The 72,089-nt window shown below is 46.2% G+C and overlaps 1 protein-coding gene across 1 annotated transcript; it reads right to left on the reverse strand.

Moving 5' to 3' along the window:
- Positions 1-14,304: 14,304 nt before the first annotated feature.
- LOC144150071 (sulfotransferase ssu-1-like) lies at positions 14,305-55,389 on the reverse strand. Its single transcript, XM_077681873.1, has 3 exons — positions 55,205-55,389; positions 18,029-18,363; positions 14,305-14,956 (listed from the first exon to the last, which is right to left on the reverse strand). Exons 2-3 carry the CDS (start codon positions 18,352-18,354, stop codon positions 14,359-14,361), a joined length of 924 nt encoding a protein of 307 aa, XP_077537999.1. The 5' UTR covers positions 18,355-18,363; positions 55,205-55,389; the 3' UTR covers positions 14,305-14,358.
- Positions 55,390-72,089: the final 16,700 nt, after the last annotated feature.

The raw sequence follows: 72,089 nt of genomic DNA on the forward strand, positions 1-72,089 counted from the left end.
TCACGGGTGTTGTACGAGACCATTGCTGAGTGTTTTTCTATGGCCTCATTACTGCTGTGTTCAGGTGACATAGAAGGGAACCCCAGTCCTACTACTTGCTCTGAAGCATTGTTAGAAGTTTAGTCGTTGCCTGATAACCCCGCTGAACAAATGAAAATTGTGTTTCAACTGCTGAAAGACATTCATTTACGGTCATCCCAAAGTTCGAAGGGTCAACCAGAATTACTAACAGAAGTCAAAACGATTAGGACCGGCCAAAACGGAATCGAAACAACAATGACAAATATACAAAGCCGATTGGATCAAATTGAAAACAAGTTAAAGGATCTCGATACCTTCAGTCATCGACTATCTACCGCCGAAAAATCTATAGAAGAACTAACCACCGAAAATAACGTTTTACAGTTATGTTTAAATGAACTAGAAGATAGGTCTCGCCGTAACAACCTAATATTTCACGGCATCCCTGACGCCATGGAACCCCGGAAAGAAACCGAGTCGAAGTTAAATACTTTGCTAGCCAGTACAGATATGTCCCTCCCACGTAACGCCATCGAACGGGTACACCGTCTCGATACGTACTCCCTAAACAAGTCTTGCCCTGTCACAGCAAAACTTGCAAGCTTCAAAACAAAAGAGCTCACTCTTTCGAAGCGGAAACATTTCAAAGAAAGTTACATATCTATATCCGAAGAATATTCATCCTGCACTCGAATCGCTCGTAAAAAGTTAATCGAATTTGGCAAAAACTACACCGGATCTCCCGATTTTCAACTGCGCTACACTAAACTGCATCTCAACCGCAATATATACATTTATAATGCAGCTAGCGATAGCATCAAACAACTTCCGCCAAGTAGCCGAAGCTCGGGTCCTACTGACGACACTTTGCCACGAACGTCCCCGTAGGTACCCGCAAGGGGCAGTGGCCGACAGACTACGCCTCGTGTTTCTGTACTTTTCACTAGCATAAGAAGCATTCTAAACAAACACCACTCGTTATCAAGCGCAGCAGACTCATGTTCTGTACACATAATGGTTTTAACTGAAACTTGGCTTCCTGAACACGTGCGTGACTAGGAAATTTTCGTAAATGCGTCACATTTCACAGTGTATCAATGCGACAGAACGGAACGCCGAGGTGGCGGAGTCTTGCTAGCTGTTTCGCGAGACATTCCTTTGTCTCCCATTCATGTGAACAGTGACCTAGAAATAGTTTTCTCCTTATTAACGCACGGTCATCTCAAAATATACATAGGTGTGTGCTATCGTTCACAATCTTCGTCCTCTACGTTAGCTAACGAATTGCATGATTCTGTAAATATTGTTAGTCGATTTGCATCGTATCCATTGTTCCTTCTTGGCGATTTTAACTTCCCAAATACCAAATGGAAGACTTCCCCTCCAGTTTTATCGCCCTATGTGGCGCTTTCTAAAGATTTCCAAGATTTTTGTTCCGTCTTCTCTCTGTCACAGTTAGTTACCGAACCCACCCGAGTCTCATTTACCCTTCATTCGATTTTAACCAACAATCCAGACTATGCTTCAACCCTTACCTGTTTACCTGGTATTAGTGACCACTCATTGCTCACCTTTGACTTACATGCAACCCCCCCTATAACCACCAGCATAAAAAAATTATTTGCCATTACAAAAAAGCTAACTTCGATGCTATCAATCGTGAATTGTCAGAATTTATTGACGTGTTTCTCACCGATTTTAACAACTGTTCCGTTCAGTCTAACTGGGATATGTTTGCTGCCGAAGTTCATCGCCTCACCGTAAAGCACATACCAACCTACACCATTCCTAGTCACTCACAATCACCATGGTATATTACCACTATCAAACGTCTGTCTAACAAGAAAAAACGCCTTTATCGTTCAGCTAAGCGCTCGCCAACTAACTAACGATTGGCCACTTATAAAACCGCATCTAGTATTTACATCAGGGTACTCAAACACACTAAACCTCGTTTCTAACGAATTGCCGTCAATCTTAAAAACGAACGTAAAAACATTTTGGCGCGTCATCAATCCTCCAAAAGATGATTACATCTTATTGCAAGACTCATCTGGTGACACAGTTCCCATCAATCAGTGTGCATCAGCCCTCAACAACGCATTTGCTCCTCAGTTTACAAAAACATCTGATGTTCCACTTCCTTCCACCTCTTCGTACAATCACCTCCCCATGTCACCAATTTAGTAGACGTTTCTGGTATCGCTTCCCTTATCAACAAATTAGGCAACCATTCTTCCCCTCGTTATGATTTCATTAATAGTAATTTTTTAAGAAATACTGTAGAAATTAGTTCCATCATATTACCCTAGATATTCAAACAATTGCTCGACACCTCTACTATCCCATCTGAATGGAAAATTGGGAAAGTGGTTCCTATTTATAAGTCTGGTAGTAAACGTTCCCCTGCTAATTATCGCCCCATTTCCCTCACCAGTACGTGCTGTAAGCTATTAGAACGGGTAACATTCACAAAACTTGTAAATTTTCTTGAAAGTAATTCCTTCTTGACGTCATCTCAGCACGGCTTTCGCGAAGCATACTCCTGCGATACCCAACTGATATTTTTTACTAATATATTACACCGCATTTTAGACAACTCATCACAAGCTTATTGCATCTTTTTGGGTTTTTCTAAAGCGTGCGATAAGGTTTGTCATAAACTGTTACTTCACACACTAGGCCAACTGAAACTTCATCATAACGTGTTCATATGGATTGAATGTTTTCTCACAAACCGCTCACAATTTGTTTACGTTAACGGGTGTAATTATTATTTTTCCAAAGTACACTCAGGCGTTCCTCAGGGATTGGTAATTGAGCCTCTCTTATTTCTAATTTATATTATTGAACTCCCCTGTCACATTAAATCCAGTATTCATTTATTTGCTGATGACTGCGTTATTTTTCGTGAGATAAATAACACAACTGATTCGCCTACTCTTCAATCAGACCTTAACACTGTTGCTAACTGTTTCCGTACATGGGTAATGAAATTAAGCACAAACAAATGTAAAGTTATGCGCGTGTCCCGCAGTGTTTGCAGTCAATTTACCTACTATTTAAACGACATACCTCTTGAATCTACTACCTCGATAGAAGTACTTAGGCGTCAACATAACAGCCAATCTCTTTTGGGCACTGCACATCCAATACATAATCAACAACGCTAACCGCACGCTTGGGTACCTACGCCGTAACTTTTCCAAAGCTCCACCTTCATTGAAATTAGCCCTGTACAAAACATTAGGAGGACCTAAAGTACAATATGCTTCTTCGGTTTTGGATTCCAGCCACGTTAACTTAATTTTATCGCTTGAGGTAGTTCAGAATAATTCCACACGCTTCATATTTTCGAACTACAATCGCACTGCTAGTATATCTGCAATGAAAAATAATCTGTCCCTGCCCACTCTGTCACTTCGAAGAAAAGTATCCCGCCTATCAACTTTTCATAAATTGTATCACCACCCCACCTTTCGCGACGAACTCATTCGCAACCCCAGTATTTTTCCCACCGCGTCGATCACCATCACCAAGTTGTAATTATCCCCTATCGTTCTAACACAGCTGCGCAGTCGTTATTGCCTTGTTCTTCTCGAGATTGGAACCACCTCCTCCTCAAATTGTTGCTATTCATGACGACCATATTTTCCGCGAAACCGTAGCTAACATTTTATACGCAGGATCTATTTAATGTATTTTTGTTTGTACGCTGACTTTTGCTTGTAATCGTACTAACGCTGTATTTTTTTCCTCCCCACCGTGTACCATGTGTTATTCAATGTAATACCCTCCCCTCTGTAATGCCATTTGGCCCTGGGGGTGTTATAAATAAATAAATAAATAAATAAATAATGTTTACATCCACACTTACCATAGGTTATTAAAAACCAACCTTCATTGAACAGTCCAGTAACGAAGGAACGAGCCTTCGGAGGTCCATTATCAAAGCAGATTAAATGTTGAAGTTACAACTGTTCGCGCAAGAAGGAACTGCTAAAATCAAGTTTTCAGAAAAACAATAATAAAGCTTTTTAAATCTTGTCTTGGAAAGTTAAAATTTACCTAGTTCATGGCTGGGGCCCTACGTAGCCGCCAGGAGTTCGGTTTTGGCTTTTTCCCACCCGCATTTTCTTTTGGAGATGTTTTGTCTCACCCATTCGATAGGCGCTTACCCTTCTTCACGCGGTATTGCTCACTCGTGCAACACGCTACCGGAGTGTGGTGGCCAGGTTGGGTGCCTGCTCCATTTAAAGTATCTGGTGTACTTTTGTTGCTCTAGTTGAAGCGTCGCACAGCATTATACCGAAAATTCGGATGAGCAAGCTGATGTGGACGCCTTGGGCAACCGAGCCAAGATGTGCAAATACAGATGATAGGGTCCGCATAGATATAATTTTATTACCTTGAGCAAAGGCTCTTGCAGCGGCGCCTCCCAATTGTTCTCATAGTGCTCAAGCTTTACTGCACACTCTCACACATTCCTGTCCATACGATGTTCAGTTGGAGCATTCACTGCGTATCGACTGTCACGAACCTCGCTTCGGTCGCCTTTTTATTCTGGTCTTCAATGATAACGCCTTTTAATTATGTACTTTATTTAGTATTTACTTCAATAACGCCTGTTAATAAAACGTCCAGCCTGTGTTGTTGCTATTTCTACAAAGAAGAATACCTATGAAATGAGGTAGCTTTTAAAGCGAGGGCATTAAGCACGCGCAAAGTCAACAACAGGGACGTTGTAGTGTCCTGCATCCCCCTTACGGAAATTTAAAGTGATATTTGGAAACTGGAAGGCTTAGAAATTGTCTTTGACTAATCCTTTTACGTATCAGACCTAAAAATACCAGAAAATGTGCGATATACGCTGCTTATACTCGATACGTTATCAGTTTCTCTTACTGCATAACTTTAATTTCGATTTCAGAACTGTTCCCAGATGCTAGAATTTTGCCTTTTACTTTTGAACATACTCAGATAAGAGCAATATTCTTTCTGATAATTACTTTAGAATGTTTTAGGGTTCCCAAGATAAACCAAATATAAAATTGGATTTCAACAAAACGTCTTTTTACAGGGGGCTTGGCATACCTTAAGACGGAATGGCCCGATCTACAAGGAAACTGTAAGCTACATCCTCCGTACAAGTAATAGTCTGTCTCAAGGGCACTCAGCAGAACCAGATGTAAAAAAACAAGTGAAAAAAGGCGCTAAAATGGGTTTCATCATTATTACGTGTGCTCGCTCTGGCCGACTTGTGAGCGCGTAGGCTTGAGCGGAGTATTTGCCGTAACCGATGTTGATCACAAAAGGAGATAAGCCTCGCACACACGTGTGGATTTCCTGATGGTTTTCGCGCTCTTTTTATTGCAAGGCAAACTCACGTAGAATATTTGCGGTACGCCGCATTAAGGGGGTTCTTACGACGGATATACCCGCAGCCGGACTGCTATTGTCGCGTGAGGTCAGCAGAGGGTCCGGCGCAAGGGAGCATTTCCATGAAGGATGAAGCGAGTAGATGACAGCGCGGGGCGAGCAGAGCATACTATTGACGCGTGGAGCGTCAGCGCTCGGCAAAAAGTAAAAGAAGTTCGATTGGTTGAGCGCAGTGGCACATATGGACGCCTACGGTAAACTTCTTAGCGCGGCGATGGTGGTAGCGGTAGCGTTGGTTACAAGAATGAGCTGCGTAAGATCATGTAGACGTGCTGGGTGAGAACGCATATATGCAAGAAAGATATAGCGCCCACGTTTCATGGTTATGCGTTTCTTGAACTCCTGCTCTACTTTCTGTCGCTTCACGCGCTTTACTTTTATCGGCATTCTAACGTAGATACCGAAGTTGTCGCGGGGCTTGCGTCACTTCTTATTTCAGTATCGCCACTGGGCAGGCAGTTAACGAGCACTGCGATAAGTGTTTCGCACCGTCATGTTTGTGAATAATAAGTCAAATGTTCATGGCGCAAAAGCCCTGTACTGCCGTGATGCCGTATGAACCAAGCATAACTACCGCGGGAAAACTCAAAAGCATAAAAATCTCAACAAACAAAGGCGTAGTGGCGATCTTAATACGCCCGCTGCTCCGAGCAGAGAGGCCTGGTTGAGAGACTCTCCATCCTTGCGCCCACCAAAGCATAGTATTTTGCTATATTCCTCAGCTAGAATCACGAGCGGAAATGAAGCTTTGAATGGCCAACCTGCCTCAGCCGCGGTCCGTTCGCGAGGGTCACGAATCGCTAACGTCGTATCTATGGTTTGCATTGGACGGTCCTATTCCCTACCCACTGATTTGTGCTTGCATTAAACAGCCCATTAGGTCAATGACTCTTGGTCCGTTTCGCCTACTATTTTCTAAACATTGAGGACAAAAATATCAAAGGGCCTTTTTCTAGTTAAAAATTATTTTAACCGAAGCTTGAGCTATGCTTACATGTATCTTAATACCAAGCTCCTAAATCAGCGCCAGTAGTCTATTCCAAATGTATCCGTACAAAGCTTTTTAATATGTTTAAATCCATCACGCATTTTTGTACATGTGGAGTATTTCTACCATCTCCTTCCCGCAAACATAACAGACAGCTGAAACAGATTTTCGTCGTATTCAAAGTTCATACTGATGCTTCATAATAATGGATGCCTAGCATCTCATGCTCGGGGATGTGTCCCTCCCTCCCTTGTCCGCCGTCCGCACTCTACTGCGGATGCGCGTCTCTGCGGCCACGTCAGCGTTTGGGCTAAAGTCAGCGCAGTCCACTATAAAAAAGTTGGCAGCGTATCTGCTCCTTTCGTTGCAAATGTCGACAAAAGACGATAGCCTTTGTACACATTTGCTAAGGAAATGCCCCTCTTTGCTTTCCCGCTAACCTCTCATCTGTTTCTGTTCCGTCGCGCTCAGCCCAAGGTAAACACCTTCAATGTTTTCTCAAGGCGGTTTGAATTTACCGCGTTCCACTGCGACAGGCAGGGTTCCTCGATGCCAGTGCTGCAGTACGGCGGAGAAGCGCGTCAATCGAGGCGGCTGACTTCAAGGTTTATAGAACCACGTTGCCATGCTCCACGTACGTTCCAAGCAGACCGTGAAACCTAGCTAGTGGAACCTTTCTTTGCTGTTGCCGCGTGATTTCTCATATGACGCTAGGAGGCGGCGGTTTTCTGCAGTAGATGTAGAACATCCTTTGCTATCGAAAAACGAAGCATACGTGATTTTTTTAGTAAAGGACCACTGTAAATATCCCTTGTGTACTAATTTCCTGTCGTATATTTGCGTAATGTCTTGTTCTTGTTCAACAAAGTTGACAAGTATGAATATATAAACTGGGCTTACAAATTTGTATTTGGTTGTGAGTATATAAGGCTATTGCGCAGAGAGCATTTTATTTTGGCCGGGTGGCTGAATCGAGTTACAGACAGACAGACGGACAGACAGACGGACAGACAGACAGACAGACATACAGACAGACAAAAATTTAGGGGAATAAGTAGCCCAAGAAAGACTATCTTCTTTAAAATAAATAGGGGGCGCCGGGTTTTGATCCCACGACTCTCTGGCCGCAACTTGGAGGTACGTGGCGCACTTCCCACTGCGCTACAAAGCGGGACGGGAGCATGTGGTACGAACGCGCCTGATGTCTTTCACTCATTCAAACTACGTCAAAAAGCTACTAATACAACGGAGGCACGCAAGGCTGAACGTCGACGGAAACGACGGACTGAATACTAATGAGACCTTCAGTCGACCCCGTGGCTGCTTCGCATACTACTCAGGGTTCCCCTACGGGAAGATGGTGTAATTTTTTTAAGTATTCTCGTAGTGGTCTAGGGAAAGTCGGGTAATTGTGTTTCCATTATATTTGCAGTGCCATTCCACAGTAATCGTTTTCCGCAATAAAATGCAATTTCAATATGACACGAATACCTAAAGCGTACAGTAGTGCTGTTCTGTGCATTCTCAATTTAAGGGGAGAGTATGCGCAAGTACTGTATTTTTCCAACATATCTTAAAAACGTACTTACAATATTCAGTAAAATTTTCAAAAATGCCTTTTTCTCCGTTTCTAACACATCTACAATATACGAACCATGTTTGAAGTTCCCTTCAAGTATACTCGACCGTATTTTACGCGTTACTTTCGCTAAGGGCACTCACGATGTTTTAGTGTTGTACCAACTATTGTACACGCAGCCGTTTTAGTTTTCTTTTATTTCTCACAGAAAAGTTGGTATTGTCGGCCGAAATTGAATTCGAAAGGTCATTGTTAAAGCACAACTCTTTAACAACAAAGCCACTGGAAGCGCTGCACAGGTATTTTGTAGTAAATCATGAATTACACTGTTTACGTATTACAGAGGCAGGTGTTGATTGGTATTTGGGACATACGTGGTGGCCCTACAAATACAGGAGAGGGAGTGGAGGAGAGGTTCAATGTATCTGGGATGGGTGATTACTCGGGATATTACGATACGGTTACTTGCACGTTTGCGGAAAAAGAGAGTGTTTAGCAATGCCCTGTTAAGGCTCGTGTGTCTGCTCTTCAGGCTTTTGTGGAATGTATAGAACACCGGTTTACTTTCCTTTTAAAAGGAATGACGCATCCAAGACAACATGTCTACAACCACATTTTTATTGTAAATATTATGCAAATAAAATATATTTATTCATTCCTTATCTATGCCATTTTAATGCCATTTCAGTAGGGTAGTTTTATGCACACAAAAAACCCACCATTCCACAAAGAGGGAAACCGTATACGGCTTCCCTAAAACTATGTGTTATATGTCATCCCGCAGCAGCGTAACTACTCGGAAAATTGTCTCGTGTTTTTTTAGAGCTACTATAGGTTATGTTAGGATGCAGTTAGGGAATAGACAAAAAGGTTTTCGCCAATGCAAGTGGTGAATATTGTATACAAAGAACTGGAAACGAAATAAACGTCTCCAGCAACTAGAACCGAAAACATATACCAGAAAATAACGGTATAAGTATTCAGCGTCACCAGATTTCTGCTGGAACCGATACGGAAGGTGAATCTTGATAACCCCTGGTAGATGAATCACTTCCGCAGTTTCAGTTCCCGCTCAGAACATTTACCCAAAGATGGTCCCCTCGGTGAACTGAATCAGGTCTTTTGGAGTCGCCCTATCATTCTAGATACAGAATACAATAAACTGCATCCACGTTGGGCCACACTTGGGATAGGTAACGATGAACACGTCATCCGACTATTGATGATAAGAAAAGGCCGATCGCACCATGCTCTCCTGGAATAAGTGGTTGACGCAAATGGCTTTTACGCAATTGCGCCCACCCTTTCTCAGGTCGGTGGTCCGAAACGGCAACGAAATCGCTCATTTATTTGAGAAGCCAAGAAAATGGAATTGGTAACGTATGTTTCACGTATGCAGGAACGCAAACAGTGGATTGGTTTTTTGAGCAGCCACAAAAGTACATATATTCAGAAAGTTATAGCTTTCTTAGTGGGACTGATGGCGTCCTGTCAAAAAGCTTATGCATTCCCCATGGACCGGTTTGTCGATCGTAAAGCTCCGTAATTATCTCTGGACAACGGGCGTGTGCATGAAACATGAATTCCACTGTTTTGAAATGGTAACTTTGAAATTGTGAAAAAGAAAAGGTGCTATATAAAAAAAATACACGCATCGATCCTGATGAAGGAATGCAATAGAATACATTTGTCTCATTATTCACGTTTCGTTATACAGTAGCCGACCAATTTTTCAGACCTGCAGGGGAACGAAAAATAGTACGAATAAACAGCATTCCGACAAATCCGCAAGTCGTTACTCATGCGGGACAACTGGCCGTTGCACGGGAAAGTACGAAAAAACGTTCGGCTACTGTACATTTAGATCGTTCGTAGAAGCGTTTCCTCAGTGCGCCAAAAATCGCCGCATGAGTTCTTTCTCTGTTTGACATACTGTTGTATTTGAAGGATTGGCGATCGGTCGAACGCACTTTCAGAGAAGTTTGGGCGCACTTTTTACGCAGTATTGGTGTTATACAGCTTTCAAGCTTCTGTTAACGCTTTTAGAGAGGGATTGTAAATTATTTGTTAAATATATTTTTATGGACCTGAAATTTATTCCCTACACTTTATTTTACATCGTAGGAAACGACGTCGCCATTTTAGGTGTCTGGGCTGGAGCCTGTGTGTTTTCGTCTTTTCTTCGTAGAAGCCTGCAGACTTGGGTAACAAGTTTACATTAGCGCAAGTACTGTTAGGTTCTATTACCTTCTCATTTTGTGTTGTTTTGGGGCAGGAGTCTTAGCTGTGGCGAGGACGCGGAAGCGTTGGCTAGGCGCCGTGAGTCGAAGGAACCACCAATTACAAATGAAACCACCGTTACAGGCGCATCCCCGAGCGGTGGCCGCTTGAGGTAGTCCGTTTTAGTAGTTTAAAGTTGACTTCAAGAAACCCGGTATTAATCAGGACACTTCGAGCGAGGTTCTTGAGTTTCTCTTTAAATAGGCCCTAAAAGGGCCTAAAAAATACTATCCAAAAAAACTATCCAGGAATGGTTTAAAAGCGTTGAGTATTAGCTAAGTTACGTTCGTAAAAAGCGACAGCAATAAGACCGCCCACCTATACACACTTATCGCTCCTCCAATGCACTCTAGAAGCTGTGACGTCACAAACCAGGCACCAGGCCACCTCAAGAATAGCGCAAGATTCGACGTGCGCGCACCCATTTGCTTCACTCGGCGGTACATCACGCACGAATGCCGGCATAACACGGCACTAATTGATGCCGCAGTTGTGGCAAACAGGGAACGGCATGCCACAAAGGAGTCGTACTGCAGACGTGCTCTCTCACAAACGGAGGACAGCAACCTAAAGTGACCAAATCTGCAAGTCGTGCAGTGCGGAAGAACGCGCATGCGCGAACGCTTCCACTTCGATGGCAGGCGCCGAACCACTAGAGTGCGCAGTTCCGCAGTACCGCCTGATGGTATTTTTAATTAATTTGATGGTATTTTTGGCGATATTATTGCACAGTGCCGTTTCGACTAACGCCGCTGTGCAACGCCACCACGTTACAAAGGGGAAGCCACGAAGCATCGTCAGCATCATCATCACGCGCTCGCAAGGTCCAGATAACCGTGTCCCCGCCTGCCAATTTTCCATTAGGAGATTGGTACAAGCGCAACCAGCCTGATGCGAGGCAGAATGTAAACTAAGCGTGTTAACAGGCCCCGCGTTAATCCTATGACGAGCTGAAAAGACGCCAAACCACATTTGTTTACGTAAAGAATGCTTAGGATTGAGCAAAGAGAAAATTTTACAGAAAGATATTGCGATTGTTGAAACACTATATTCCTCCGCTGGTGCTTGACCGTAGGCCATTTGAACTGAAACCAGCGAATATACCCCTAGGCTATACAGACCGAGCGCAGGAGTGCGTTTACGACTTCCTCGAAAAGAGAGAGTGTTTCAAGCGAACCATCATAAACGGCGGCGGGGGCGCAAACGATATGTCCGAGTATTACCAACCAGAGAGAACAGAATGTCGCCTCCACCTGTATCTAACTTCGCCTCTCCGCATGAGGCAAAACGGTGCACCCTGCTTTATTCCTGTATTTCTTCATTTCTTTGGCCAGCGCCCAAAATAGTTTGTCTTACCATGACCCAGGTTGGTTACAGAGTCTGGTAAGTTATTCCTGCTTAGCATACGCGGCCCGTCGCCGGAATGCGCGGCATGTACTGAAAGTCACATACGGTGTTCGTATTTCAATGTATAGCGATAGTACATGCAGTGGTTGCTGATACAAGGACGGCTTTTAGCAGCTTCTTTTGCAGAAAAGAGCGATGGCTCAACAAACAGGCTTTCACCGCGTGCGACACTGGAATTATTCTCATTTACTCACCCCTTAATTACTTTAGTAAGAAGGTGATACGTCCTGGGAGAGCACGCGAAAACGACCCTCCAGGCATTCCTTCAAACATGCCGAAACTGAATAACTTGAATAACGATTGTACGTCAGCCTGTAATCTTTGGAAAATATCCATAAAAACAAAGAATGTGAGTTGTATTACCTAGAATACGGGTAGGTTTCTACAGTGTTATTCCTGTTAAGGATATTTTAGAAATTCGCTTCACTGGCAATTTGTTCTCATACGTCGCTGCATGCGATTTTCTATTCGCGTGTTGTTCGAACGATAATGAGGGACCTGTGTCGCTTACTGTCCAAGGTATCATTGTTTCTTGAAAATACAATAGTGTGTGAGCGAAAACGTTCCCTCGGAAATGGGGTGCGTATTCGCGGCGCAAGTTAAAGTGAACAAACTCGGAGCGATTTTCGTTTTTGTGACGCTTATCGATTTTACATCACAGCAAAATCGCCCTCTTTGTTTCCTCCACAGTCGTTAGAATTTTCGGTACGGAATCCTTTCATCAGAAATGTTCGCCTGTAAGCAGAATGGTATTATAGGAAAACTTGGCTGCAATGCTTCCCGTCGAAACACCGTATATTACAGCACCTGACCCCTTACGAGGTTAGCAGATAACCAAATGCGCGCTTAGCCAACCCGCGTACGTCTAGGTTGCCATTCTCACACATTGGTGGTGGCGAGGATTGTGTTACCGAAGCCATCGTCTCTGTCGTCTCCTTACCTTCCCCGATCCTCACCTTAAGACATACCCAGTCATCGCGCAGCCGATGAAACGGCGCCGTGCGTGTCGCCACAGTATAGGTATCAGCCGAAACAAGCCATCAAACATTGTTTCTTTGCTTATAATCAGTGGTACGACAACCTCACTCTCACGAATACATCAACGATGAACAAGAAAATCCCATTGTCACAAACATCACAGTCAACACATATTGGTCCGCAATCGAACAAGTATATAAGCCAATAAACAACATCAACAGTCGCAATACTTGCATTCTCCCACTAAGCCGCAGTTTGGGATAGACCAGTCGCATTGGCACCACAAGCGGCTTGAGTGGGCGGTAACTTTGCGTTTCTGTGAATCGGTGGAATTTGATTTCAGAAAGGCCATTTCATTTTAGCAAAAGTGCGCTCTCCTCTCTGATCATACAGCGTGTTCTAATCCTCAAACACCTAAATATGAATGAATGCATTTACAGGGTGTTGGTGTCATAAATACTAAAAGCGGAGCTGATGTTACTAGCCGTAAATCCGGCGGTGCAGAAATCTACCCGGGAGCAATGCCCAGCGATCGTCAGCGCGTGCAGCAGGGCGCGCGCATTGGCTTTAGCAAACAAACAAATAAAAAACTTGCAAAAATATAGACGAGCGAGAAAATGCGAAGCGCTCTTGAGCGCGTGCCTTGCGACGACCTCCGAGAGTCAAAGACGCGCGCTCCAGCATTCGTAAAAAAAAAAGTAAAAAAAAACTAGCAAAAACCCTTACGAGGGATAAAATGCGGGACATTGATTGGCGTATGCATTGATGCTTATGACGATCGCATCTACTAGCACCGCTCTGAGCGACGCCGAATGTGTAAATAAAGAGTTTCAAACTGCAGCAAATCTGTGGAAATGCTCCCTTCACTTCTACCGTACAAAGAAATCCTGCAGCTTCCGTATAAAGAAATCCAGCAGATCAAGCCTTGCGCGACCAAGTGCAAGCTTACCCTGTTTTTAGCATTCGAACTCTTAATGGAAATAATATGAAGTCCCCCCTCCCCCGGAAGAATTCGAGCGCATTTTTAGTACAAAAATGTTGCTGTGCACTGCATTTTAGTAGCTCTGTATTTAACAACGAGGATAGCAGAATATGCAATACAACTAGTAGTTTTTTTTTTCACCAGGAATCAGGATGACAATTGGAGTAAAAGCTATTATGGTAAATATGGAGAACCCGTTGCCACTCATGCCAGCCTGCTTATAAAGCAACCAAATATGAAACATACTGCATTTCATAAAACAGAAATCCTGTTTCCGAGTAATTCAATGCGATCCTATCCGCCACAAGACGAAACTCCGCGTCTTCTTTGGTGGGTGTATTTGGCGCAAGTGCATCTAAGGCCAAGAATGCCAAACAAAACTCCGCGCACTGCGCGGAGCTCACAAAAATAGTTGTGGGTGACAGCCCAAAGGACGCTTCGCCTTAAAAGGCATCCCACCCCTGCCACGCTAAATGAAAATCCCTTTAGAGCAGAGTGCTTACCCTATGCAATAAGTATTTAAAAAAAAAAATGTCTTGATTGTGGACTACGTTGTGGCACACAAATACTAGTAACAAATGCAGGCACGATGAAGAGTCTTAAGGTTACTTCACATGAAACTCTAGATTACGGTGAACTGCCTATGTGAGGTAGCTAATCCGTTCAAGGTAACTCGCAATCCTTCTACAGAGACATGAGCTCGAACGCTTTTGGTCTTTTCGCAATCACTTCTTTCAACCGGCGAATCTGCTCTCCCGAGAAGTGATTTTTCCAGTCACCCACAATACCCTTCCGAACAAATTCCCCGGTGATGGGCTTAGAGAGGAGAGTTTGCAACCGTTCACTAAATACCTCTTTCTCGCTAGCTCCCCCCTTTTCTCTATGAAATGCACCAAAGGCTGAACCCAGTTTCCTAAACTCCACATTGAACTTTTTCATGGACTCGTGACTTGTAGCTTCCACGACTTTTTCCAATGCTCCATGATCTCGAAGCAATTTCTCTTCGTAGTCCTTTCCAAGAAAGCGTGCCACGGACAGTATTCCGTTCTTCGGGTCTCGTTTTAGGTGCTCATACGTCAGGAACAACACGTTGTCGTCGTTTCTGTGCTCGAACCAGGACAGCAGATGCTCGAAGTAGTCGCCGAAGTCCACCTCTCCTCGGAGGAACCTTTCGAAGAACTCGTCGAATGTGCCGTCTTCGAAATCGTGGATTGGGAACAGCTTGGTATGGTGGTACAGGGAGACGCAGCAGTCGTTGGGGTTTCGAGCAACGTATATGTACCTGCAAGAAACACATGTGCGCAATGGTCAGAAGATCCGCAAACTTTCGACACTATACGCAAACATAACGATAATTAGGTACTTGATTCTATTTGGTAATATTACGTTAACAACAAGTGTAGAAACGAAGGAAAGTTTATTATCTCAAGGGACTGCCAAATTTTGATATTTCTACGACGACCTTCAAGGATTGTAATACCACATGCGACGTTTACCGCCCGCCCATATCTTGCTCATGGGCGTTTTCCTGTTGGCCTCTGAACAACCCACTGTCACTGTCATTGAGTAACCGCAGAGGTTAAATCCGCCCAGAATTACCTATTACATTTATTATTTGTGTGGGATTGAGCATTCTTCAAACTGTCTGTGCATATGGAAACATGAAAGTGCTGTCTAAGACAAACCCCATTAGGTCCGGAGATATTAAGTGCGAATGCACTTCTTAAGCGAGCCTGAATCGTCCGCCGCCGTCGTCCGCATAGCAACAGCTGCGGGTGCGCGCGCTCCTCGTCTTCCTCCTCGTCTTCCCTAGCAACGGGGGGAGATGGGCGCGCGCTACTCTCCTCCTCCTCTCTCCGCTCAGTGACGGCGGGTGTTGGGCGCCTCCTCTCCACTTCGGGCGGGAGAGCTCTCGCTCGCGTAGCGGGCGCTCCGCATTCCGACGCGTGAGGGCGCTCGTGTAGCCCTCGCCGTAACGGCGGGCGCTACTCTCCTCCTCCTCCTCTCTCCGCTCAGTGACTGCGGGTGTTGGGCGCCTCCTCTCCACTCCAAGATCACGATGTCCACCGTAATCGCGCAATCAACAACCGTGCATTCGCACTTACACACTCTCCCCCTCGGGGAAGTGCGAGGGAATTTTTTTACCTTGGGATTTGCAGATATACGTCTAGCACTTCCTTTTATTTAAGGCGGAGCTCCATATGCAAGAAACAGCCAATCAAAATTTTGGCAGCCTGCCACAGAATTCATGCAGAGAAGCATACTGGCAGCTAGGTCATTATACCGACATATCTGAATCATCATGCCTCGACAAAAAGAAAGCTTGCTGAGAAGCCACCTGCTCCGGGGAAAATTGGTCACTCCGGTCAAAACAATCCGTTGTCCTTAGCGCCCACGGAGTGGCTAAGAAGTTGAAAGGGGCCCAAAAATAGGTTTCACCTTCACAGCCAAAGCAAGCAATTATCCAAGCTGCATAAGTTGACGAAACAGTTCTGCAAACAAAGACAATAGTCGAATACCATTGCTTGAATATTCATTGAGTGGGTGCGCACGTCTTTCTTCTAATTTTAAAACTTCAGGCTTCTTACAAAACGCACATCGAGCTTCGGAATTCTGTTTAGCTTCCCTGGGTTAGCTTCTCTAACAGCCCGCGCGTGGCCATCGCGTAGCTCTGGCTCCGCTCGCCGGGGTGGCGGAAGTTACAAGGTCCGTTAAGGCGAAGCAGAGGACTAGAGTTGACCTCACTGTGGCTTTTTCAGTATCGCCTCGAAGGCAGCTATCCCTGTTTCCGAAGGCAGCGTTATCCACTTGCTAAACCACTATTTCGTTGCCTTCTGCTCCACAGCTCCCTTTGCTGACAGACCGTCGCAATACAGGGAACCCGATCAAAAGATTGCCAGGATTCAAAATTTATTCGTGAAGCACTAACAATTTCTATGCTAGGAGCCCCACTACACCCGTCGGACAATGAAATACCTATATTACGCTGACTTCCTCGGGCAGCGCAGATTAAGATGTCTTCTTATTTCTAACACAGAAAAGTTTAATTGCACCAAGCTGGATAAGTGCCCCCATGGTGTGAATTAGATAAAATGAGTGAAAATCCTACGCGATTGCACTAATTGGTATTACGTCACGTCCGTATTCCATGACATATTGCCTACCGCTGACATTCTTCATCCTGGCACGGCTTCTGAATAGTGCTGTGAAGCGACAACATCGGCAAAAGCAAGAATAGTCTACATGCACTGCGTGCATTAACACGTCACCTCAGCGTGTACTGGGGTATTCTTAAGTTGTATAAACTTCATTTCTCGTTGCGCGCGTCGGTGACATAATGCTTACATTACAGACATGTAACCTGCCTCTGGCCGCATTTAAATTGCAGGCAGGTTTACAGCTAAACCGAAAGCTTTGAATGAAAAATTTTAAGTGATTTCAGTTGGCTAAAAACAACACAGCCTTTGTGTGCACCGAGCGGGCCACGTCTTTTTTTCTTTACAAGAAAAAATGTATTTGGGCCTACTACACTGGGTCTCTGAACTTGGTTTGCGTGGTTTGTCATAAAGGTGCCATGCACCACTTTGTAACCTTTAGGAGGCTCTAAACGTTTATGCGCGCTGCCGTTCTTTTTTTTTACTCCAACCAAGAAAAGGTATTCTGAGCCTCATAATTAATCATATGCAAATCACTACCCATTTACAGCGAAAACATTTCGATGGATAGATAGCTATTTTTCGGTAAATTGCGAATGCCGCTTCTCACGTTTTATCGGAGGGGGTGATTGTAGAAGTGTTCCTTGTATCAGGGACATAGACAAGGGGTATCAAGGTAATTTGCGACTATGTTTACGCGAACAGACCTTTTATGAAGCCTTGTTAGTGCCAGTATACCTGCTTGTATAGGCGTTTGTGCTAAGTATGGGAAAACCAAATTAATATCTTGTAATTAAATTGACACAAGGAACAAAATGAGCCCACCACCGTTTTTATACATGGTAATTCGGAGACAAAAAGTAATATCTTTAAGCAGTACTCGTCCAGGAAACTTTTAAGTGGAAGGAAGAGACTATAGTCAATCACAAAATAGAGGTTTTGCTTGAAGACTGAAATTGCACACTGCATCAAACGTATTTTACATGTTATCCAAGTGTCACATGTACACCGGCATATATGGTCAAGTGTTCTCTTGAATTAACGATTTGTAAAACGCTTATGCAGTTTTGGCGTAGAGAAAAATGCCATTTTTAAACGCCAGTTGTGATGACACCATTTATAAAATTCAAGACGAAATAAACGCGTACCGCAAGAAGTGCCCAAAGAAAGCAATAAACAGAAAACACCTCCATTATTACCTCGCATCAGGAGATTTTGGCTGCAGATGATACGGCAAATGAGTCTTGATAGCCCCGGGTCGAGGCATCTTTTCCGCAACGTCCGCTCCAACCATTTCCAAAAAGGGTGTCCGCTTCATGAATTCAAGCAGGTCTGCTGGCGTTTCTCCATCGTTGTAGATACAGAAGACGATGAACTGCATCCATGTAGTTCCACACTTTGGATACGTCACGATGAAGACGTCATCCGTCCGTGGCTGATAAGAGAAGGCGGATCGCAGCGTTCTCTCCTGAAATAAGTGGTTGACGCACAGGCCATCGACGTAGTGGTACACACCGTCGCTCATGTCGGTGTTCTGAAAAAAAAAAGAGAAATCGCCAACAGCATAAATAATAATGCAGATTGTAAAACGGCAGAAGATTGTGTTTTTGCAGCACCTATTGGCTCCAGACAGCTCCCAGAGGGCGACACTGCGCCCGCGACACCCGTAGCCACCTTCGGGTAATATGTGCCACACTGCGTCGGTCCCCGCGCGCCATTACTTTGGTGTCTGGGGTTCGCTCCTTATTTTGCAGCCGGGGAGAAACATAATATTTTCCCGTTCTAGGTTTCAAACGAACTAGGAGATTGTACAATAATTCTGGCACGCAGTTGAGTGAGATAAAGGCCGCATGAGCGTGACGCCCAGAACAGAAACGCTTGTACAGCCTGCCTGCGGTCACATTCAAGATTTGCATGGCTTACTGCAAAAGAAAACGTACTTTGTATTTTTATGGTCCACGAAGGAGAAGGGTTTGTTTGCAATTGAATCATTCTATGCGCGATGTTTTAGCGCTGGGTTCGCCATCCATGTGAGTACACTTGCGACTGCGGAAGTACTAACTCGACCACGTGGGTGTTACATAATTTTCTGTGACCCGAGTGTGAGGCCCATACGTGTAACAATATGAAATTCAGATTTGTTTGTGTATAGTGGAAGCGCTAACATTAAGAAGTGGAAAGTAAGCTCGAATGCGATGTGTCCAGGACTGGAAATCCAATGCGAGTCGCATCGATTACTTCGATTAAAACATCAGAAAAATATTTCATTGGTGTATCAGGCTCAACTTGTCATCACCTTTTCGTAAATCGTCATTCGGTTCGGGAGGAGCATTTTAAGACAGATAATATCCCTAATATAGCCTGAGGGATAGATGGTAAATGGATAGCCTTTTGTCTATGTTGTACCCTCCGCCACGAAACGTTAAGGCCTTCCAGTTGTAGCACAGCACGCCAGCTATATAAAAGCACACACCCCACCGCCCCCCAAATACGTTAAAATGTTTCCAGAGAAGGATCAAATAACTACCATTGTGCGGGAACGGGCGTAGGAGGAATACGGAGAAGTTCTTATACAGGTTCCGGAAAAAATGAAAGAAAATTTATATTGCGCGTTTTCGCTCCTTGTTTTGAATTTTTGTAATTAAAACCATGTACTGCGTGTTACTGCTTCTCGGGCAGGCCACGTTTTATGTGGTTTCTGGTTTTAATCAAGGTTTGTCTTAATTTTAGTTAGCGTGGCATTATTCTTTTTTGCTCTTTTTAATCGATTTGACAGAGTGCTAGATAGCGACAGCCTTAGTATCAGTTGGGGATGCGCTGCTGTAGTGGCGTAAGTGGCGGGCACTGACATGCAAGCGTCTAACGTAGAGCATAGAACCAACATCACTGCACAGGCGTGGAACCTGGCTAACTCGAGCGGGTTTTCTTCCGTCTCATCCACTGTATCACTGTCCTCCTTTCCACAAAAGTTACCACTGCTCTGTGCTCCCAATTCGGGGGAACCGTGGCAGATGACTGCCTCAGTTGTAGTTTCCTGCTAGCATCGATGACGTATTTCCATGGACGCTTCAGTAGCACGGCTGTTAGCTAACGGCTAGAGGGCAGGGAAAAACCGTGAAAGGAGCCTAATAACGCTATCGCGTTAATAACAAGTAACCACATGATTGACATGATAGACAGCTAACCTAAAATCCCAACAAATCAAAAGCAGACTAGGTTTATAAACATATATTTAGAAATTAATCACGTCTACATCACCGTACACAGGAGAGAAAAATTTGCAGAGTACCCAAAACCATATTATGTGGCGCGTATAGACAATGCGAAAGCGTTTCATTCAGCACAAACCGCCGCAGTGCTGGAAGCTTTCACAATAGGGGGTATATATGGCACCTACATAAGCTTTTTCGACGTTGTGAAAAAAGGATGGAAGGGCGGATAATACTTCACATACAAAGCGAACAAACCATTAATAAAGGGTGTATGACTGGGAAATACGATTTGGCGAAAACCCGCAGAGAATGTTCAGAGGGGTTATTCAGAAAGCTTCTCCGATAAAACACATAATTACGGATAAACGGCGAATACTTGAGCCATTTGAAGTTGTCGTTCGACACAGTCTTGATAGATGAGTTTGCGGAACACTTGCAAAAAAACAATATGCTTCATGGACTACAATCAGAAAGCAAGGCTATGGGGCTAAATAAAAATACGGATACATCTAAATTAAGGATGAATAAACATGCAAAAACCAAGCTTTCCAGAAAAAAGTGAAGAAAGGCTGCATTAGGTATAAGATTATAACTACCCCAAGCCCGGTAAAAAAAGGTCCGCCGAATAATATGTATCGGCGGGAAGCTCTGCCAAAAAATTAAAAGATTGAATAACCATGCACAAACCACCATTTTCAGCATAGGTAACGAAAAGAGGGATTAAGTAGAAGATTTCAACAACCCCAACTACGAGAAAGAATTCCGCCGAGAAATGGGTATGGATTGTAAACACTCCCAAGTAATGAAAAGTAAACTGCGTCTATTACTCAATAGAACAATAAGCAACCAATGAATCCCGCCGGTGAGGACATATGTATTGGAAACTTCGTACGTTACCAAACAACTGGGAAGCAAACTGATGTCGGTTCAATGGACTATGAAACGAATTCTGTTAGGAATAACTGGCAGAGACAAGAAACGAGCTACCTGGATCAGAGAACAAAGTAGAATAGAAGATACCACATTTGAAGTACAGAAAAAGAAATGGACTTGGACAGTTCGTGTAGGAAGACAAAGTGACAACCCGTGGGCAACCGCGATAACAGAACATGCACCACACGGCGAGTATAGAAGAAGGGGACGGCCAAATAAAAAAATTATTGAATCCGTTCGGAAGTGCAGACCAGTGCTTCGCCACAATAGGCCGTAGCGGTGTTATCCACTCACTGCCAGCACCCAATGCAATTCGAAATTCCCGCCTTCGCAGTATTCGCGCGCCCCCTGCCTGAAGCAGCGTCAGCGAGAATTGTGTTCTTTTTGTGCTTGCTTTTCCTCCCGCACGTGCAGTCGTTGCACTGTAACCTTTTTTTAGCTCACTATTCTAAAAACCAACCAAACGATTGTTCCTAGCTAAATAAACGCGGGCGCTGCCGCTTAATGACGTTTATTTTGCCTCAGATGTACGTTCAGTTTTCTTAGCGGTAAACAACGGGGATATGCATGACTATATAGCGGTTCACGAGTTTTCAATGGGTGTCAATATATAAACCTCTCGGATATCGAAGCCTGTGGGCTACGCCGCGACGACCGACACTGCAACAGAACACCGTGTGGATGTACTTGGGTCCAGCGAGCATCCTGAAGTGTTTGGCAATTAAACCTTTCTGGAGGGAAGACAACAAAATTTGCAGGCAGAGAAGAAATTTTGGCGGCGCAGCAAGAGGTAAGTTGGAGGTTAATTGGAGAGGCGTTTGCCCTGGAGTTACCAAACAACGTTGTTTATGACGATTACGGCAACTGTGGCAATAACATGTCCCGCACAACAGCGACCACTACAGCGTTGATTCTTTGAACCATGGGGCACACACGGCTGTGGCCTTGACACCAATTAACATATGAACTTCGTGACGACTTAATTGAGTAGAACTGTTCTACGTCACACAAAGAAATTTGATCGACTTAACCAGCTCCTTTTTACAAGCTTACCTGTGGTAACACGAAAGTTCTCTCTTCACAAAATCAGCACGCGCTTCGAGCTGGGGTGTGGAACAATGGGCCTCAAACGACTCTTGTTCGTTTGACTCCGCTACGTAGCTAAGGCTTTATAGTGTTCCATGGTGCGACGTTTCACATGGATCGTTTTGTCAATGTCAATCGCGACAACCCCATTGTGTTTCCTCCCTAAGAACTCCACCCTCCGTCACTCTCTTTTGGTCATCGCGCATGACTTGTTCCGCGGCGTTCTTTTCAGCTCCTTCCGTCCCAAATAGCTTTAAAAAACTGCAGTAGTTTTTTTTTTCTGTAGCCTCATGGCGACGTCATTTGTTGTTGCTCAGGAGTCTCAGACATTAGGTATTACGGTAGCTTTTTTAGGGCACTTCGTTTACCCAACAGCGTTCTCAAAATGAACACCGGAATGTTTCGATCCCATTTACTTAAAAACACCCGTGTATCAATATTTCCGCAAACTGCCGTGTTAATTTGTGTATGCGATAGGCGAGTGTTTCGTAGTCGTTCGTTTTCTTGCGCTTCTAATCTCGCTATTTTATTTTGAAAGAAACTCCCGCTGGACCGCGACAAATAAAGGTTCATTCAATTCTCAAATTTGGCGAACGAGTTACGCACGTCTTGTTTTCTTTTGTTTTTGTAGGCGGCTCCCTGCGCACCATGACTTTATAAATAAGGCGAGTGTTTATTTCGAATGTGTATAAATGAGGCAATTTTGCCGTCTTGTACTGCTTTAATCCCGGCCCTTCAATGTTGTGCTCCTCACCTTGGTATGCGCGATGGCGCAGTACCATGCTAAGGGAGCACACAATTTCCTGAATAGGTGGCATCACGTGTTACAGGACACAGTTAACATCGCACAAGGAATGAGGAGAAGCATTTCTGATGGCGGAAATCCATATAAAGGGAAAAAACTGTGCTTTACCAAAGTTTCAAAGCTCCTCATGTGTGACGACATGCAATCAATCAATAAAAGAAGCAGCCGTTACAGAATTCACTCCATTCCATTGCGATATCAGTCTTCACTTCCGACACTACCCGCGGCGCCACCGTTACCAATATAAAGATAAAATAAAAATGGTGCTGCTTGCGCTGTGGTTTAAAGCCAGAGAAACAGGAGAGAGTGTTTCTTTTTCTTGTCGGAGACCAGCTGTTTTATCATGATCAGTAGCAGCAATAGCTGCCACAGCAGCCCACTAGGTCCACTCCAGCACAGAGTCCTCTCTCACGGCCACCAACCGCGTCTGTCTTGTACCGCTCGAGTACATTTTTTGCTTCCCATTTTCTATTTTCTTCTCTCCATAGAACAATTTCTCACTCTTTATTATACCCGTGTCTCGGGGTTCACTCTGTCGACCTTGTAGTCCACCGATTCTTATTTCGCCTAATTACGAGGCCAGTCCAAGTCTATTTGTTTTCATTTATTTGAACAATCATATCTTCTCTCTAGCTTCTCTGATCCTGCTAGTTGGTTTTCTGTCCCTAAGTGTTGCTCCGCTCAATATTTCTTCAATGGCCTGTCGACGCGAACTAAGTCCTTTCAAGTTGTTTAGTAAGCCGCCAAGTTTCCACTAATATATCAACACCTCAAATATTTATGAACATGCCGCTTAATGTTTTCCACGACTCCCCGGCCCGGATCATTTCGTCCGCAGGCTTTTACATCCTTCCCTCACTGGACCGCGGTAACTAGCGCGAAAACGAGCGGCCAAGTACACAGAAAACGCCCGCGCTTCAAGCCCAAAGGAAATAGTGTGCGCCCGGAATGCAACGATAGCTCAACCGGAGGGGTGCAAGTTTAATAACCCGATGCACCCAGGTTCAATTCCGACCATAGAATTTTATTTGTTCCCAATTGGCTGTCGAAGTTATGGTTCCGCACCACTGCTAACCTGTGCACCTCGGTCCTTTTCAGTAGCCGTGTATTCAGGTGGCTAGTTTCGTGACAGAAAGTTCCTGGATCGATTTCCAGGACCTCCCTACCACAATTTTTCTTTGATATTCGGCGTTTTATGTTTACTACACGCAGATTGGTGTTCGCCTGAATAGCTCTGGTATTCAAAAATTGCGCAGCTTGCATTAGTCTTGCAAGGCTGTTGAAACCGCACAGTGACGGCGCCTCTCCTTTCGTCGGTGACCCAGCTGTTGCACCATCATCAGCAGGAGCAACCCACAATGTTCACTGCAGGACGAAGGAATCTCCCAACGACCTCCAACCGCTCCTGCCTCGCTCATCTGGAGCGCATCCTTTGACTCGTAGTTCTCTTATTTCTTCCCTCCTTCGAGTAATTGACCTTACTCTTTTTCTACTCCCATATCTAGGTGTCCACTCTGCCACCCTGGTAGTCCACAGATTGTCATTTTTCCAAAATACGCGGCCAGCCGAAGCACATTTCTTTTTGATTGTTCGAACTATGATGTGTTCTACTATAGTATATTCTCTGATTCAGAAACCCAGGCAGCACAGGACTGTTCGGCCTTACTCAAGCTGGTGTACTTTGGCCGGTGATTTTCTGCCCGGCCTTTCTCCGGCGCCCATGTTCGGCCCCTGTACAAATATTGGCCTTTTGGCCGTATACGGCCGTACTCCCATTACGGTCCAACGGCCAGTGTCCATCAGTCAGTCGACCGGCTTACGTTCATACGGCCAGATTCCAGCCGTAGGGCTCCGGCCATCCCAAAGCCACCCGGGTGCGGCCGAAGTACAGCCACCGGAGGACAGCGGATGCGGTCGTCGGACTCCAGCCGGTCTAAAGCTGCCGGAAATTCGCCCGTTTACGGGCATTGTAGTTCAGCCGCAGTACGTTAACTGCACTGAGGCCGGTGGACGACTACTGCATGCAGCGCAAGCACATGCCTAAATTGCGCAGTACAGCAGCACAAACCCACCATTTTGGGTCCACTGCACCCACATCAAAGTGAGCCCGCGCGCAACCACCAGCCGTCCAGCCTTCAACGCAGCCTGGCTAATCCGCCTCTTTCACAACCCCACTGCGCATGCGCAATCCCCTAGCGGCCAAGTCCCTAAGCAGTCCGGTAGGGGCAGCAGACGACGTTCCCCACAGCTCCCGCACAAGCGGGAAGGGGTCGTGGTTGTATTTACATCGTTTGATTTTTCGTGTGTGCTCGTTGTGCGCGGAACAGTGCCCACAACTTGTGCTACGTGCCGCTGTAACTCGGAGTGCCGAAAAGGGAACGGTGTCGGCTTCTATCGCTTCCGGTCGGCCGCACGCGATCGGCTACGGCGGCTTGCGTCGCTCGCGTCGGCTCGGGTGATGGGAACTTTGGGCTTAGCATCCTGGCGGATATTTGATCGCCGCTATCTGTGCAACTGCGAATGACAATACGCAACACAACTTTTCACTACACTATCATCCGCTTTCTCGCATGAGGAACTCTATTTAAGCTATAACTGCCGTTTGAGCGATCGGTGACCGAGACATCTGCGTAGCCTGTTTCGATGCTTCCGCGCTGGTATCGCAATCTCTGGGCCGCTCGGCGCACCGCGCGCCGCGGGAACCGGTCAGCGTAGGCTTGCATCGCGGCAGATGTCTGATCGCCGCTTTTAAAATAAGCCCTGACAACAATCCTTAGCACAATTTTTTACCACACTAACACATACTTTCTCGCATGTGGAACTTTTTTTTAGCAATCAGATTGATTCAGAAGAGCAGCGACAAGCGCGGTTGCTACCGTGGTCTGCGCCGGTTCGAGCCGCTGAGTGTGCCGAGCTGGCAGGCGCGGCCGGCGTGTGCGCGGACTGTTTCCGAAGGCAGAAAACGCTTCACGATTGCTTGCTTTATCCATTTCTTGCGAACAAACGTGCAGAATCTACAAATTCAGCTCAGCGATCATCGTAGTTGACCATGGAGCAAAAGCAGTGGGCGGAGCGACGCCGACGACGCATCTCATGCGCGCATCGGGCCGTCTCAAATTCACGCGTACGACTAGTCGGGGCGACAGTCGTAACGATCAGTCGCATGCGAATCGCGTGTACCAATCGTACATGTGTCCGGCGCTTAAAGGCATTTTGCGAACTGCCGGCCTTTGTTGAGCTGGCGATCGCACTTCATGCCAGACGACTCCAAGTACTGCTCGCTCTGCTACTCGGACGGCACACGAATCTGTCCGAGATTTCTCTGCCAGCCCTCATTCAGTGATAAGAAGCCGCCTGGCATTATGTGATGACCAGGGGCTGTCATCTTAAGGCGTTATAACACCAACACAGAAGAAAAACTTCGGCTGCTCCTCGCCGTAATGTGGGATTGCCGTGCATACAACGAGAACACAGCCGGAGGAAACGCCGGCAAACCCTACCGCCTCAACTTCCGCTAGGCACGCTAGGTGGCAGCACACCGCAATGAAAAAGGCGGATTGTCAGCGTCACTTTACACCAAAATTAATTTATTCAATAGTGCTCACAAATGGTAGTTTCTTTATTTGTTGTGCCTCTTTCAGTGTCGAATACAGCAAATATTCATTTCTTTGCAGAGCTGGCATAGATTGAATAGATTGTATTGTCCAGGTCCTGATATCTTCTGTGGGGTCGCTTACCTGTAAGAAACAAGGAAGGATGCGGGGATGCGGGGGGGGGGGGGGGGGAAATTGGGGGCGGGCGGAAGCCGCAAACTTTAGTGGGTTGAATTTCACGAAGATGAAAGTGCCGCTTTTAGGCAATTTCTTTTAAGACAATATTTTCATGCTCTGACCAATTCAACTATTTTTACAACAGCTGCTTGACCAGTTGTTTTCTATATAAAACCGGTGCAAATGCCTTTACGAAGCGGCTCGGTACTCCACAAAACACTCAGCAGCATTCAATATAATTTACTTCACACAAAAAGTATGTCCACTATTTGCCCATTTTTCTTTCAAAGAAATTTTCCACTCGATCAACTTTTCTGATGATCTTTCACAGGGCTGATCCTAGAAGAGATCAAAGAAGTACTTTCAGTTTCAATATATTTTTTATGTTGTTTGCATGAGTTACGTGCACACTCCTTAATAGTCCGAAAGAACTTAATTTTCCTTTAAAGTCGTACTACGTTAAGAAAATTCTAGACGTGTTGCGAATGCTTTTTTGCCGAACAATAAAATAGTCAGCTACTTTAAGCTTATCTATTGCTAGAGCCAAATAGTGCATGAACTGAACAAGCTGCGTTGAGCGAGCAAAACTCGACGAAATCTGTGTTTGCTAGGATGCTGGCGATTATGTTTAACCAAATGAGTCATATCCCAAGTGTGGTAAATCTAAATTTCAAACCTCGCCACTAAATTAACATCCCGGCTTCGTCATTCAGAAGGCTCTGTTGTTATGGCAAATTCCAAATAACACTTGTTTCTAAATAAGCAGTCATAAAATCCCATGAAGTAACATAGGGCAGGGCATGAAGTTGAGCCTACCAATGCACGAGCTTAGTCTCTTCTACGCTTATCACAAACAATATAGTGCACATTGTTTTTCGCCGTATTATTATGAGAAGAATAGCCAGAAACTTGCGCCTTTGCGCGCACTTGCCGCCTTTCTTTGCTGGGGAGTCCTTGACATAGCGTCGGTTGAGCTCCAGCGTGGTGGCCGCTTGCTGGACACCCTTTAAGGCGACTATTTTCGTGAACCACTACCATATCGGGTCGGACATCACTGCCGTGTAGATGTCTCCAATGGTCTCCATTTCTTGAGGGGGCGAATAGCCTCGAGCTGATGCGTCGGCGAAACCGACTTGCGAGGCGTTGTAGCGGCTATGACTGGCGAGGCTTAGCTCACCCGTCCTTTTGGCAGAGTCTTCTTGTGGCAATAAATGACATTTCGATGGCCTAAACGTTTCCCTGGTAATGTCCAATGAGTCCTTGTACCTTTCCCGTTCACCTAGAACAGTCATTACTGTTTGACAAACGTAGTTCGTTAATTTAAAACGTAGAAACACCGAGCGGATTAAAAACGTGTATGCGCCATTCGACTCCCTAACGGCTCTTTCTTCACCCAGGGAAAAACCGGTCCTACATCGGCGGGTCATCTTCCAAGCACGTCTGTACATGAATTTCCGGCGCCCAGACGCGCGCTGTTGTTCGCATAATTACGTATAACCTGATAACTTACGAAGGCCGGTCTCCTCTTGAACACCCGTTGCCGAAAATTCTCCGGCCGTTCGCTTGCCGTAATTCGGCCGAGGACCGCTAACGAAATGATAAACGTACATTCTGAGGCCGTAAGTCGCTAGGTCTCCTTTATAACACCGGCTGCCCGTAGAAAGCGAATATTCTGTCGCCGGACGCACGATTCACCGTTGAAAGAGCGGATTCACGGCCGCCGCGCTACGGCCGGTCTCCCTTCGAACACCAACTGCCCCAAGAATACGGATATTCTGGGGCCGGTCGCTTGCCGTGCTTCGGCTGAACAGGCTTCCCAAAGGAAAAACGGATGCCCTAAAGCCGTACTCCGGTCGCTTTCTTTCTCAACATCGGCAGCCGAAAGGCAACTGAATATCTGGCAGCAGGGCAGCTGCCGTTGTGCGTCTGAACACGGGCGGCCGGAGAAATACCGAAGCGCTGCTTGCCGAATGTTGGCCGCTCGTCGTATGATCAGCGGCTGACAGAACCTGGGTGCTGGCCGGACATGCCAGAAAGCGGCCGTAGGCGTGCCCGTCTTCGGACACACTTTCTGTGCCGCGTGCCCAGGCAGCACAGGACTGTTCGCCCTTACTCAAGCCGGTGTACTTTGGCCGGTGATTTTCTGCCCAGCCTTTCTCCGGCAACCATGTTCGGCCCGTGTCCAAATGTGGGCCTTTTGGCCGTATACGGCTGTACTTCCATCACTGTCGAATGGCCAGTGTCCGTCGGCCAGTCGACCTGCATACGTTCATACGGCAAGATTCCAGCCGTAGGGCTCGGGCCATCCCAAAGCCACCCGTGTGAGGCCGAAGTACGGCCACCGGAGGACAGCCGAGATGCGGCCGTCGGACTCCGGCCGGACTAAAGCTGCCGGAAATTCGGGCGTCCTACGGGCATTGTAGTTCAGCCACAGTACGTCAACTGTACTGAGGTCGGTGGACGACCACTGCATTCAGCGCAAGCCAATGACTCAATCGCGCTCTCCAGTAGCACAAACCCACCATTTTGGGTCCACTGCATCCACATCAAAGTGAGCCCGCGCGCAACCACCAGCCATCCAGCCTTCAGCGCAGCCTGGCTTAATTATCAGCGTCCGTTTACACCAAAATTGTTTTATTCCACACTGCTCACAAATGGTAGTTCCTTTATTTGTTGTGCCTCTTTTACTGTCGAATACAGCAAATATTCATTTCTTTGCAGAGCTGGCATAGATTGAATAGATTGTATTGTCCAGGTCCTGATATCTTCTGTGGGGTCGCTTACCTGTAAGAAACAAGGAAGGATGCGGGGATGCGGGGGGAATGGGGGGCGGGCGGAAGGCGCAAACTTTAGTGGGTTGAATTTCACAAAGATGAAAGTGCCGCATTTAGGCAATATCTTTTAAGACAATACTTTCATGCTTTGACTAATTCAACTATTTTTACAACAGCTGCTTGACCAGTTTTTTTTTATATATAAAACCGGTGCAAATGCCTTTACGAAGCGGTTCGGTACTCCACAAAACACTCAGCAGCATTCAATATAATTTACTTCACACAAAAAGTATGTCCAGTATTTGCCAATTTTTCTTGCAAAGAAATTTTCCACTCGATCAACTTTTCTGATGATCTTTCACAGGGCTGATCCTAGAAGAGATCAAAGAAATACTTTCAGTTTCCATATGTTTTTTATGTTGTTTTCATGAGTTACGTGCACACTCCTTAATAGTCTAAAAGAACTTGAGTTTCCTTTAAAGTCGTACTGCGTTAAGAAAATTCTAGACATGTTGCGAATGATGCCCTTCTTCAGATGGCTGCAGTTGTGTCCCTCTGTATTCACGCAAAGAAAGGCGTAAGACAACAGTTTCACATTTTCTTTCAAACAAATAACTTAGCAATTGTAGTGTTCATACAGCAAACCTTGCATACTGAAAGGAATAAAGCAATAAATATTCATTGGTCGAGTTTGAATGCGTAGGGTTCTCAACCCATCGAAGGCGAACTTGCGGCTACGAAGTTTAGTTATTTATTTATATATTTATTTATTTTCTTATTTACTTGTTTATTTGATACCTGCTGGCACTTGTATGCATTACAGCAGGGAGATACATAACACTTAGAATAAAATATGAGACCAAATAACAAAATAATTCTACAAAGCGCGGTAAAAATCGTCATTATAACCAGTGGATAAAACATACATGGAAGATAATTACACTCCCGTTTTGATCTAAAATATTTTGCTTCGATATAATATAATCTAATAATTTGCTTCTAATGTTATTTGCTTCAAATCTAATAATTTGCTTCAAGCTAGCGATCCCACTTTGGGATATGTAGAATGGCGCTTGGATATACCTCTCCCCTTCTATTCCAGTTTTCCAATAAAAAATATTACGAAAAAATTTCAACCTCAGGTTTCATCAATGATCTTTCCCGTCTTACCATTTAAGTTTACTTTTACTTTCCCTCATCCTAACTTGACAGTGCCAATACCTAATACGAATCGTGCTGCCCTATTCTGTATGTTTTCGAGCGTATCAACCAGCTCTTTGGTGTAGGGATCCCAGAAAACACATGCGTACTCCTAAATTGAGTGCACATGAGTGAAATACGGTTGTTCTTTTAAGTTAGGTGGAGGTTCGCAGAAATTTTGTCTTGGAAAGCCAAAAACACGTGCAGCCGTAACTTTTCTGTTGTGTTATATATTATGTTATATTATATGTTATGTTATATGTTATGTTATATATATTATGGTATATATATTATCTTATATGTTATGTTATATATTTCTCTAACAACTCGTGAAATCAACTCCTCGCTATTTATATTCCCAGGCCGTTCTTAAAGCAATGTTTTTACTGTATACGCATTCAATTGAAATGAAGGTTATCTTGTAAAGTTGATGTTATCAAACTTTTTAAGATTCAGCGACTTTTCTGTATCAGCACACCAGGATGTTATTAATTGGAGTCATGCTGCAAGTATTCGGAATCTCGTTCATTCGCTATAGTACTGTAAATTAAACAGTCATTCGCTAACATTTTTATGAAAGATTTGAGGCCACACAAACAAAAGAGGGCCTGCAACTGAGTCTTGGGGAATTCTTGAGGTCGCGGGAACATATCCGGATGAACAACCATTGAGAGCGACAAACTGCTGTCTTAGAGAGATATACACTGCTATCCATACAAAGACCGATTCATTCAGTTTATTGCCCGCAATGTAGTAACAAGCAGGTGATATGAAACACCGTCAAATGCTTTCTTGCCGCACAAAAAAATAGTAAGCTACCTAAAGCTTATCTATTGCTAGAGCCAAATCGTGCGTGAACTCAACAAGCTGCGTTGAGCAAGAAAAACCCGACGAAATCCGTGTTTCCTAAGATGCTGGCGATTACGTTTAACCAAATTAGTCATATTTCAAGTGTAGCTAATCTCAGTTTGAAACACCGCAAGAAAATTAATATCTACACTTCGTCATTCACAAAGCTCTGTTGTTATGGTAAATTCAAAATAACACTTGTTTCTAAATAGGCAGTCATAAAATCCCTTGAAGTAACAGTGCAGGGCACGACGTTCAGCCTACCAATGCACGAGCTTAGCCTATTCAATGTTTATCACAAAGAATATAGTGCATATTGTTTTTCGCACTATTATTGTGAGAAGAATAGCTCGAAACGTGCGCTTTTGCGCGCCCTTGCCTTCCTTTGGTGGGGAGTCCTTGACATGGTGCCGGTTGAGCTCCTACGTAGTGGCCGCTTGCTCGACACCCTTTAAGGCCACTTATTTTGGTGAACCACCGCCATCTCGGTTCGGACATCGCTGCCGGGTCGATGTCTCCAATGGTCTCCATTTTTTGAGGGGGCGAATAGCCTCGAGCTGATGCGTCGACGAAGCCGACGGGCGAGGCGTTGTAGCGGCTATGACTGGGGAGGCTTAGCTCACCCGTCGGTGTGGCACAGTCTTCTTGTGGCAATAAATGGCATTTCGATGTCCTAAACGTTTCCCTGGTAATGTGCAGTGAGTCCTTGCACCTTGCCCGTTCACCTAGAACAGGTATTACTGTTTGACAAACGTAATTCGTTCATTTAAAACGTAGAAACACTGAGCGGATGAAAAACGTGCCTGCGCCATTCGACACCCTAACGGCTCATTCTTCACCCAGGGAAAAACCGGTCCTACATCGGCGGGTCTTCTTCCAAGCACGTCTGTGCATGAATTCTCAGCGCCCAGACGCGCGCCGTTGTTCGAATAATGGCGTAAAACCTGATACCTTACGAAGGCCGGTTTCCTCTTGAACACCGATTGCCGAAAATTCTGTGGCCGTTCGCTTGTCGTAATTCGGTCGAGGACCGCTAACCAAATGAAAAACGCACATTCTGAGGCCGTAAGTCGGCCGGTCTCTTTAAAACACCGGCTGCCCGAAGAAAACGAATATTCTGCCGCAGGACGCGCGTTCACCGTTGAAAGAGCGGATGCACGGCATCCGCGCCACGACCGGTCTCCTTTCGAACACCAACTGCCACAAGAATACGGATATCCTGTGGCCGGTCGCTTGCCATGCTTCGGCTGAACACCGCATCCCGAAGGAAAAACGGATGCCCTAAAGCCGTACTCCGGCCGATTTCTTTCTCAACATGGGCACCCGAAATGCAACTGAATATCTGGAAGCAGGGATGCTGCCGTTGTGCGTCTGAACACGGGCGGCCGGAGAAATATCGAAGCGCTGATTGCCGAATGTTGGCCGTTCATCCTGTGATCAGTGACTGCCAGAACCTCCATGCTGGCCGGACATGCCAGAAAGCGGCCATAGACGGGCCGGTCTTCGGACACACTTTCTGTGCCGGCTGGGTGGGAAGCTCGTTTCCTGTCTGTAAGTGTTTCTCTGATAATTTATCGCTCTATGGCCCCTTCAGCCCACCTCAGTTTGGGTTCATATTGTTTGATAAGGTGAGACGTTTCGACCCAGTATATATCACCCCGCATTTATTTGTGAACATGCCGCTAAACGTTCTCCATGACTGGTAAGCTCGGATCGTTTCGTCCGCAGGCTTTCATATCGCCTCCAAAGTGAATTTCTTTATTAAGCGGCTTCGAGCATAGAGACCTTCCCGTACCACCAAGATACAATGGGTAAACAGGATTACTGTTAAATTGTTTGTTTGGATAGGAAATCGAAAAGAAATGCCAAAAAGGTAATCCATACAGAACACCAGATAAATATACACTATATAAAAGATACTGAGGCGTTATTTGGCCTGATTTTGTCTGCTTGTGTGTCAAATTGGGACAAAATATTTGAGGGCTTAGTATCGTTCGATTAAAGTGTTAGTATTGCTATTCCTTGGAAACTTTTAAACTTGATGTATTTTTGATATTCTGAGGGTTTTTCCTGAGGTATTTCTCCTTCACCCAGAGTAGTCAGAGTGGCGCTGGCTAACACCCCCAAGCGCAGGGAACAAAAATACCTAACATAAATACCCAGAAAGTGGAGGGGAAATATAGCCCCGCCGGTAGCGTAGTGGTTATCGAACCGGACCGGTATTCTGGAGGTTGTGGGTTGGGATCTCACCTAGCGGGCATGTTTTCTCCACTTTCTACCTTTCCAAATTCTTTATCTGTTTCAATTACCTACCACATCCTCCCCTTTGCTTTCCGAGGTTTTCTTGACTGCCAACCCTTATTTCTGTCTTATATAAATATATTTATATATATATATATATATATATATATATATATATATATATATATATATATATATATATATATATATATATATATATATATATATATATATATATATTGTAGAACAGAGACGTACGGGACGAGGGATTCCGTAAGGACACATATCAAAGTTGCAGTCCTTATTGCCAGTGCTGTTTGGCGTTTTAACAGTGTTTTTTATAGTGCCGAATGAGGTATGATTGCATTTTTTTTTTGCAGGAATAAATAATTGAAAATTCAAGTCGAGAAAAAATGCGCCGTTTTTTCCGGAAGCGGGAATCGAACTCACAACCTCCGCATAACGCGTGCGGTGCTCTACCATTGAGCTAGTTCCGCGGCGACTCCCTTCTCGACTATACGGCGGGGTTTTGTATTTACGACTGCTCAGAGCCCGGTCAACTAGCGCCGCCCCTCGACTACCGCGGGAAGACGTAGAACGTCTTTTCCCAGCGGCCGCACGTAAGACGTGGTCGGAAGTCCTGCAAAAAAAAAAAAATGCAATCATACCTCATTCGGCACTATAAAAAACACTGTTAAAACGCCAAACAGCACTGGCAATAAGGACTGCAACTTTGATATGTGTCCTTACGGAATCCCTCGTCCCGTACGTCTCTGTTCTACAAAATGCATTACGAGGGTTCTGGCTTCAGCAGTCTGAAATGCCTTTGGCTATCCCCGACTTCCGACCACGTCTTACGTGCGGCCGCTGGGAAAAGACGTTCTACGTCTTCCCGCGGTAGTCGAGGGGCGGCGCTAGTTGACCGGGCTCTGAGCAGTCGTAAATACAAAACCCCGCCGTATAGTCGAGAAGGGAGTCGCCGCGGAACTAGCTCAATGGTAGAGCACCGCACGCGTTATGCGGAGGTTGTGGGTTCGATTCCCGCTTCCGCAAAAAACGGCGCATTTTTTCTCGACTTGAATTTTCAATTATTTATTCCTGCAAAAAAAATGCAATCATACCTCATTCGACACTATAAAAAACACTGTTAAAACGCCAAACAGCACTGGCAATAAGGACTGCAACTTTGATATGTGTCCTTACGGAATCCCTCGTCCCGTACGTCTCTGTTCTACAAAATGCATTACGAGGGTTCTGGCTTCAGCAGTCTGAAATGCCTTTGGCTATCCCCGAATTCCGACCACGTCTTACGTGCGGCCGCTGGGAAAAGACGTTCTACGTCTTCCCGCGGTAGTCGAGGGGCGGCGCTAGTTGACCGGGCTCTGAGCAGTCGTAAATACAAAACCCCGCCGTATAGTCGAGAAGGGAGTCGCCGCGGAACTAGCTCAATGGTAGAGCACCGCACGCGTTATGCGGAGGTTGTGGGTTCGATTCCCGCTTCCGGAAAAAACGGCGCATTTTTTCTCGACTTGAATTTTCAATTATTTATTCCTGCAAAAAAAAATGCAATCATACCTCATTCGGCACTATAAAAAACACTGTTAAAACGCCAAACAGCACTGGCAATAAGGACTGCAACTTTGATATGTGTCCTTACGGAATCCCTCGTCCCGTACGTCTCTGTTCTACAAAATGCATTACGAGGGTTCTGGCTTCAGCAGTCTGAAATGCCTTTGGCTATCCCCGACTTCCGACCACGTCTTACGTGCGGCCGCTGGGAAAAGACGTTCTACGTCTTCCCGCGGTAGTCGAGGGGCGGCGCTAGTTGACCGGGCTCTGAGCAGTCGTAAATACAAAACCCCGCCGTATAGTCGAGAAGGGAGTCGCCGCGGAACTAGCTCAATGGTAGAGCACCGCACGCGTTATGCGGAGGTTGTGGGTTCGATTCCCGCTTCCGGAAAAAACGGCGCATTTTTTCTCGACTTGAATTTTCAATTATTTATTCCTGCAAAAAAAAAAATGCAATCATACCTCATTCGGCACTATAAAAAACACTGTTAAAACGCCAAACAGCACTGGCAATAAGGACTGCAACTTTGATATGTGTCCTTACGGAATCCCTCGTCCCGTACGTCTCTGTTCTACAAAATGCATTACGAGGGTTCTGGCTTCAGCAGTCTGAAATGCCTTTGGCTATCCCCGACTTCCGACCACGTCTTACGTGCGGCCGCTGGGAAAAGACGTTCTACGTCTTCCCGCGGTAGTCGAGGGGCGGCGCTAGTTGACCGGGCTCTGAGCAGTCGTAAATACAAAACCCCGCCGTATAGTCGAGAAGGGAGTCGCCGCGGAACCAGCTCAATGGTAGAGCACCGCACGCGTTATGCAGAGGTTGTGGGTTCGATTCCCGCTTCCGGAAAAAACGGCGCATTTTTTCTCGACTTGAATTTTCAATTATTTATTCCTGCAAAAAAAAAATGCAATCATACCTCATTCGGCACTATAAAAAACACTGTTAAAACGCCAAACAGCACTGGCAATAAGGACTGCAACTTTGATATGTGTCCTTACGGAATCCCTCGTCCCGTACGTCTCTGTTCTACAAAATGCATTACGAGGGTTCTGGCTTCAGCAGTCTGAAATGCCTTTGGCTATCCCCGACTTCCGACCACGTCTTACGTGCGGCCGCTGGGAAAAGACGTTCTACGTCTTCCCGCGGTAGTCGAGGGGCGGCGCTAGTTGACCGGGCTCTGAGCAGTCGTAAATACAAAACCCCGCCGTATAGTCGAGAAGGGAGTCGCCGCGGAACTAGCTCAATGGTAGAGCACCGCACGCGTTATGCGGAGGTTGTGGGTTCGATTCCCGCTTCCGGAAAAAACGGCGCATTTTTTCTCGACTTGAATTTTCAATTATTTATTCCTGCAAAAAAAAAAAATGCAATCATACCTCATTCGGCACTATAAAAAACACTGTTAAAACGCCAAACAGCACTGGCAATAAGGACTGCAACTTTGATATGTGTCCTTACGGAATCCCTCGTCCCGTACGTCTCTGTTCTACAAAATGCATTACGAGGGTTCTGGCTTCAGCAGTCTGAAATGCCTTTGGCTATCCCCGACTTCCGACCACGTCTTACGTGCGGCCGCTGGGAAAAGACGTTCTACGTCTTCCCGCGGTAGTCGAGGGGCGGCGCTAGTTGACCGGGCTCTGAGCAGTCGTAAATACAAAACCCCGCCGTATAGTCGAGAAGGGAGTCGCCGCGGAACTAGCTCAATGGTAGAGCACCGCACGCGTTATGCGGAGGTTGTGGGTTCGATTCCCGCTTCCGGAAAAAACGGCGCATTTTTTCTCGACTTGAATTTTCAATTATTTATTCCTGCAAAAAAAAATGCAATCATACCTCATTCGGCACTATAAAAAACACTGTTAAAACGCCAAACAGCACTGGCAATAAGGACTGCAACTTTGATATGTGTCCTTACGGAATCCCTCGTCCCGTACGTCTCTGTTCTACAAAATGCATTACGAGGGTTCTGGCTTCAGCAGTCTGAAATGCCTTTGGCTATCCCCGACTTCTGACCACGTCTTACGTGCGGCCGCTGGGAAAAGACGTTCTACGTCTTCCCGCGGTAGTCGAGGGGCGGCGCTAGTTGACCGGGCTCTGAGCAGTCGTAAATACAAAACCCCGCCGTATAGTCGAGAAGGGAGTCGCCGCGGAACTAGCTCAATGGTAGAGCACCGCACGCGTTATGCGGAGGTTGTGGGTTCGATTCCCGCTTCCGGAAAAAACGGCGCATTTTTTCTCGACTTGAATTTTCAATTATTTATTCCTGCAAAAAAAAAAAAATGCAATCATACCTCATTCGGCACTATAAAAAACACTGTTAAAACGCCAAACAGCACTGGCAATAAGGACTGCAACTTTGATATGTGTCCTTACGGAATCCCTCGTCCCGTACGTCTCTGTTCTACAAAATGCATTACGAGGGTTCTGGCTTCAGCAGTCTGAAATGCCTTTGGCTATCCCCGACTTCCGACCACGTCTTACGTGCGGCCGCTGGGAAAAAGACGTTCTACGTCTTCCCGCGGTAGTCGAGGGGCGGCGCTAGTTGACCGGGCTCTGAGCAGTCGTAAATACAAAACCCCGCCGTATAGTCGAGAAGGGAGTCGCCGCGGAACTAGCTCAATGGTAGAGCACCGCACGCGTTATGCGGAGGTTGTGGGTTCGATTCCCGCTTCCGGAAAAAACGGCGCATTTTTTCTCGACTTGAATTTTCAATTATTTATTCCTGCAAAAAAAAAAATGCAATCATACATCATTCGGCACTATAAAAAACACTGTTAAAACGCCAAACAGCACTGGCAATAAGGACTGCAACTTTGATATGTGTCCTTACGGAATCCCTCGTCCCGTACGTCTCTGTTCTACAAAATGCATTACGAGGGTTCTGGCTTCAGCAGTCTGAAATGCCTTTGGCTATCCCCGACTTCCGACCACGTCTTACGTGCGGCCGCTGGGAAAAGACGTTCTACGTCTTCCCGCGGTAGTCGAGGGGCGGCGCTAGTTGACCGGGCTCTGAGCAGTCGTAAATACAAAACCCCGCCGTATAGTCGAGAAGGGAGTCGCCGCGGAACTAGCTCAATAGTAGAGCACCGCACGCGTTATGCGGAGGTTGTGGGTTCGATTCCCGCTTCCGGAAAAAACGGCGCATTTTTTCTCGACTTGAATTTTCAATTATTTATTCCTGCAAAAAAAAAATGCAATCATACCTCATTCGGCACTATAAAAAACACTGTTAAAACGCCAAACAGCACTGGCAATAAGGACTGCAACTTTGATATGTGTCCTTACGGAATCCCTCGTCCCGTACGTCTCTGTTCTACAAAATGCATTACGAGGGTTCTGGCTTCAGCAGTCTGAAATGCCTTTGGCTATCCCCGACTTCCGACCACGTCTTACGTGCGGCCGCTGGGAAAAGACGTTCTACGTCTTCCCGCGGTAGTCGAGGGGCGGCGCTAGTTGACCGGGCTCTGAGCAGTCGTAAATACAAAACCCCGCCGTATAGTCGAGAAGGAAATCGCCGCGGAACTAGCTCAATGGTAGAGCACCGCACGCGTTATGCGGAGGTTGTGGGTTCGATTCCCGCTTCCGGAAAAAACGGCGCATTTTTTCTCGACTTGAATTTTCAATTATTTATTCCTGCAAAAAAAAAATGCAATCATACCTCATTCGGCACTATAAAAAACACTGTTAAAACGCCAAACAGCACTGGCAATAAGGACTGCAACTTTGATATGTGTCCTTACGGAATCCCTCGTCCCGTACGTCTCTGTTCTACAAAATGCATTACGAGGGCTCTGGCTTCAGCAGTCTGAAATGCCTTTGGCTATCCCCGACTTCCGACCACGTCTTACGTGCGGCCGCTGGGAAAAGACGTTCTACGTCTTCCCGCGGTAGTCGAGGGGCGGCGCTAGTTGACCGGGCTCTGAGCAGTCGTAAATGCAAAACCCCGCCGCATAGTCGAGAAGGGAGTCGCCGCGGAACTAGCTCAATGGTAGAGCACCGCACGCGTTATGCGGAGGTTGTGGGTTCGATTCCCGCTTCCGGAAAAAACGGCGCATTTTTTCTCGACTTGAATTTTCAATTATTTATTCCTGCAAAAAAAAAAAATGCAATCATACCTCATTCGGCACTATAAAAAACACTGTTAAAACGCCAAACAGCACTGGCAATAAGGACTGCAACTTTGATATGTGTCCTTACGGAATCCCTCGTCCCGTACGTCTCTGTTCTACAAAATGCATTACGAGGGTTCTGGCTTCAGCAGTCTGAAATGCCTTTGGCTATCCCCGACTTCCGACCACGTCTTACGTGCGGCCGCTGGGAAAAGACGTTCTACGTCTTCCCGCGGTAGTCGAGGGGCGGCGCTAGTTGACCGGGCTCTGAGCAGTCGTAAATACAAAACCCCGCCGTATAGTCGAGAAGGGAGTCGCCGCGGAACTAGCTCAATGGTAGAGCACCGCACGCGTTATGCGGAGGTTGTGGGTTCGATTCCCGCTTCCGGAAAAAACGGCGCATTTTTTCTCGACTTGAATTTTCAATTATTTATTCCTGCAAAAAAAAAATGCAATCATACCTCATTCGGCACTATAAAAAACACTGTTAAAACGCCAAACAGCACTGGCAATAAGGACTGCAACTTTGATATGTGTCCTTACGGAATCCCTCGTCCCGTACGTCTCTGTTCTACAAAATGCATTACGAGGGTTCTGGCTTCAGCAGTCTGAAATGCCTTTGGCTATCCCCGACTTCCGACCACGTCTTACGTGCGGCCGCTGGGAAAAGACGTTCTACGTCTTCCCGCGGTAGTCGAGGGGCGGCGCTAGTTGACCGGGCTCTGAGCAGTCGTAAATGCAAAACCCCGCCGTATAGTCGAGAAGGGAGTCGCCGCGGAACTAGCTCAATGGTAGAGCACCGCACGCGTTATGCGGAGGTTGTGGGTTCGATTCCCGCTTCCGGAAAAAACGGCGCATTTTTTCTCGACTTGAATTTTCAATTATTTATTCCTGCAAAAAAAAAATGCAATCATACCTCATTCGGCACTATAAAAAACACTGTTAAAACGCCAAACAGCACTGGCAATAAGGACTGCAACTTTGATATGTGTCCTTACGGAATCCCTCGTCCCGTACGTCTCTGTTCTACAAAATGCATTACGAGGGCTCTGGCTTCAGCAGTCTGAAATGCCTTTGGCTATCCCCGACTTCCGACCACGTCTTACGTGCGGCCGCTGGGAAAAGACGTTCTACGTCTTCCCGCGGTAGTCGAGGGGCGGCGCTAGTTGACCGGGCTCTGAGCAGTCGTAAATGCAAAACCCCGCCGCATAGTCGAGAAGGGAGTCGCCGCGGAACTAGCTCAATGGTAGAGCACCGCACGCGTTATGCGGAGGTTGTGGGTTCGATTCCCGCTTCCGGAAAAAACGGCGCATTTTTTCTCGACTTGAATTTTCAATTATTTAATCCTGCAAAAAAAAAAAAATGCAATCATACCTCATTCGGCACTATAAAAAACACTGTTAAAATGCCAAACAGCACTGGCAATAAGGACTGCAACTTTGATATGTGTCCTTACGGAATCCCTCGTCCCGTACGTCTCTGTTCTACAAAATGCATTACGAGGGTTCTGGCTTCAGCAGTCTGAAATGCCTTTGGCTATCCCCGACTTCCGACCACGTCTTACGTGCGGCCGCTGGGAAAAGACGTTCTACGTCTTCCCGCGGTAGTCGAGGGGCGGCGCTAGTTGACCGGGCTCTGAGCAGTCGTAAATACAAAACCCCGCCGTATAGTCGAGAAGGGAGTCGCCGCGGAACTAGCTCAATGGTAGAGCACCGCACGCGTTATGCGGAGGTTGTGGGTTCGATTCCCGCTTCCGGAAAAAACGGCGCATTTTTTCTCGACTTGAATTTTCAATTATTTATTCCTGCAAAAAAAAAATGCAATCATACCTCATTCGGCACTATAAAAAACACTGTTAAAACGCCAAACAGCACTGGCAATAAGGACTGCAACTTTGATATGTGTCCTTACGGAATCCCTCGTCCCGTACGTCTCTGTTCTACAAAATGCATTACGAGGGTTCTGGCTTCAGCAGTCTGAAATGCCTTTGGCTATCCCCGACTTCCGACCACGTCTTACGTGCGGCCGCTGGGAAAAGACGTTCTACGTCTTCCCGCGGTAGTCGAGGGGCGGCGCAAGTTGACCGGGCTCTGAGCAGTCGTAAATGCAAAACCCCGCCGTATAGTCGAGAAGGGAGTCGCCGCGGAACTAGCTCAATGGTAGAGCACCGCACGCGTTATGCGGAGGTTGTGGGTTCGATTCCCGCTTCCGGAAAAAACGGCGCATTTTTTCTCGACTTGAATTTTCAATTATTTATTCCTGCAAAAAAAAAATGCAATCATACCTCATTCGGCACTATAAAAAACACTGTTAAAACGCCAAACAGCACTGGCAATAAGGACTGCAACTTTGATATGTGTCCTTACGGAATCCCTCGTCCCGTACGTCTCTGTTCTACAAAATGCATTACGAGGGTTCTGGCTTCAGCAGTCTGAAATGCCTTTGGCTATCCCCGACTTCCGACCACGTCTTACGTGCGGCCGCTGGGAAAAGACGTTCTACGTCTTCCCGCGGTAGTCGAGGGGCGGCGCTAGTTGACCGGGCTCTGAGCAGTCGTAAATACAAAACCCCGCCGTATAGTCGAGAAGGGAGTCGCCGCGGAACTAGCTCAATGGTAGAGCACCGCACGCGTTATGCGGAGGTTGTGGGTTCGATTCCCGCTTCCGGAAAAAACGGCGCATTTTTTCTCGACTTGAATTTTCAATTATTTATTCCTGCAAAAAAAAAAAATGCAATCATACCTCATTCGGCACTATAAAAAACACTGTTAAAACGCCAACAGCACTGGCAATAAGGACTGCAACTTTGATATGTGTCCTTACGGAATCCCTCGTCCCGTACGTCTCTGTTCTACAAAATGCATTACGAGGGTTCTGGCTTCAGCAGTCTGAAATGTCTTTGGCTATCCCCGACTTCCGACCACGTCTTACGTGCGGCCGCTGGGAAAAGACGTTCTACGTCTTCCCGCGGTAGTCGAGGGGCGGCGCTAGTTGACCGGGCTCTGAGCAGTCGTAAATACAAAACCCCGCCGTATAGTCGAGAAGGGAGTCGCCGCGGAACTAGCTCAATGGTAGAGCACCGCACGCGTTATGCGGAGGTTGTGGGTTCGATTCCCGCTTCCGGAAAAAACGGCGCATTTTTTCTCGACTTGAATTTTCAATTATTTATTCCTGCAAAAAAAAATGCAATCATACCTCATTCGGCACTATAAAAAACACTGTTAAAACGCCAAACAGCACTGGCAATAAGGACTGCAACTTTGATATATATATATATATTTATATAAATATATATATATATATATATATATATATATATATATATATATATATATATATATAGGGTTTATAAATGAGGGGCTAGTTAGGAAATACAGAAGGAAATGCCGGCAGTCCACAGCGCCAAAGAAGGCATAGGGGAATGGTTATACTATTTTCTTACCCGTACTGACGTACATTTTTTTTATTATAATTCCGTGAGAAAGAAAGAAAGAAAAACACGCGCCCTGAGTGGGGACCGAGCCCACGCCTTTCGATCAGATCTCGAACGCCTTACCAATTCCGCTATCTGGGCGACGGTGTTCTCCATCACTTTCTGGGGTATTTATATTTACTACAACTGTATCTGACGCTTGAGGGTGGTAGCCGGCGCCACTCAGACTACACGGGTAGAAGGGGACCTTCTTTTCAAACCCCGGGGCGTGAGGCGAACGTCTACAGCCTGTCATAAGCAGATTACTGGCTGGAAACCCTCTTATGCTACCTTGGTATCAAGGCTGCGAGAACCGAGGCCCTCGTTAAGCTTTGGCACGATAATAGGGTTTATTAATGAGGGGCTCGTTAGGGAATACATAAAGAAATGCCGGCAGTCTACAACGCCAAAGAAGGCATAGGGGAATGGTTAGACTATTTTTTTACCGTTAGTGACGCACATATTTTTATTATTTTAATTACGTGATAAATACCTTGTAGACGTAACTATAGGTTTTCCCCCAATGGAAACCCCATCTCATGGACCCACCGTGGGTCCGACATTCGTACATATAACATGGCAGTGATATATGAAACGCTGCAAATCGTTGTATGCCCAATATAAGACTCGCCATGAGAATCTCATGGTTATACCCAGGAAGCATTTTAGTATTTCTCCCATGTGATTCCGCTCATCAAGACCATTAATTTAATACCCATCGCATCCTAGCAGAATCAATTTGAATGTTAAACCAATCAATGTCTAACCATGACTGTCTCATGATATAGCCCTACCACATTTTTGTCCCACGTGATTTCCCTTATCGGAATCTTCTATTTGATGCCCCGGACACCCAGTTGCATCATTGTGCTTTTTAACCTAATTTATGACCCATTTTGGCTATGTGATGATAACAATCAGGAAGCACGTGGTTACCCTCATCGAGACCTTTAATTTGATACGCCACACGCCCTACCGTCATGAACTTGAATTTTAACCATATCTATGACTTACCATTACTACGTCATGATATATCCATAACGCATTCTCGTCCCGAGTGATTCCCCACTTCGAGACCTTGAATTTGATTCCCCACACGCCCTCGCAGCGTCATTTTGATTTTAACCCAATCTATGCCTCATTATGACTGCCTGATGACTACAATCAGGAAGCATTTTTTTATTTACCCCGCGTGATTCCGTTAATCCGGACCTTTCATTTTATACCTTACACGCCTTAGCCTCATCAGTCTCACTTTTCACCCAATATAATGTGGTCATTATTCGGTCTTAAGGGGCGATGCCCAGTCAATTCAGCTAATTCATTCGAAACAGCAAAAAGGACAGCCCCCGCCCCCATTTCCCCCCGGCTCTCACCTCTTCCTTTGTGACCCCTTGTATATCAAGCTGTTAACAGTAGCATGCGAATAACCAGCACGCCAGCGCCGCCGTGTGCTTTCCCACCAACCTTTCCCACGCTCTTAGTGGATCCGTCAGGAGGAAAAGTTAAGACAACCCCAGCTCACCAGTCAAAAATCACTCACGCGCCCAGCCGCGAAAATTATGTCTACAGCAAGTGCTTATGGTCATGAAAATTCAACAAGAAACTAAAAAAAATCAGACACCCCCTCCTTCCCAACCAATCATGCAGATCGCGATTGGTGCCGTACCCGCAGGTAACCTGAATTCCGAGCCCACAGTGACGCATGAAACTTAACAGCCAACCGTAGCTGCCTGCTAGGCTCCTCATATGTACTCACACTCAAAGTGTACTCAAAACTCAATGTGTACTCAAACTGAAAATGTAAACAAATTCAAAATGTACTCAGAACTCAAAATGCACTCAAACTCAAACAAAATGTACTCAGAACTCAAAATAGACTCAAACTCAAAATATACTCAGAACTCAAAATGGACTCAAACTCAAATTGTACTCAGAACTCAAAATGGACTCAAGCTCAAAATGGACTCAAACTCAACATGTACTCAGAACTCAACATGGACTCAAACTCAAAGTGTTCTCAGAAATCAAAATGGACTCAAACTCAAAATGTACTCAGAACTCAAAATAGACTCGAACTCAGCAAGGTATCCTACGTTTGAAATGTACGGCTTCCTTGTTTAATTATATTTGTTTTAGAAAACTGCATTATAAATGAAGTATTTCACATGCTCTGGAAGAAACTACCTAAAAGTTTGCGATTATTCTGGCGCACTTTACCAAATTACAAAGTATGAACAGAATCTCCGAGTCCCAACTCATGGTCGCATTAAAAAAATACCCTCAAGGTTTTCATGGTGTCTACAAACTCTACGCGTGAATTACGTATGTGTATACATATATCGGGTTCAGTCGGAAATTGGATTGTTCTCAAAGGGGTAGCTTTCGTTTTTTGTGTGTTTATAAGTAATGAGTTTGCTTCACTCCAAACCTAAACTTTAGCGAGAACATTGTTTATAAGAGGAACCGAAGATTGGGTGGAGCTACGTGTGAAAAGCAATCTTGCATCATCTGCGTAAATTCCAAATGTCGCCTTGCTGCCGAAAGAAGGTCGTTTATATATAAAAAAAGACGTGGAATTAAAACACTACCCTGTGGCACACCACTAGTACTAGTTTTAAATAAGGATGTATGTTGCCCTATTTTAACGCATAGACGATGACTTAGGCAAGATTTCAGATATTAGAGTTGAGTGCCCCGTATGCCATACTGTTATAATTTTTAAGTAAAGTATCATGGTTAATATGATCGAAAGCAATCCAAAAATCTATAAAGATGCAAAAACACAATTCTTTGTTTTCAAAAGCGCTAAGAATAATTACTTTCTGATATATATAGAGCTAATTCAGTATATTCAGTAAAAAACGACTTTGCGATATGGATAACAATTTAAACCTGTTGCAAAACGTAAGTGGCCTTTTTTTTTTTTCAAGCAGTTTATCTAACCCTTTTTGAAAACCAGGTAATAGGGACATAGGTCTCTGACTCGGCAGGATATTTTGTCTACGGCTTTATATAATAAAACTAGCTTTGATTCTGGCAATGCTTTGTAAAATTTGCAGTTTATAAGTCAAGGTTATAAATATAACTTATCGCGTTTGCTATTAGCGTAAGGACAGGCTGTGGTGTTGCAATTTGAAAGTCATCTATATGGCAACAGAAGCTGTTGGTAAAGGAACAAATAATGTTGCATACTTCACTGTCGTCATTTTGTTTAAAAATATTGTTACGAGGCAGATGCGGGCTATTTACACGCTGTGCTTAAAAGCGATCTATTTTCAAAGAATGAGGCGTATAGTCCGAAGCCGAGGATACCAGCGTAGCTCGAGCCAGTCTGTCTCTGCGCGACCTCTTCGTCTTCGCTTCGGCTTGCCTTGCGCGACCCACTGATGCGGCACGTACCCATAGATGAAATGTACGATGGATTGACCACCAGGTGATCCAGTGCATTGCCATGTGAAATGTCAAGAGGGCCGTGACATGACCCCCCTCCGGCGGAGAAGCGCCGTCTCGGTGCTTATTGAAATCGAGGGTCAGAGAACAGGTGGGGCCGCTGAGTAATACGCCTTGAGGCGGCCGACGTGGACGAGTTGAGCTGATGGGTCCAGTGACGGTGAGGAAGGAGCGGCGGGAACAATTTCGTACGTCACAGGTGTGACCATACGCTTAATCCGATAGGGGCCTTTGAAGCGAGGCAGCAGTTTCTCGGAGAGACCAATGCGGCGGCAAGGGGTGCTGACAAGAACCAAGGAGCCGGGCGTAAAGTGGGCGGTGCGGTGTTGCTCATCATAGCGGTGTTTCTGGGAAGACTGGGAAGCCGCGAGCTTGGCACGGGCAACCTGGCGGGCGACATCAGCGTGAGCGACAGCATCGCGGGCATATTCGGTAGCCAGAGGTGTCGCACCAGGAAGTAGGGTATCCAAGGGAAGAGAGGGTTCACGGCCGTAGAGAAGAAAGAACGGTGAATAACCGGCGGTGTCATGGCGGGATGAGTTGTATGCGAATGTAACATACGGCAAAGTGACGTCCCAATCCAGATGGTCTGCGGAAACGTACATCGCGAGCATGTCGGTGATGGTCTTGTTAAGCCTTTCCGTCAAGCCATTAGTCTGGGGATGGTAGGCGGTGGTCAGCTTGTGCTTCGTGTGGCAAGAGCGGAGGAGGTCGTCAACAACCCGAGACAGGAAGTACCGGCCACGGTCGGTAAGGAGCTGACGGGGAGCACCGTGTTGTAGGATGACGTTGTGAAGCAAGAAATCAGCAACGTCGGTGGCACAACTGGTGGGGAGAGCACGCGTAATAGCGTAGCGGGTCGCGTAATCGGTCGCAACAGCGATCCAGCGATTTCCCGAACGAGAGAGAGGAAAAGGGCCGAGCAGGTCCAAACCGACCCGAAAGAAAGGTTCGGAAGGAATCTCTATCGGTTGGAGCAGTCCGGCTGGGCCCAAAGAAGGGGTTTTCCGACGCTGGCACAGGTCACATGCCGTTACGTAGCGGCGGACTGATCGGTAGAGTCCGGGCCAGTAAAATCGCTTACGTACACGGTCGTAAGTTCGTGCGACGCCAAGGTGGCCAGCCGTCGGCTCGTCGTGCAGCTGATGGAGGACGTCAGATCGGAGGTGTTCAGGAACAACGAGAAGCTCGTCAGGGCCGTCTGCGCGAAAGTTCCGGCGGAACAGCACGCCGTCGCGGAGCAAAAACGCGTTCAATGCAGGGTCTGACGGCATGGTGGTGAAACGTGCAATGATCGACTGTAATGATTGGTCGCGACGCTGGTGGTCGGCGATGTTGAGAAAGTCAGTTAGTGCAAGGACACAAGAATCAAGGTCGTTGTCAGCTGTATCAGGTTGGTCGACCGGTTGACGCGACAGGCAGTCGGCGTCGCTGTGGAGCCTACCAGACTTGTAGGCCACGGAGTAGTCAAACTCCTGAAGGCGTAAAGCCCAGCGACCAAGACGACCAGTGGGATCTTTCAAGGAAGCAAGCCAGCATAGGGCATGGTGGTCAGTTACCGCAGAAAAAGGCCTTCCGTATAAATATGGGCGGAATTTGTTCACGGCCCATACAAGAGCCAGGCATTCGCGCTCGGTGATCGAGTAGTTCCTCTCGGAAGGTGACAAAAGGCGACTGGCATACGCTATCACTCGTTCGAGACCGGCGTGTTTCTGAACCAGTACAGCACCTATGCCGTGTCCACTCGCGTCCGTGTGGACTTCGGTCGGAGCGGAAGGGTCAAAGTGCGCCAGAATAGGTGGATTAGTGAGATGATTGACGAGTGTTGAAAAAGCGGAAGCTTGCTCAGGGCCCCAGGAAAACGGGTTATCGTGCCGAAGCAGATCCGTGAGGGGCCTGGCAATTTCAGCGAAGTTCTTGACGAAGCGCCGAAAGTAGGAGCAGAGCCCCACAAAGCTTCGAACTTCTTTCACCGATCGAGGAGCAGGGAAGTCTTTTACGGCTCGTATTTTGTCTGGATCAGGTTGGACTCCGGTAGCGTCGACGAGGTGCCCAAGGATCTTTATTTGGCGACAACCGAAGTGGCACTTTGACGAATTTAGCTGAAGTCCAGCTCTGCGAAAAACTGCCAGGATGTCGGAAAGGCGATGCAAGTGTGTCTCAAACGTGGGAGAAAAGACGATAACGTCATCCAGGTAGCATAAGCATGTCGTCCATTTAAATCCCTGGAGAAGAGAGTCCATCATCCTTTCGAATGTGGCTGGCGCATTGCAGAGCCCGAACGGCATGACCTTAAATTGGTACAGTCCGTCTGGTGTTACAAAAGCGGTCTTTTCGCGGTCCATGGCGTCGACTGCAATTTGCCAGTACCCTGATCTCAGGTCAATGGACGAGAAATACGACGCGCCATGCAAGCAGTCGAGGGCGTCGTCAATTCGAGGAAGTGGATAAACGTCCTTCTTGGTTATTTTGTTTAAATGTCTGTAATCAACACAGAATCGCTATGAGCCGTCTTTCTTTTTGACCAGCACGACTGGAGACGCCCATGGACTAGAGGACTGCTCAATAACATCTTTCCGCAACATCTTCTCGACTTCCTGCTGAATGACGGTACGTTCGGCGTGGGAGACACGATATGGACGTCGGCGGATAGGGGTCGCATCACCAGTGTTTATGCGATGTGTCACATGGGAAGTCTGGCCCAACGGACGGTTGTCCAAGTCGAAAATGTCCCGATAGGACGCTAGGAGACAACGGAGCTGATGGGCTTCCGGAGGTGGAAGGTCCGACGCTATCATGTCCATAAAATCAGCGGTAGTTCGTGAAATGTCCCGTTGGCTATCCGTAGAGGATTCAGAGTCGTCAGTTGTCACCACGGAAACTTCGCATTCAGCCAAGGGGATCAGTGTAGCAAGCGACATTCCACGGGGAAGGACTTGGGTGGAGAAACCGAAGTTCAAAAATGGGAGGCCAATTTCGTTCTTCGCGACAGTCACGACTGTATAAGGAAGGGTCACGTTGCGTTCAAGGAGTATATCGGTGACGGGCGAGACAAGGTAGTCACCATCTGGAACTGGCGGGCACGACGATAAACGCACGTAGGTCATGGCCTTGGGAGCTAATCGAGCATGTTCGGCGCCGCAAAGCCGGTAAGTGGGCGTGATGTCATCAAGGGGTGTTGTGGGCAGCTCAAGACGTAAAACCCCGGCGGCGCAGTCAATGAGGGCGGCGTGTCCTGTAAGAAAGTCCAGTCCGAATATTATGTCGTAAGGACATGTGTCCAAGACGGTGAACAAGACAGGGATGTCGTGTCCGGCAATTGCGACGCGGGCGGTACACATTCCGGCTACGGTGGTCGTTCCTCCGTTGGCGACTCGTACAGCACGGCATATCGCGGGCGTCATAACTTTCCGAAGAGTGCGGCGAAGATTCGAACTCATGACTGAAATATTGGCACCTGTGTCGACTAAAGCACTAACACGAACCCCGTCAACGTGAACATCTATCAAATTGGGTCTTGAAACCGAAGTCAACAGAGGATTTGCAGGCCGGGTCGTTAATGCAGCATCACCTCCGGGAGCTGCACTGGCTAGTTTTCCGAGAGGGAGGCCGAGAAAGTGGGCGGCGGAGTCTGGCGGCGGGGCTGCGGCGAACGCGACTGGCGACGCTGAGGTGACGGCGAGCGGCTAGATAGGTTGCGTCGTGTGTTGTCGGGTGCGAAGGGCTGCTGAGGACGTGGCGGAAAACGTCGAGGGTAGTCGTCGGAGTAGCTGTTCTCGGGAAACCGTTGACGGCTAAATGGCGACCAGCTGCTGCGGCAATAACGGGCGACGTGTCCAACGCGATGGCAGTTGAAACAGATGGGGCGGTCATCGGCTGTTCTCCATTCACCAGGACTGCGTCGTCGGTAGCGCGGTAGAACGTCGTAGCGCGGCGGGACATCAGTACGGGGCGAAGGGGCACGGAAGCCGTCGCAGGGATCCTGGCGTCCCAAGGCACAAACTGAGTGAAGGCCCAGGGACGTGATCTCGTCTCTAACGACGGCTTGGATGAGAGAAATCGTGGGGCCGTTCCGGTCGTGCGCGCAGTGCTGAGCGATTGGAGCCATAGCCTCGATCTCACGGCGTACTATTTTCGTCAGGCTCTCAGTCTGGGCCTCCGTGCTAGGCGTCAGCGTTGTGCGTGGTGGCACCGACACATCTTGACACGACGACGTTGCCGCCGTGTGAGGCAGCCGAGTAAACTGGTGGGCAATGCGGCGGCATTTGGCCTCCTGGAAGCGTCGGCATTCGTTGAGAATGGCGTCGATTGTAGCGGCATCCTTACACATCAGCAGATGGAAGGCGTCATCTGCAATGCCTTTAAGGACGTGGCCTACCTTGTCGGCCTCCGACATTTCGGGATCAACCTTTGCGCAGAGGGCCAAAACATCGTGTATATACGTGATATACGATTCAGTGGCGGACTGGGCGCGCGAAGCGAGCTGTTGACGTGCGGCGAGCTGGCGACCCACGGGGCTGCCAAATATTTTCCGCATCTTTTCTTTGCAAACGTCCCAGCTGGTCAACGTGTGCTCGTTGGTGTCATACCAGGATTTGGCTGTGTTTCTTAGATGGTAAGGTAGGTTAGCCAGCATTATTGTACCATCCCACCTGTTATGGGCGCTGGCACGTTCGAACATGCGAATCCATTCTTCCACGTCGGTGTCGTCCTCACCGGTGAAAAAGCCTGGGTCACGGGGCTGAGAAACGATGATGAGGGGCGCAACGGGTGCGGTCTCGTTGGCAGGAGGCATCGTGCGTCGACGAATGTGTCGCCCACTTCGAAGATCCGTGGTGTGGTGTTGCTGCGCTGTTGACAGGCACAGGGACGGGAACCGCAACCTCCACCAAAAAGATGTTACGAGGCAGATGCGGGCTATTTACACGCTGTGCTTAAAAGCGATCTATTTTCAAAGAATGAGGCGTATAGTCCGAAGCCGAGGATACCAGCGTAGCTCGAGCCAGTCTGTCTCTGCGCGACCTCTTCGTCTTCGCTTCGGCTTGCCTTGCGCGACCCACTGATGCGGCACGTACCCATAGATGAAATGTACGATGGATTGACCACCAGGTGATCCAGTGCATTGCCATGTGAAATGTCAAGAGGGCCGTGACAATATGCTATTGTTATTTCGTCGTATAGTTGTGTAAGGAACATCTAATTCAAATTGATATATATATAGTGTCTTTAAAAAACGTGTTAATTTTCTCTGCAATTTACAAACCCCCAATATGCTCACACACAAAAAGAAGGGCTGTGAATCGAGATACAGATCGGCCCCGCTTTATTAATTTATTAACTTTTTAAATTTCTGCGCCACCATTGCCGAATTCCGTCGCAAACTGCAAGTGTGGAAATATTTTTTTTCTTTTGGACAAAACACGTAAGTGGCTTTATTGCGGTATTGTTTGAAGCTTGCTGGATCAGCGCTGGATTTCTTTTAGTATATTTCAGATAAGGCTGGGCCCGGAGCTCGAAAGAACCTGCTTACTGGAAGTCTAATTCACAGTCTAATGAAAAAATGGATTTTAATAATTCCGCGAATAAGAATCAGACCAGTGCGCTTCCTCGAAAGCCCATGGGCTGGGTACAGAGCGGTCATATTGAAGCCTATAGGGAGAGCGGGTAGGTAGACGCGCACGGGACGGATCTCTAGGAAAAAGCAAGGAATAAACAGAAAAACTGCTTATTGCCGCCGTCGGCGTTGGTCGAGGCTTTATTTAGAACTATGACCGACTAACTTCAACAAACGTTGACCGTCAGGGGGCGCATTTAGGCTCTGTCACAAACGTTACAACGACCCGCCATCCTCGCTGGGCCAACTCACGCGGTCGGATTGCCGGGCCGCGGTCTCGCGGCTGGGTAAGCGAAGTCATAAGGAGAGATGGCCTGCTACGAAGGGTGGGCCCGAGAAACCCTCTGGGCTGACGCGAAAATCACCCCCGAATTCTCGCGTTGTCACACTCGCAACACTGGTCGTCCATTTCATCTCGCCGTCAATTAGGAAGTTGCGAATCGGCTACGGGTTCGTCGTCGTTGACTATTTTGCAACGAGCACTCCATCGGCTCAAGCTGCCGGGAACGCCGACACGATCGCAATAACCCGCTGCCTCGATGTCATCGCGCTTACGGAGAGCTGCAGAACATACCCCAATGTTGATGTCACGCATGCTGCTTTTACGTGCAAAACAGTCCGAATGCTCAAACATAATGCGCAATCGAAGTACAAACTCAACCTACCCAGATTCGTAGCCGTCACTGTCGGAAGGACTGATAGAAAGACGCGAAGTCTGCGCAGCTTCTATTTGAAAACGCGATTTTATTTCAAGCTCACGGGACTAGGTATTTCACTCTATTAACATTTGGCTGTTGTGTATCGTCTTTGTGTCACATTGCCGTTCTATTGTGAGCGCCTATTTGTTGCTTTAGGGTTAATGGGCATTAAGTTTGAAAAATACATTTGTTCGGTCATTCCGGTGCTGCCTTTTCGTAGACACTAACGGCGGCAGCCGACATAGCAGACGATCACACCTTCCCACCGCTCACTCGGCCACCCGATGTCTGGTCGGGACAAGTATCCGGCCACGGATGATCATTTCTGTCCATCTTTGTTTGACGTGAGGGAGAAAAAAAGTGGCGCTCACCGAGAAAAACAAGCACACGTCCATAGCACACAGCGCAAGTTGAAAATCGCGGTTGACTGAAGCGGTCGCTGCCGAAACAAGATAGGTCGGCCTTGCGGGCACCTTCGCCCTTTTGTTCTGGGCCTTTTCACTCACTCTTCCGACGGCGTTTCCTACTGGAACGCCGTCCGGGGATCTCGGCTCAACAGGCATTTATTTGTTAGAAGCAGACGGTCAAGCGGCCGCCGCTCTGCGTCATCCGCCTCTTCTGCACTCGTTTTGCACGGTGTGGAGGTCGAACTTTATGAATGAATGAGCGACCACGTCAGCATAAGACTGTGAATAAGACTGCTCAAAGCAGGCTCATTCAGTCTTACCTCAATCTTATTTAGAGCCTCATTTGCTGTCTTATAGGTTTCCGAAAAGTGTTATAGCCTAGGGAACATAAGACCGCCAATAAGACTACTAATAAGATTAAACTGCGTATAAGACGGTCTTACTGAGCTTCGAGCATGCGAGCGTTGGTTTTCTTATAATTCTAGGACGTTCTTTGTTTATCCATGGCTTACGACTTTTTGTAGATGTTATCACGGTTTACTCAGGAAAGTAGGCATGGTATATGCGTTCAAAGCAGATAAAAAATACCTCGTTCACCTCGTCGGCATTTTCAGAACAAAAGACGTCATACAAGTGTTGATTTGAAGGAGCCGAGAAAAAGGACGCTAGCATGACATGCGGAATTGTTTGGGCTGTAGCCAATTCGCGCTGTTTACCCGTGGCACACTTTGCAAGCACATAAATGGAAAGGGAAGGATGGTTTCACAGTTAAGTGGACCAGAATGTAATTTACTGATATTTATGTCACAGATAACTATATCAATACATGTGGCTATCTGCATCGTAATGAGGGTAGCCGTCTGTATCAGAATGGAATTGCCATTCGTTTCCATCTCACATAGAAATGCTTCTTCAGCAGGATATTGTTTCAGGAGGTGGATGCTCAAGTCACCCCTAAAATTAACTTAATTTCTTTTTGTTCAAATAGGTGAGGAGGTGGTCCTCAAATTCAATAAATATATTTACATCAGCATCAGGGGAATGGTGCACTACGGAAAAAATAGAACTACTTGATATAACGATTGAGCATTCAACTGTGTTGGATACGAAAGAAAAGTCTGAAAGAACGTCACAATCAAACATATTTTGAAGTAAGATAGCCAGCCCACTTCCATTTCTACCTGAACGATTCACAAAAAGCTTTGATATCCGTCCCCCTGTAGATTTCTTCATTCCATGTATACCATGTTTCAGTGAAGATGGCAGCATCGAACTAAAAAGCAAACTCGTCCAGATATACTGATAATTCGTCTTTCTTGGGCCTCGCCGAAAGAATGTTAGACGAGCAATGTGCGCATAGGGTTTCATTTCAACTATGTTGCTGACATCGCGTTGTGACGCGGTCATCCTTCAAGATAGATTGCCCAGGCCACAAAATCCAGAGCAGTTACACAATCGTTCCGAATGTGCACGAGATAATCTTTTTTTATTATTTTTCGCGCATAGACTTTGCCACCACGTGTCCAAGCGAAACGCCAGTTTTTCGCCATTTTTTTGTGCAATCGCCATGCCCAGCCACTATTGCATCGCTTGGCAAAGGTGCTCGTTAATGAATACATGTTCTATAATTTCGTGGCCAAAGTCACGCATGGAAAGTTTTACATTTCTTGCATTCTTTAGCACGGGGTCACATTTTGAACAGCATTTGAATAAACCTACCGATCTGTATGACTGTATCACGAAAGTTTTCATCTTCAGCGAAAGGTGAACCCTTCAAGTCGCGGTTGCAATTTCTGGAAGGCTCCTCTGAAGCAGTGATGCGTTACACATGCTGAAACACCTGTTTTTGCCGGTCTTCACAGTACAAAAGTAGTTTCGGTTTGTTTTCTTGTGATATTTGTTTTTCTTCTATAGCTCGTTTTGTTCCTGCTTTACTTTTTCAACGTGCTCGTTGAAGAACTGCATGCTTAACTTAAGTTTGGGGATTTATTTGTGTAATTCAAGTTCCAACTTTGCCTTAAACTCACTGATTATTTTCTCAGCTGCTATGGAAACCGAGCAAAGTCAGCCATGCTACGTCACAGAAGAACGATTCACAGACACAAAAGCAGTCAGAAAATAGAAGTCCATGCAGCAAGAACCAAACTACTTTCACTTGATAACGAAAGTGTAGAAAAATGCCAACCTACATAGATAGAAGGCGAAGCTATTATGGTGGTTGTCCGGTCTCCCTCCGCCGTTCCAAGTGAATGTTGGTCAGGCGCACAATCGCCTTTATAGCGCTTGCTTCCTCTGCCAGGTGGGACGCCGGTAACTTGCTTTCGCTGTCACCGACGTTGTTTTCCCGAGGGAGACAGGGACAGCAGTAGCGTGAATATGAAGCAGTTGCCTCACGAAGGAAGATTTCAAAGACGCTGCAAAGATAGGAGGCGTAGTGATAACGTAAATTGTCCGTGCTGCCTCTCCAGTGCCAAGTTCGAGATACCGAAGGCTTCTTCGGGTCGCCTCGGTGAAAGGGGTTCCACGTGCCTTTTTCTGCATTCCGTGGTGCCGCCGACGAAATGAGTCAGCAAAAGGGAAGACGGAAAGATTTTGAAGGACGACATCCGCTGTCGATTAGTGATGATAGGGCATTGGTCTGTGTGGAAGGGAGGGAACAGGTTTAGGACGCGTTCAGGCTAAAGTCGCATCCGCCGCATGTAGCGTATTTATCGCAATCTGCGCAACTGCTGGAACTTCCGTATACGCAGCTAGCAGCCTGCTGTGTTTACATTAAGCCCTTGGGTAAGATACGTATTTCATGACCGGCCAATCACTGCTCTGAGGCAACTGCGTTTTGCGTTTTTCAGCATGGCGCCGGTCAGCAAGCGGCTGTTAGCGCGGGTCGAGGCTCTTAAAGCCCAAAATAAGCTTATCATCGTCTACGCGCTAACCGACACACACGGAGGTGTCGTAGAACAATATGGGTTCGTCAAATCTTCCTTGGTAGAGCCGTTGGCGGATATTTCCACGATATTTTTGCGAAGCTACGGAGTGGCAATACTGCGTTGTTCTACAGCGTTGCATCGGCAGATACCTGCGATGACGGTATCTGCCGATGCAAATCATCTAGTGAGGCCGGAAGTCCCGTGATCGAAAAGTGAAAACAGAAACTGCTCTGCCCCGTGGCTCCGCCGTAAGAGTTATATCTATGCTTGTCGTAAAAGTTGCCGACCCTCCGACATTTACGCTCCTGCTGGCAGCCAACGTTGTGTACTTTACGCTCAAATAGCGATAGTCTTAACAAACTCATTGCGTTTTTGTTTTTGCATTTACGCTTACGATCCTTACGAACAATGCGTACGTAGCGCACGTAGTCTGAACGCAGCGTTACTACGTGAATTGCAGGTGTTAGCTGCAGACGAGAAAAAGTAGTGTTAGGTTCTGACTTTTTTCAGAAACGTTTTTGACGAATTACCATAGCTCAAGCTTCACCATCTAATATGCAAACAGCTAGGAAAATATCTTAGAGGCATAAAAAATATCCTGAAGAGTGATCAGATGTTTCGCTTGTATAATTGGGAAGAATTAGTTTTCTCGTGCAAGAGAAAACTTACCACTGGGTAAGTGCGCAAGCCACAATACAGCCCTTCGTGAGACAATATTGTCCAACAGGAGCTGTGCCATTTGTTTAAATTCGCATGGCGCGGTTTCAGAGCGTCTTGACCAAGCGATATCAGTTTTCACGCTTCTTAAATATCAATTTTTCACTGTCAGGAAAATTCCAGATTTTCTTTCGGTGGATCATCAGAATACAAAGACAAGCGCCTATTTTAAATCCGTGGTACCATAAAAAGTAACTTAATCTATGAGGTCCAGTAAAACTTATTGGTCGTGTCACCAATATAAAGCGACAGAGACGAGGTTGGCGGCAACGTAAACCGAAGGGCAGGGCCGATGGGGAGGGCGGTAGGAGGGGGGCACTGTTCAGGGAGCTTAAATGGTACCGATGCTTACACCCGCCAGCTTTTTACATGGGGGAAAAAAGACCATAAGAAACGTTACCTGCCTATAGCCCGCCCACCCATACTTTCCGAGTGGAAAAGACCAACGCCGGTTGCCGCTGAAAGTGCAGCCTCCTTATTGCGCCGAAGCCATCCTTGCAACCTCTCAGCTCTACGACATCTTTCTGTATGAACGCTGGGTTATGGAGATTATTTGCGACCGCCTAAAACTAATCATCTGCCGATGACGCTCTTCCAAAATCTACTACCAGCCAGCCGAAGTTTTGCGATGCGAATTGAAACAGGACAAATTATGATTGTCTGCGACTGCCACACTTCTCATTGCCCCGGGGGATTCTCATATAGTGAAGCGAACCAACGGCCCGCCGACAGAGACGGTGATGGCCGCGGAATATAAAAAGAATATTTTCTCGCTTACGACATAACGTACTCTGCTTTTACTTTAAGAAATGAAGGCCTTTGAACGGATTTTTAAATAAACCAAATACTGTAGTTTTACTTGCCCCGCCAAACACTATGATAAGCGCTTGCAATAAACAATATCGATAATTTTTCGTCGTCCTGTGTTTACCCGTCTGAAACTAGTGGATTTTTGACTCGTACATTTTGTTCCCACACTCGCCGTGTGAACATTAAAAAACTGTCCCTTAAATTGCCGATACTGAAGCTTTAGCACACGTAAAAATGTTTAGTATTAACCAGAAAAGCTCCTGATTTTAACGCTAAATTGCATTAGGCGATCAACATTTTCTTGAACGTTTCACGCACTACACTGACATTTTAACCACAAACTCACGCGACTTACACAAAATGCAGATTTTGAGCCACACTAGCGCCGGTTAATCCTCTGCAAAGTGGAGCCCGATTTTTGTGTTACCCACTGGAATTTATAAACCCGCGCTCAGTAAAAATGCATTTTTGCGATTTTCTTCCCTAACGGATTCTTTAGTTAAAGCGTGAATCTTCAGATTACTCTTAGAGAGAGAGAATAATGTTTTTTTTTTCAGACATTAGTTACGAACGCCAATATAGTGTAGTGGTGCTGTCGACAAAGCATTTTATAGCGTAATTGGAGGTGGCCGAACGCATTGTCTCCGATGTTTGGCTTGGAAGAACCTATGCTTTCACACAGCGCCTTCCTCCAAGACACTCAAACGTTCGTTATATCACGCACGGCAGACTGCGATACTTCGGCGCAAACGTGGGCTTTCCAGAACAACGTAAAAGAACATACCAGGGATTTACTGTTGCCTACACCTCAGGACCATTAGGTCTTGCTTTGCGACCTCTGCGCCGCCTTATTGCGCGCTTTGGAGGCGTCTTCTCGATTGTTCTGGAAAGATTATCTTCTTAGCGTACAAGGAAACGTTTTATGATAGTGAGTGCAAGCAAATACAAGTTAAGCACATGCAAAATCAAAACTCGGCTACTTTCGTTATGGGGTTGGCAAGACGTAGGTGACCGCAGAGCTGGTGGTCTTCCCTGCCTTTAACGTGGCCATTTTCTGCAGCTCCGCCCTTTTTAACAGAAAGATTTTCAAGAAACGAATCTTTCTCGATGCAAACTGATCAAATGAAAGTCTACAATACACCCTCCTAAACTAAAAAATAATATCTGTAAAAGTTCGAAGCCAAAGTGAAGGTCAGCTCAACCAATCCGAAAGATAAATACAACAGTATGAACCTAGAGGAACTACTGAGAACTTCGACAGCGTCGGTAACGCAGGCGGATAGATGCCAGTTTTATTACGCAAAGTGCGCATCTTGAATGTCGGCCACGGATGATATTTTTAAAGACGGTACTTTGTCTGAGGATACTTGAACGCAGAAACTTCGAACATTCTGTATGTTTGTTTGTCAGTCTGTCCCTTTATTTAGTGGCTGTGCCGAAGTGAAACCAGTCAATCGACAAGACATGTATACACCCACAAGCGTTTCTAAACATCTAATTTTGGTGGACTGTTCATGCTTGTGAAAAGTGTTGAGAAAAAAAAATATTCCGCATATCTGAGCCCAAACATAATACCTAAGTGATAATTGCTACGTTTCTATAAGAAAAATTACATAAACGCTAGATTGTTACTACAGCCACAGTAGAAAAAAAATCGCTGAACAACAGGCGCCATCAGTCAGTGACCCCGGAGAGCGCTCTTGTGCTTTTCTTAGTGCGAGTGCCAGGTTGCGCCACTGTTTTAACGAAATACCTACGCCGGTATGTTGCGCGGGTTATGCTTCTTGTCTCGATTACGAGGCGTCGAATTTTATTCCAGGCGGAGGGAACATAGACGTAGCACTGGAGCGCATGACACCAGACATGCGATATTCTAGGATCCAGCCTTTCATATAAGTGGTGATATGGACGCTGGGGAGTTTATACAAGAAGACATGCCAACACAATGCTAGGAAAACATGGAGGACGACATTTTGCGGAGAAGTGCCTGCGCCGACGCACGTCCTTTAAAGCGTTCCCGGAAAACGTCCTAGCGACGCGCCGAGTCGCAAGATAAAAATCGCGGGGCGAGGCGAAACAGGAACACGCACGAGACACACCTGGCGCACCACGCGCGAGTAGTCCGTTTCCCGACCCTTCGGGGAAAACGCGGTAACAATGAAACAACCTGAAAAAAAAACGAATTGCACGTATGTCAGTGCGGGATTCATAGGGGAATAGCATCACGGGTAGGCGGTGGAGAAACGATGACTGGTGCAGCCGCGGTGTCCGAAGACAGTCTTCTTTCGACAACATTTTCGGAGCAGAAAGGAAACAGGTGGTTTTCCTTATAGAGCTGCAAACTCCCATTTCCTCTTGGGCTCCTTGCCTCCTTGCCTCTTCGTCAGTTTCCCTTACAAGTCTTGGCCTATTATTCTAACTGCCGTCCACTTCGCCGAGCGGAGTTTTCTGTTAACGTTCGGTGCAGCCGCAGCTGAAGCCTGGTGTAAAAAAATAGCACTTGCGCCTAAGTAAGCTCTTAGAGCGCCTGCAAAAGCTACCCAAGGACATATTCTTGTGTGTTTTGTTTCCGCGCTCACGAGCGCCACGACAGACAACATCAAATTGCCCCAAATGAGCAGGAGACGCCAGTACGATCAAGTCACCGCGTGTATGCTTTACAAATAAATGTCAGCATCGATGCGTCCTCGTTTCGCTCTGGAGCGCGCATCTGTTCCAGTAACGACATTGAGAAGACACAGTTTAGTATTACGATGACCCTAGGCCACACCTATCTCGGATTTACCGCTAAATGTACGCCGCGTGAGATAGTTCAACGCATTGCAAGTGTCCCATAAGCATTCGAAAACAGACGCCTTTAGAGCAAAAGCATCATTTTAGTAAACGACGCAATAATCGCGTGCGTGGGGATCACAAAGAAAACCAAACGGTCGTAGCATTTCAAAAATTCTAACACAGCTGCGAAATGCTAAAGAACTTTGAACTCAAGCCGAGGAGGACTCACGAGGCCTTAGTGGACACGACTAAATTGCACTACTTTTTCACGGACCATATCAAGAACGTTGAGTTTAGCCCCTCTTGTGTACAAATCAAGAGCGAAATTATAATATTCGCAATTTTGCAATGGCCAACATGCGCTACGCGTGGATCTCACCGTTTTTATTTTGGTGTTTAAGCACTAGCATATGTTAAGGGGCCCTCAGTGCTAAAAGTACAAAGTTGTGTGCACAAAAGAAAAAATAACTGTTCCATTCCAAGGCAGCACGAGCATGGGCGGCCAATCTTTGCCCAAAGAACATTGGCCAGCCCTTTTCCTCCCGGCCAATCTTCGGCCAAGGTGTTCGGCCCTTAGTCCAAAATGGTCCTTGGCCGTGTAAGGCTGGAGCTTGGGTGTCATTCATTGGCCAATCTGCCAAACCGTTAATACAATTGGCTGACCGACCATTGACCTCATACGAATGGCCTACAAATGGCCAAAGAAGTATGGCCTACTATTGGCCAAGCATGTATGTCCTACCATTGGCCAAGCATGTATGGCCTACCATTGGCCAAGTGTGTGTGTCCTACCATTGGCCAAGCGTGTATGGCCTATCATTGGCCAATTATGTATAGCCTACCATTGGCCTTATTCAGATTATTCAATGCAGGCCAGAGGATGCCCACCCAAAGCTGCTGCCATGCATGCCCTACAGCAGGCGTTTAATCTTGGATTAATATTGAAATTACATATTTAATGCAATTAAAATGCAATAAAATGCTCAGAAAATGTAATTTTAAGTACGTGCAAAATGCATTCGTAATGCATTTTAAATGCACAGAAAATACTGCTTCAAATATACTCAAAATGTGTTACCAGTGTATATTAAATAAAACCCTAAATACATTGAGAGATGCCTTGCAATAAGTCTTAGGGGGAATGGTTAACGTTCAACTAGAAAATCTCATTTGGTGGTTTCGAAAAGTTTAATAGGCCATAGCCTAACGATATGCTCAATTGTGAAAATGTAAACCGACCATGCTCTGATTCCGGGCCATCAAATGACTGAAAAGAACAGCACGTTTGCGCACAGATTGGCAGTTTGAAAGTTGTTTATTGTACACCTCAGCAAAGTGGCCCATTTCGCCATTACTAAGCAGCAGGAACGAATGCCTTTCAGCCACCTCTGCAGCCAGCGCAGATGCCGCGTTGTGCATCAGAATCCTCGTTGTGCATCAGCACCTGCAGGGAAAAGAAAAGAAAACAGGGGAAATTATTAGGGAAACACTTCTTTTTTAGAGGCAAATAAATGTCAAATAAATCAGGCCTTTTCTCTAGCCGTGGCAACGTTCCTCGTGAGCAAGGATTTTTTAGTTTTTCCTTCAAAGAAAAAAAACCGTAATGAAAACAATGCCCCTTTGATGGACGTAAGACAGTGTATGCAATGTTAACCATAGTATATATCGTCATGCGGCAGCGACATTGGATCTTTAATACCATTGTAAAGAAAGGATGGTGGTTGGGGGGTAGACTTATGTCTGTACATTGTCTAGGTATAAAAATAAGCGAATTAAGAAAAAAAGACACAGCTGAGATAACAACGTTACCAAACATGCAACAGAGTTCTTAACTTTACGTTACTTCACTTTCTTAAGCGCTTGAGCTAAGTTGAAATGGTGGCCATTCTAGTTTTTCAACTAACTTAGGCAAAACTGGACTGTGACCTGACAGGACGCTAATAAAATAAGATAAGTAGTAATCTTATTAACTATAATTATTATGTGTTTTGTATTTTGGCGTCAAGTTCTTGAGAGATTACGTGCTGCAGCGAAACAGTTTAAAAATGCATGGGCAGGATTGTAGTAGAAAGCTTACATAAAAGTCATTAGATTGGCGTAAGCACTCAACCATGCCTTCAAAAGAACAGCAAAGAAAGTTTATTTCGATAAAAAAGAAAACTTTCAAGCCGTCCTTAAAATTACAAGCACTGATAAGGTAGGCACCTAACCGAGGCGATTAAAACAAGCAAAGCAAGAAAAAGTGTATTTTTGCTTACACACATGTAATTTTCTTGCTCTCCGCTGCACATCACCGGTACTTTTATACTTTTTGCTGTACACAGGCAACGTAATCATTTAATTACCAAGAACGCGGAAAATAACTGTGAATGCTCGCGTCGTTAACATACAAAAAGCAGATAAACACTTGTGAGCGTCAGGGACCATCAAGTAAAAAGTAGTGGCTTCATAAATACCCGAGACACCTAAAAGAAACTCGTTTAAGTACACCCTTTAGACGCAAATGAGCAGTTGCGGCTGCTAAAGACACAACCACCAAGCAGCCCAGGCGCACCCGCTCTGGACTTGCTGCTTTGCGATGCCTTTGGCACATTTTTGAAATTCTCACTCGACCACGAGCGGCCTAGGGGCCCCTCGGAGCGCGCACACGTGTTCGTGATTGCGCTGCAAAATGAATACAGCAACGAGGGGAAAAGTTGTTAGGAAACACAAAAAGAGGAAGGGTGGAACGTCTTGATGTTTCACGAAGTTTCGGGGCAGCGATGCAAGGAAGAAAAAGAGACGAACCCTACCGGGGGACCCGTTCTGCGAACCGAGGGGTCTCGTGCGGGGAACGGGTTGCCCCCTTGCAGCCCCCCTTCCTTCTCCGTCCTTCCTTTGCTGGTTCTTGGTTCTGGGAACGGAAACTGATTGTAATTTAGCAGTGACTCTCATACAGTTTGTCTTAGATGGACAAATCATTTTAAGTCCCTGGGCATGAAGCACTTAGTGTCGATACAGCCACTTGCACCGAAGATTACATGGGTGGCTTTTAACACTTTTGGTCACTTCCAAACAGACGGCATAAACTCTTTCATATCTTTAGTTGACAGAATGGCGACATGCGACACACCAAAATAGCGAAGGCTACTCGGCTGCTCGCCGTATCGCCCGGGCATGCGCATTAGTCGGATGCGTGTATGCCACAAACTGGGTTCCTTCCCCGTACGGCGGCTGCTGTGAACATGCGCAGCTGTGAGCGGCTGCTGCGAACAGAAAAAAAAAAACAAGGAAAGCTGCATCCCTGAATACACTGATTTGATTGTTTGTAGGGTGCGATATTTATGTAGTGCAGGCGGGGAACCTCTTTCCATCTCACACTCTGTAGGGTTTAACACGCCGACGCTATTCAGGCGATGGGGCGCCCCGTAGTGGAAGGCTCCGGATTCATTTCGACCACCTGGGGGTCTGTAACGTGCGTCGAGATCTCGTACACAAGGGCGTTTTTGCTTTTCGCCTCCATTTGATTCCCGGCCGTGGCCGGGAATCAAACCGGCGACCTCGTGCTCGCATGAATACACTTTGCAAATTTCTCAAGCGCATAAACATGGACGGCGGACTTTCTGTGAACAGGCTGTGGTAAAAGCGTTCCTGGCTGTTATGTGTTTACTGCAAGTGTTAGTCCTCAATAAGCTCAGAACGGAATAACTCGACCTACAAGGAAACTCGTAGCAACAGTCCCTCGGCCACTCTGCAGGACCCGAGCTAAAAATAAGGCGCAAAAAGGAATGCACTGAAATCCGTTTTTACGTCTTCTTGCTGTCGCTGATTTGTCGCTACATTCCCCTACACGGAGTAGTTACGGAAGGAAATCTCGCTCTCAGCTGGATGTTAGCTTAGCAACCACGTGCGGATTTCATAAAAGGCGTTAACACTCTTTTACTGCAAGGGAAACATACATCGATTAATTGTTGTGCGACACCGTACGCGTAAATAGTCGGTAAATCGTGCTTACCTTGACTAGACGGCAATCCTGATAAAAACGCCGCTGCAACGTGCCGTCCAAGCAGAGACTCCGTCCGCCCGACGACCGCGCATTGAGGAGTCCGAAAATTTGTAACACCACAAGACAGTCAAAAGAAACGCAGCGAGGGCAGACCAAACGTGAAGGAGGGGTGCGCCGCTCACCGCATCTACCGGGCACAGAGGAGGAGGTAGTGAGCGGCAGAGAGAGGCGTCGAGCTGCTCGCCCTCGCAAGCATAGCCAGCGTTGTCCATCTAGGGCCAATATTTTTCAGAAAAACAAAAGTTCCAACGCTCCACAGCGATACCGTCGTAACAACGCTGGCAAAGTGCAAGTGTTCTCATATATATATATATATATATATATATATATATATATATAATCGTTGAATTAGATGTTTTTTGCTTTGCCCATTGTGTTGGAACACCGCGGCTTACATATTTGTACGCCGAGTTTCTAATACGGAGAGCTTATACGTATGCCTGTATTAGACAGAGAATTTGGTGCAAGTATCTTCCTCAGTTTCTTATCGAGGAGAAATTCTCACCACGTTTATTCATTTGAGATATATTTTATCCGGCACTTGAGATATGCTTTACGTGAATCTTATGATTCAGCAACTGAAGCAGCGCCTGTAGGGTACTCGAAATGTATTTCGGCAAAGCTTTTTTAATACATTTAAAATGTATTTTCAATAAATATGTTTCCTTCATTGAGAGAATATCTCTCCATGTTCGTTCCACATACCTAAAATGCATTTGAAATTTATTTCGAATATATTGGGAGTATACTTCTATGCTTCAGCCCACCTTTAAAGTTGCTCAGAGTGCGGCTGTAACTGTAGTTAGGTAAGCGTATTTTTATAATATTTACAGTGCATTTACACCGTGATCGTTAGGCGGGAAAACATACATTTTCAATATATTCTGAATGCCTTAAGCAGGCATTCGTGAGGTTCAGTTCACTCTTAATCTACTTGTAGGATACTTAAAAGCGCTGTATTGTTTCCCAATTTTTAATAATGTATTTTCAATATTTAATAAAAATTGAGAAAAAGCAATTTTTAATGCACTTGAAATACATGTACAAATACAAAGCACATTTGAAGTGTACTTCAAGCATATTCGTAGGTATTTCAAACGCATTACGTTTCGTCAAGGGCCCTTATCCTCCCTCTCCTACCCCTCATCTTCCCTCAGCAACCTCTTCCAACGTTTGAGCCAACAGTATACTTCCAAGTGATTGATTGTAGGGTTTATCGCGCCGAAGCAACGCAGGTGATGAGGCGCGCCGTAGTGGAGGGCTCCGGATTAGTTTCGACCACCTGGGGATTTTTAACGTGCGCCGAAATCTCGTACACACGGGCATTTTTGCTTTTCGCCTCCATAAGAAAAGCGGCCGCCGTGGCCAGGAATCGTACCCGCGACCTCGTGCGCAGCAGCGCAACGCCTTAGCCACCAAGCCATCGCGGCGGGTGACAGTAGACTTTAACTTCCTGCCCTAAGTTTTAAACAAGCATACAGTCCCCCACAGAACCGATGCTTCTTTTTCTACCTTTCGAGTGAGGAAAAATCCATAGAAGTAGCTCAAAAGTGTTTTAGTAACCACAAAGGTCGGCTAGGCCAGAAATGTTCCTGAAAAAATAGGAAGCGACCGGTGCAAGAGTAGCGCGCATATGTGAGAAACTGGATGGGGGTGAAGGAGGCGTAGGGGCAAACATTTTGTGTTTAGACAAGACGCGACCTCATGCACAATGTTCCTTCAGCACTGTCACCAGTAACCTCCATTGGTGTGTCGTTCACTTTATAGATCGCTTGTCACTGACGATATTGAATATACTATTGAAGTACTTGAACAACTGATAGCCTCACAAGAAAATTATACGCAAGGAACTATTCGTAATGCTCTCGTAGTACTTCATTTTGTAGACAGATTGATCACCTTGGCTGCGTAAAAATGGCTGCGTAAAAATGGCAGCAGTCAACATCGAGAAGAAAGGGTTCAAATGCGCTAGATTCGCTACTTTGAAAAAAAAAGCTGTGATACGTTGCCTGTGTGAGAATATGTTTGTGGTAACGACATGGACAAGATTATTAAAGCGATAATTGAAAGCATGCTATGACGTTGCAGGGAAACACCGCGTAACGTTCCTTTGAATCTCCATGTTACAACACGCATACGCATTTCATCACACCCACAGAATACATTACTTCCAAATTCAGGACGCGCCCAGCACGTGATTTCGTACTATTAAGGTATTCACAATCGTCGTATGTATAGCTTGGATTCAACAACCTGCGTGCAACCTCGTAACGCTTGTATTATCCTCTGTGCATGCCAGGAGAGTTCTTATGCCCTGGGTGCCAGAAAAATAGGGCTTCGCAACTTGCGTAGTTCCCACCACTGTTAATGAATAACTCACCTGGTTTCAGAGCATTCGCGTTTCATATAAATATACATTAGAGCGTAAAACCTCAGCATATCCTGTAGCTATCGTAAATTCCATATTTCGAATCCTCGAATGGTTCTTTTTTTTGTCCAGGTACTGAATTCTATAAGAAATATAATCGAAATGAAGCGTCAAGGATGTTCCACTCACCAATGACAAAGCATCTTGTTTTCAGCGAAGCAGCTGGGTCACAATACATTGTGGCACAGGGAAGTATGCAGTCATGCATAGCAGGGCTAAAGGGTATGTTGTTAATACGACGCAAATTTAATAATATTTGTTAGCACAGCACATGTCTCAAATGAAAGGCTGATGTGAATCAGTAGCGCCACGTGTATCACGGGCACTTAGCTGTATGCTAGGAGGATATGCATGTGCTTGGGAGGCTGGGAAAAAGAAAACTAAATGACTTGTCTACATGCTCATTCCCTGTTTTTGCTTTTATTCATGGGTATCACGCCTAAAGTAACCAGAGTGGCGCTGTGCTTCTAAACACAAGTCGAATGCTAGTTAGATCAATTGCAACAGCTGCTGTTTTTTCGGTTTTTTAAAAAGAATGCCCTTAACTCGCCCTTTCGGCGCTAACTTAATATCCTCATGTGATGTAAAGTAGCATTTAGTTGTGCCTTTTTGGCACCAGCTTCGGCACGAAAAAAATGTTTGAAGTAAAATTAAGCATCCCACACACTAATATTCCAGTTAAAGCAAGTCTCATGTCCGCAGCCGTACCTGGTTTATCAGAGCTTATAATCTAAAGCAGAGATCTTTCTGCCTATAATACCCATCATTAGCTGAATCACAGAAAGGGAGATTCGCGGTAGAGGTCACTGCCATCGCCAGGCCCTCGCGAAGCTACATACTATGCTACTGTTTGCCATAGAGTCCCCGCGGAGAAGCGGTTCGTTCCCCCACACCATTGTATTTCCCGCCCACCGCGACCCCTCCTTTCAGAGGTCGCCACGTACACACGCGCTATTTTCTGTCCCGAGATCTTTTCTACATGGGTGGCCGCAGATGAAACGAGTATTCCACGGCCAGATGCTTGTCGTTCGTCGTCGGACCTTTGTTGGCCAAACAAGAAAGACATAATTCGTGGCCAGACTGTTACCGTTCGTGTTCCGCCTTCCGTTGGCCAAATGGGAAACGATTACTGCGTGGCCAGACACTCTTTGTTCGTCATCAGACGTATGGTGGCCATTGAGAAAGCGTGTACTCCGTGGGCAGAAGCTTGCCGTTCATCTCGGGGCCTAGACTGCCCAAACAGACAACGCGCCCCTCGTGGCCAGACACTTGCAGTTCGTCTTCGGACCTCACCTGGACAAAAAGGAAACAAGTAATCTATGGCCGGGCGCGTGATGGTGACCAATGAAAAAACATATTCTCCGTGGCCAGATGCTTGCCCTTGGTGTAAAGACCTGCGCTGGCCGAACAGACAAGACTTCCGTTACAAATGCATGCCAAAGAACATACGTTCTCTGGCAGTCCAAACTTTGCCACTGGCCAAACAGGCCAAGCATCGGCCAAAAATAAGCCAATGACTGGCCACGTTTTTTGTGCTGCCTGGGTTTCTACTTTCGGCTTAAGCCTACTAGTGGTAGTTCCTCATTACTTAGTGTGAGATGCGCCGACGTTCGAGCGTCGTTTTTTGTCGTGGTCCCGCTAGCGCAAACGACAAATATTTCCTGTCACTCGCCTAAGCAAAGCTGACCTGCATAAAATCATTGAATACGTGTAGGTCGAAATATACAATCTCTCTTTATAGCAGTGACCACTTTTTCGGAATAATCACTACGGTTGACAAAGTGCCACATACCTCCACGGCTTGTCAGCTGCCGTGATCGGTATATAAAATCTGACAATAGGAAGACCAATGTTTTCCCCTTTAGCGATGCAATGGTCTGCGACCTAGGGACGTCCACGAAGCTAGAACAGTGGGTCATCTTTGCACATAAAAATGCAAGATAATGCAATTATGAGTGGGTCTATATCCAACGCTGATGCTCTCGGTCCTCCCAGGGTAGTCCCTTGTCCCAATGAGGTGTTACATGAGTGCGGTTACAAGCGCTGGGCATGTCCGTAATCGATACTTAGTGTGAGCTTTAGACGAAGAGAGCGCAAAAAAAGGAAGGGGGTCAAGAAACCACGCGTGAACTCACGTAGTACAAGAGTTGGTCACTGCTCGGCATATAGACGCCCAACTCTAAACCTCCGCCGCAGGACCTCTCAGCGCAGGTGGTGATGGATACTCCGTAAGGTACGATGGTGGTGCCTGCTTACCAGCACAGCCAGCCAAACTACGCCACTTTGCACTGCCTACAAAGGACGGTTACAAGCACTCCCAACCCGTGAGCCTTATCTTCGTTCTTTTTTTCTTGTTATTGCTATTAACCCATTGGCTCCTTTAATAATCCGAGCTTTTGTGGCGAACCTTCACAGCGACTCTCACCTTAAAGCGGCGAGAGGACGCGCACTCCTTTACTTCGGGCTGCAGTTATGAGTGCAAACGTTCCGAACATTCGAAACTTCAACATGAATAAAATTACGCTCACCGCCCCCCGCGGGAACCCTGGTGTGATGCGACGCTGAAGGGGTTTCATTGTGCGTTTCCGTTAGGTCGATTGCTCGAATTGCGTGAGCAATCTGGGAAGACATTTATTAACGGAAATGTGACGCATCGTACATGAAATAATGGAAGCCCTGGGAACTATAAAACTTTTTGTTCCGGTGCAAGCGATGTTGGAAAAAATCGAAAGAAAAAAGACGCAGCGAAGGTGACTTTGCCCCTCGTAAGGAGAGCCGGGCGTCGCCCTATCTTGCGGGTTGGCTTGGGCAACTAGAGAGCTCACAAAAATAAAGCACGAAGAAAAATTGTCAAGCCCAGGTTATCATCCGCCTGTATCAGGAGCGCAAGGCGTGGCGCAACTTGACCTTGGAAACACTTTCCTTGGCGTTTGTGGCGTGATCCTTCGCCCGCTTTTCCAATTGCGAGCTCACGTGTGCTCGTGCCTGAAATGAGGAGCACAGATGCCAAACACTTGCTACAGCCACCGCGTTCGTAATGCCGGTTGCCGCACGTTCTGGCTACGCAGCTACGGACTACGTGGTACTCTCCGCGAGAGATGTGAAACAATGCCGGCTTTTTAAAACTATCCGTGCCAGGGGCAACAGTCGAGTATACGACAAAGGGAGAGGCGCCGCCAGCTTTGCTGTTTCTACAGCCTTGCACCACTAGTGCAAGCTGCGGCATTTTGATAATGTGATTTTGTTTTCGTAAAGTGAACACCGGTCCCCGGCGTTTTGTATGACAAGCCCACATTTCTTCCACACGCGTGATACAAGTGCGGGACAGCCATTTGCAGTTTCACTGTAACACGCTCGGAAATATGTTCACGTAGAACTAAACGGGCAACCATTTCTACGTTATAGCCACAAAGCAGCTGTTTCAAAGAAATATTGGCGGCGAAACTGCCATTCGTGCCCACCGCACTCGCACTCCTTGATATGAGTGGCTGTGGCCGCCATTTATCTTTTCTGGATTCGACGCATTGCCACGAAACGCACACGACTTTAATTGCATCCGCCCCGTCTGTACACCGAGCACCACTTAAACTGTCAGAACACGCACTGGACGTACATGCTCTTATGTATTTCTGGCTTTTTCTAGGTTGTATACACGCAGTGGAAGCATATAAAACAGGAACAACAACAAACAATGATTTTGATTGAGAAAAATATTCTCTGAACAAGCACATGCCATTTCATAGCATTGTACACCGTTTATATCAGTACGACTAGCCCACCACACTTTTTGAACGATAGTACTTATATTTATACGCAAAAAATGTTGTATTTTCGTGACGAGGAAGCCGAGCATTGATGTTAGAATTGGATCCGAAAAATCGAGCCTGATATGTCAGTATAACTAAGAATTTGTCAATGGTCTATGTGTCTGATATTTGCGTACTTTACATCTTACTTAAAAATGGTTGCTTATGCTTCATTCACCGCAACTTCCATGGAAAGCGAATCTCATTCTCTTGCTCCTGTCAGGTTCAATGCTATCATCTCACCCTATTTCACCCTAAGCCCCTTAGGTCTTGCTCTCACTTGTCACATGATTTATGAAATTCTGATTTTGTCAATGCGACTCAGTTTTCGGTGGACACTGTGCTCGCGTGCCGCCTTGTTCGAAAGCGTGCTGCTTCTCTCCTTTACACACGTTTTATTTTTATTGTTGTTATCGTAAAGACCGATCTCACCTGTATCTTCATTTACAACACCATTGCTTCGTTAGGACGTGGGTTAAAATGTAGCCTAAACCATGTCAGATGTTTCGTTGTGGTTGTTGGAGCCTAATACACTAATTGTTGGCTCTAGAGACAAACTGACACTCAAATTTTAGCGTTAGGGTAGCACCAGAAATACTAACACCTCTAATCATTCTGCTCAGTTCGACAACCACTCGTGCTCAAGTCATGTGGGCCGTGTGCCGTCAATATCGCGCTTTCATTGTTTTTATCTAAATAGCAACAAAAAAACACTATTAAAAACGCCGTCGACTCAAATTTCAGTCGTGAGGCCCGACGACCGAGCACCCCTTAAACTGCAGCAATGCTCAATTAACCCTCACTTTTGCGGTTTTGTATATGCTCTTCATTTCTTCTGGCCTTTTCGATTTTACATGAGTGGAAGTTCTTACACGAATAACGCTCTGAGTCCGGAAAAAGACTACGTATACTCTGATGTCTGGTCTTATATCAGCCAGCTTATCACAGAACTGATAACTGTACAGCCGGTGGTATGGCAGTTGCTATATGTCTTTTGTACACTGCGGCTGTTGCTGCTTCATTGTTTTTAATACTTTAGGCACATTCGCGATATCACGCCTAGATAATACCTAGCTAGCGTATTGCAACTTCGTCGCTATCGCGCGAAAGCGGACGTAAGTACTGGGGCAGGAGGGGTTCCCTACACTGATTACGTGAGGGCATCTGGATTGCTCTATTACGGAGGAGTAAAAAACGAGGACACTTTGTGTGGGATGTGGCCGAAGGCTTACGGAGTGTGTTATTTCTCCAGTAATGCTCCAATTGTGATGTAGAAGTTTTGCCTAGGGCAGTAACGGCAACGTCGAATGGAAAATTTCTCCAAACTTACCGGAAGAAATTTGCATACCCGTCAGGAAAGATTTCGGTTCACTGCAGTATGGAGACACGTTCGACGGCAAGGTCCTGTATGAGAAACAGTAGAAAGTGGCAGGTAGTTTGCAACCTAACCTAATCACTCTTTCTGCGTCAGGGCCGAAATTAGGAACGGTTGTGAAAAAACACGGTGATGCCCTTGCAGCCAGCCAGCTGCGTACAAGTTGTTTTTAATGTCCCAGCGCGCGTAGC

The sequence above is a fragment of the Haemaphysalis longicornis genome, unplaced genomic scaffold (genome assembly GCF_048455015.1).
Source record: "Haemaphysalis longicornis isolate Haplotype H1 unplaced genomic scaffold, Haemaphysalis longicornis Haplotype H1 scaffold_8, whole genome shotgun sequence".
NCBI lineage: Eukaryota > Metazoa > Arthropoda > Arachnida > Ixodida > Ixodidae > Haemaphysalis > Haemaphysalis longicornis.

What these genes read in the sequence shown, in the direction of transcription:
- LOC144150071 (XM_077681873.1), bottom strand. Translation starts at nt 18,354, where the DNA reads ATGAGCGACGGTGTGTACCACTACGTCGATGGCCTGTGCGTCAACCAC. An exon ending in CCAAAATCTCCTGATGCGAG is followed by an intron (nt 14,957 to 18,028) that starts GTAATAATGGAG and finishes TGTTTCTTGCAG; the next exon opens with GTACATATACGTTGCTCGAA.